The 66,062-nt window shown below is 52.2% G+C and overlaps 2 protein-coding genes and 2 long non-coding RNA genes across 4 annotated transcripts; all 4 read left to right on the forward strand.

Moving 5' to 3' along the window:
• Positions 1 to 3,114: 3,114 nt before the first annotated feature.
• LOC119098213 (apoptotic chromatin condensation inducer in the nucleus) lies at positions 3,115 to 20,297 on the forward strand. Its single transcript, XM_037221140.1, has 14 exons — positions 3,115 to 3,264; positions 3,962 to 4,030; positions 8,049 to 8,154; positions 8,680 to 8,770; positions 10,727 to 10,985; positions 11,271 to 11,312; positions 14,607 to 14,640; positions 15,823 to 15,956; positions 16,405 to 16,503; positions 16,603 to 16,644; positions 17,137 to 17,352; positions 17,807 to 18,037; positions 18,661 to 18,820; positions 19,222 to 20,297. Exons 1-14 carry the CDS (start codon positions 3,133 to 3,135, stop codon positions 19,470 to 19,472), a joined length of 1,866 nt encoding a protein of 621 aa, XP_037077035.1. The 5' UTR covers positions 3,115 to 3,132; the 3' UTR covers positions 19,473 to 20,297.
• LOC119099529 (uncharacterized) lies at positions 11,257 to 13,799 on the forward strand. Its single transcript, XR_005094393.1, has 3 exons — positions 11,257 to 11,312; positions 11,936 to 12,144; positions 13,751 to 13,799. It is a non-coding gene; the product is annotated as an uncharacterized LOC119099529 (long non-coding RNA).
• Positions 20,298 to 33,529: 13,232 nt separating the features above from the next.
• LOC119098215 (bifunctional polynucleotide phosphatase/kinase) lies at positions 33,530 to 39,215 on the forward strand. Its single transcript, XM_037221141.1, has 10 exons — positions 33,530 to 33,683; positions 34,083 to 34,229; positions 34,652 to 35,046; positions 35,227 to 35,385; positions 35,666 to 35,824; positions 36,291 to 36,459; positions 37,128 to 37,234; positions 37,739 to 37,882; positions 38,613 to 38,756; positions 39,210 to 39,215. The coding sequence occupies exons 1-10, from the start codon at positions 33,551 to 33,553 to the stop codon at positions 39,213 to 39,215; spliced, it is 1,563 nt and encodes a 520-aa protein (XP_037077036.1). The 5' UTR covers positions 33,530 to 33,550.
• Positions 39,216 to 39,273: 58 nt separating this feature from the next.
• Positions 39,274 to 41,193, forward strand: LOC119099449 (uncharacterized). The gene is made up of 2 exons (XR_005094373.1): positions 39,274 to 39,326; positions 39,987 to 41,193. It is a non-coding gene; the product is annotated as an uncharacterized LOC119099449 (long non-coding RNA).
• The last annotated feature ends 24,869 nt before the right edge of the window (positions 41,194 to 66,062 follow it).

Genomic DNA, 66,062 nt, shown 5'->3' on the forward strand with positions numbered 1-66,062 from the left:
GGCGGGCGCGGCGGGCGCCACCCGCGCGATCGGCTGGCGCCGGTGCAGCCGCGTCACGTGGAAGCGCAGCGCCGACGAGTGCGGGAACACGCGGCCGCAGCCGGGCTCCGGGCACGGCAGGTCGCGCCTAACGCGGCACAGCTCCTCGGCGCTCGGTCGGATCACCCGCCGCGCCTCGGCCGGCGCCGACATGGGCCCGCAAGGGGGCGGAGTGGGCTGGGCACAGCTGACAGGTCACAGCAGAACCATCCAGCTGCAGGGCATGGCCATCTGCTGCAATCAGACAAGAGGGCAGAAGGTCAGAGGTCAAGGGCCTGACATGTCATCACCAATGGATCCATTGATGTCTAGGTTTGACACACATACCAGTTCTTCAGCTTTTAATGAAAGTGAGTCCATTAATGTTCACAAATTCTAAGGTGAGTGATACAGTGAGCACCTTTTACAAGCTTCTACAAACTTTTACAAATTTATTTTTTTAAAACAAAACAAAACAAATTACAAACTTTTACAAGCTTTTACATGCTTTCACAAGCATACAATTCTTGCAATCCTGCTAACAACCATGTTTTAACCAGTTCACAATGCAATTACAGCCTCACCCATTCAAACCTGGGAACTGTTTGACACATCTGCTGGATTCCCACCAATTGACAAAGACAAAGGCCAACATGCAGTGGCATCATTGATTTGGGTGGGGCATTTGCTATGTCCATCACTCAGCCATTTTATGCCATTTCATGCAAGCTACAACTACAATGCACAGTGTGAGCCCCAACTGGTTTGACAGACACCCCAATGACCAAATGTGCATGGTATGGGGCACCTCTCAGATTCCTTAACCCACTCCATTTGTGTATATCACAGAACACAAACAGACCCTATTCATCAACCTTGTTCTATTCAGTATTTTCAGGAACATAATCCTGACCATCTTTGACATGGAATTCCACATTGTGGTTTGTCATCAACTGCTGGTGATATCAAACTTCTAAACTTCATTTGTTATACCAGTTTGCTAGCCTTAACATGCGCCCGGGCGGCCAGCTAGATACCCTTCGCTCATGTGGGAGGGGGGGGGGGGGGGGGTCAGTTTGACTCTCCCTGAGATATCAGGAACTAAGAAAGCTAGAGACACTAAATTTGCAGGGTGTCTTGATCTGTACATGAGCTCACTTAGGTCAAAGTTTGAGCTTCCTAGGACATGACATTCAGGTCAAATAAGGTCAAACAAGGTCAAATTCCAGGTTGGTCTCCAAAGTGCCCCCAGAGCCTAGGCAACTGTTTCTAACAAAAAGGTCAAAACCCATTTGAGGTCAGTGACCTTTTTTACCTTTAGAAGGTTATGGTGACCAAAATCATACAAGACTGCTTTGAGTTTTGCATTTGAATAAGCACCAAAGATTACCCCAGGCAGCATGTTCCTAAAAAAATGTTGACCTGGGTTATCTTAGGTCAATGACCTTTTCTGACCTCTAAGAAGTCAATGGAAAATACATCATGTGGTTCATGCTGTCAATAAATTTGAAATGAGCACTACAAACTATCCCATACAGCAAGCTCTAGAATAATAAATCAGCTTGGTTGTGATCTTGGTCAGACCTTCATACCTGTCCTTAGGTCAGCATAATTTGCTCATTCAATATTTTTGGTGGCTAAGAAGGCATCTCAGAGATGTATGGCTTTGTCGAACACTGTTATTGTATCAGATTGGATGATTCCCCAGAAACTGCCTTTACTGAAACCATGGCCTAACTTTGACCTGCCATAGGTCAGCAATCTTATAAGGTATATCTAAATTTTTGATGTCAAGCAATCTGCTATTCAACTGTCTACAGCTATGCAAATTTTGGTATGTCTATGCCTCATCATTCAGAAACCATTCTGGAAAAACCTTTGGGGGGTCAATTTGACCACCTTCACCTGAGAGCATGTTAAATCCTGGCAGAGGATACCTTGCCACATTTAATTGTTATGTCCGCAATTCCCTCAACATGAATCCAACCAACACAACCTTCTTTCTGCTTGGCACATCTGAGTTCTTCAAACTGACCATACCCTGGAATGTACATGCCACATGATTTCTTTCATCATCTGTGAAGATGCTGAGTGCCACAAGTGACAATGATTTATCCTGAGAAGAGCACATTTCACAAGTAGCCAACAAGTGTGACTACATGCCTCCATGTCCAACAACACTTTGCTCTCCCCACATTGTTTGTCTGGGATGAGACCACAGTATACCACCTCAATTGGCTATAGACAGTCAACAACTCAGGCTAGGATCATCATGGGGGACTGCCTCATGACCTCACCTTGATCTTGGAGGTGTTTGAGTAGCATTAAAGGAGGAAGCTGGTCACATTTCAGGATTATGTCAGCATCTACAGGCCTCTGACCAACCAGCAGGCTTCAAAGGCAATCTGCATTTTTGGTGCTAAGGGACTAAGCTCCTGATCTAAGTTCCAGTTTCTGAACTAGGGTGATGCATACCTCAGTAGTTTGAAGAAACTGCACAGCATCTACCAAAATTGGCAATATTCTATGACAACTGTGCTGATGAGCAAAGATGTGTGCCAATTGTTCCTACAAACTTAATCAACAACAAAATAGGATAATGCTTACAAGTGCGTTATGAGATGATGCCGTATAGCCACGGCTATCGCATGCCGCGACGTCTTGTAGTTACGCTCCAAAGAGGCGGTTCAAATGCGGCATATCCACGAGCGTCTCACCCCGCTAAAAATAATTTGCGATTTAATCATTCCGCAAAACTTACTCCGTACATATAATACAACCAAAGTCGCATACACGTACAACAGTGCTACGCAAAACGTCACGATAACCCCGTATTTGTCGCATACAAAATACACATCGTTAGAGTTGCGAACTGTAAAGACAAACTGACTTTGGGTGAATGGAATGAATATTAAACGCAAATGTAGTAATTTCATACAAGACAAGTCTCGGTTTGCTATCGAAGTATTTTATTCTCTCATATTTAGACGAAAATTGTGATTTTTTTAAGTTTTCAGAAAATAAGCGGCATTAGTTTCCATGTTTTGTGCACGTTTTGTGCATCTCTACCCAAAATGGTAAGCGTCCGCGGAGCGCGCGTGCTGTGGTGCCGCGATGGACGCGGACCTGGAAATAGACGGGAAGCCACTATCGGCACTGCGTGTGATAGATTTAAAGGATGAGCTAGACAAAAGGAACTTGTCCAAGTCTGGCACAAAGAAAGAATTGCTGGAGCGACTTCGCGCGGTAAGATATTGGAAAGTTTTGGGATTGGTGGCGTTAGTGGCGCTTTGTACATGCGGACTTTGATGCGAAAATTGAGTAGAAAAGCTGTATTTCTATGTCTCAACATTCAATTTTCATTATTTCCACAACTTAGTGACAGCCAATAGCTCCAATGTTGCGTAAACTGAGGTCAGTCCACGAAAATTTTGAAAGCTAGTGTTTGAACTCGGTATACGGGTATCAGAAACATTCCTAATCGTGTGTGGAGTGGTCATGTGGCCATTGCTGTCAGAGTATTCAGAGATTCAAACAGTTTTATGTGTTTTGGTGCATTAGAAGCACATATATTTACATCTCTGATATAAAAGTTGCTGGAAGCTGGACAGTTGACTGCTGGGCCAGGCTGCTTCAGGTCAAAATTGTAGCATCCATTGTAGCACTATTCGGACGTGCTGTTTGTGTGGCATCTCTTGCAATGGATGTTCTGGGGATGATTTAACTTGGACATTGTACAGATTTTGTCAAAGACCACTGGTTGTAATGTGCAGCTTGTTTACACTCAAATTGTAATGTCAGTCTCATGTGCTCAAAATGTTTACAGTTTGAATGGTCCCTAGATCTTCACTTACAACCATAGTTGTGGACATTGTCTTGTCATCATGAAATTGGCTCATGGCCCTAAGACCTTTCAACTGACATAATGCATTGTGTTTTGCAGCATGTCCATTTGGAGAGAGAGCGAGAAAGAAGTGCTAGCAGTGAAGAAGACCAGGCACCCAACATCAGTGTAAGTTCATCACAGTAATATGTGCACAAACCCACATCATTGATAAAGTCACTGGAGTTGGAGCAACATGTGGGCTGGAGTAAAATGATCATGCAAATATTACATGCTTTCTCCTATCTTATCATTATCATTGGGATACTGTCATTGCCTCTTGCTGCCTAGCGGCCCTTTACCATGAAGATTTTATTCACTGTCACCCACAATCTTTGTCACATAAAACCCTTGCTGGATGTGCAGAATCCTTGGTCAGGGTGTACTTTCCTACCTCATGTTACAAAAGAGCATTGTACATCAATTGTTGTTTTTAAGGCAGAACATATTATAATTAATTTAAAACAGGTCATTTATACTCTTACCTTGGAACTTAACTAATTACGATGCCGATCATCTGACCTCCGCAAACACAGCACCCGTGATACTGATGCCATTGCTGTGTGTGGTCACAACATTACTAACATTACTGCGCATCAGGCAGCATCAAGAACCATAAAAATTTAGGGGGCCAAGGTAACAAGAATCCATGAAATTTGATCATCTACATCAAGGGGATGATGGGTTGCAGGGGGGATTGTAGTTGGATAGGATGCTAGCCCCTCCCCAACTTTAGGAAGAAGCTTGGTCAAAATCAGGGAGAACATAGTTTGCAACATTTACTTGGGATGAAAGAGTTCTCTGCCCGCCTGCTCCACAAAGTTATGTACAAAACTACACCTGGGATGTCAGGCTGCTTCGTGATCAGGCCTTGGAGGCCAATGCAGCAGGGGCAGAGGAATTATTTCCTCAAAGAGTAATCCAGCTGTACAAAGTTGGTATCATTACATCTACTCACCAGCTATGAGTCTGATACCATATTTTTCTCAGTGCATGACACTGAGGTGAATTTATGTATTGCCTTTATCCTTCCTACCAACCAGTTGCGCTATCAGTGCTCCGCATGACTGAGATAAATTATGCATTGCCTCTATCTATACCACCAACCAGTCGCGCTATCACTGCTCCACACCCAGCTCTTGCAAACAAGGTCAGAAGGCTACATAAATGGTATGCACTAAATAGCAGTCTTCGAAGACTGAGCCACTGTAATTTATTTATTGGTTTGTATATTGCGTTCTCAGGACCTTAATGACGTTCTAAAAAGATTTATTGGCAAGACCCCACTCAAAGAAAAGGCAAATCTTAAAAAGCAAATAATCATCTAAATACAAAGCCAAAAGGTCTGCTCAACAGAGAACAAGAAACCCTGCTTCAGCTTTATGGTGACATCATGATGCTGTGGCGATGCTCTGTAGATCAAGAGGAAAAATTCATGCTTTTTCATTCACTTTAATCATGTATTCCGCGCGGATTTCTTGGCAAAGAATATGCCTTTTCTCCAATGCTAATTCCTCCGCAAGAGCCGGAGACTCGCGGAGCGTTGGTTTTCCGCGTGCCCAGGCGAGCGTCTGGGATGGTGTTGGACGCCACCATTTACCTTCTATTCAATGTCAATTTTTGATAGCTTCAAAAGCAGTTTTAATAAGGGTGCTTTTTGAAAAGAATTGTAAATTTGTTCATCAATATATGATTAATTCACCCTATATTTATGCTAGTGTGACGTCATATACTTAAGTAACAATTTGTAGTGTTACGATGATTTTTACGTACAATTGAGAAACGTTGAAGCGTGACGCTTTGAGTGCGGGCTCGGACCCGGCGTCTGAGGGCGTCGGTGTCGTTGGACGGTAGGTGGGTTTAACGTGTGCTGGTGAGCAGCAGCAGACCTGGACACTAAGTGCATTTAGAGGAAATATTGTGTGATATGGTAGAGAGATTCGGCTGTAACCCGCGAACAGTGTCCCTCATTTAATCGTGTGAGAGTGGCACGCGATGCTGTCGAGGTTTCAGTAACAGCTTGTCTTCATCTGACGTCGCCCACGGAGAACAATTTTTACATCCATTCCAGTGTATATTTGTGAAGAACAAAATGTATTGGGGCTTAAAATACCAAGAAGCACCCAAGTTTCAGACACTGGTGTAGTATGCTGAAAACAATATTACTGACAGGCTTCATGGTTAAAAGAGTTGTCCCTTCTTCTAACGCTTTTCATTCAAACCTAGATTAGATTTATTCTGAAGGGTTTGCATAGGTGGCTTTTGGTTTAGTTTAGTTGCTAGGCATCATTGTCAGGTTTGCTATATGTTCCCTGAACCCCCCACCTAACTTGTGCCATCCAGTTCCTGGAGACTGGCCAACCCTGCCTGCAAAACAATGTGCATGCTCTGGGATTTGTACCCAGTGCTGCTGGATTGATGTTTGCAATGCACTTATTGGCCAGTATCATTGGGGTTGAATGATATGAGAACCCGAAGCACTTTTTAGGGGATGAAGATATCCAAATATGAGGTCATTAGCTCATAAAATCAACACAGCATGATATTAATGTGCAGTAAATTGCATGAGAGCTGGAAAACACTTTTTGGGAGGGAAAGTTATTCAAAAATGAGATCGTTAGCTGGCAAATTCTACAAAAAATACGTGCAGTGTTTTTTTTTAAGTGTTTTGGCAGTAAATCATCCAGCATTGGTCGGGGGGACAGGATCCACATTACACCACCTTTCACTGGTTTTCATTCCACTGCTCTAGAGCAAATCTAAGGCCTTAGAGACGGGCAGCGTCGGTTAGCAGCGCACCAGTAGCGCTCGTGCACATTGAGTCAGGGACGGTGAGGACGCGAGAGCCCACTTGATCCTGTTTAACGTGGCCTGGTGATCAGGAGTTCAGCGAGATGCCAGTAATGGTCTGAGCGGGTCCTTGGGCACGTTCAGCCGTCGTGGAGATCACCGCCGGGAAATCAGCCGACTGAATGACAGGCCCATGAGCCACCGGAGAGTGGGCACGTCCGGTACTGGGAACCCAGCAGAAGCTTACAGCTGTCATGGGCCCGCTGTCTTCCCTTCCCGGGACGCGCTGTAGCTGCAGTGGCTGACCCTGTCGGAGGCGATGATGAGTGTGTCCGCCCGCAATGTGATGTGACGCCGGGGGTGGTGCTCGATGGGCGGCCGCACCTGCTCGGCTTGGCCCAGAAAGCTGGCGTCTGAGTCGAAAACATTCATCAGTCAACTTGCTCACGTATTCATCGCCAGCAGTTGCTTCATTGTCTCGTCACTCTCAAACCCCGGTTGAAACCAGGCCCCATGGGTGACCACAGAAAATTAAGTATTCCCAAGGTGTTCAGAATGTTGTCGGAATCAGAGGTACGCGGTTCGATTCCCCGCAGTGCCCGCTGTTCCAAACAGAGTGAGAAACAGGCGACGCCATAGCGACGCCTCAACAGCTGACTACGTCGGAAAGCTCCAGTCATGATAAATTTACTTGTAATGTAATTTCCCTGAATAACTGTGAACGAAATTCAATTGGGATCCAAAACGACCATGAATTGTAATGTAGTGAACGTCGCACGCAATTCGTGGAGAGTCCATGTCCATTCGCGGAATGACATCTGGTTCTACTTAAAGTTAAAATGACTCCATCGCCGCTCTGAAGTGTTGACTGGGTTATTTGGGCTCGAAAATAGATTAACTGGGTTTAAATCCAGGTTCAAGGGGTTACCAGAGCATGCGAGCATGCCTTATAGATATGCTCCGAAGGTGGCATAGTCCCTGCATTATGGCTTTGCTACTTCAGTGTGACTGGTATGTGTCACTTATTTTTTATACCTGGCATGCGCAGCTCTTGTCACGGCAATGCGATCTCAAACGCGGAAAGAATTGGTGTCGCGCTTTGTGAAATCGTCCGGTAGGAATCCTTCAGGACGTCACATAGAAAAGCTCATTCTCGGCCGTGCTGCGAATACACCCTAGTCTGAATGCTGCTACTTATTGTCTCTTGGTGTATTTGCTGATCTGTTCTGTTGAAATAGTTATGCCCATTTAGCTGATGTACCTCGAAGTAATGCGATGTTACGTTGAAGTGTGTACCTGAAGTTAATGCCGGATATCCTGATGGACAACGTCGGTAACTGCGTCTGTCTCATTCCAGTTGAGGAATGAGGGAGCCTTGGCTGGCAATGACTTCATCAAGCAATACCTAGAGAAGCAGCAGGCGCAGCTCATCCAACAGCGTGAGGCCCGCCGTAAGGTGGAAGGTGGGGCTGTCAGGCTTTTAATCAACCGGGCCGTGCCGCACTTACGACATGCATGCGGACGCACTGGGGACGACCAAGGCTGACGGCTTGCGGGGGTGCTTTCGCTTCACATTTGCATGATGTGCATTCGTGTTTCAAGGCGTTGCCGTGGAGTTAGACCGGCGGGGTTCTAGCGAGTTACCACGTGTGGCTGGGGTGTCTTAGATGCATCCCCTGAGCGAGACTTCTTGGGCGTTGTGTTGTGTTTCGTGGTTGGAAACGAACAGAGTATCACATTTTCGACTTCTTCGCCTGCATGCCACAATGGTCTTCGCCGTTCTAAACCAGGTCATCGGATGCCTGGGCCGTCCTCACTAGGTTCCATGAATTCTACCCACTGAATGGAAGTAGTTGACAAGTGTGATTGGAATGGACTAACAGAAGCTAGACAGGTGATCTAATTGTGGAAGTAATTTTAAGCGTTCTTTACTCATTGCTCGCCATGTCTGGCTGGGTGACGGTATTGACAGTGTGCGTGTCGGCCAGGTGACGGACAGCGCGGGTCCCAGTCGGAGAGCGCCGACAGCCAGGAGGAAGAGGAGGTGGACACGGGCCCGCGAGCGGCGCCCCACCAGAGGTGAGCACGCACTGCCGGCTGGCGCGCCGATGCTGGCAGAAGGCTGCAAGGCGGTGTGATGTCTGAAGGTGGCGTTGCCACTATTCGCTTTGCTGGATACAGTTTGTGTGTGCTGTGTGTAAATTTTAATGTCTTAGAGTGGTTTCTGTAAGCAGCTGTGTCAGGGTGGATTAAGGATGGGCTTTTGTTCCAGGAGGATCGTCGGAGCAACGCGACCAAACGTTTAAAAAGCCAGAACCCGAAGAAAAGGTAGGCTGACACGATATTGTCGTATGGGATACCTAATTATCGATAGATAGTCAATGCTATACAATATTTTCTTTGAGGAGCCCTCATTTCATGCTGTTTTATGTTTGCTTCTACACACAGCTCCCAGGATATGTGCAAACGTGACCTACAAACACCTATTAGTGATGAGCTTTTAATGTTGTGGCATTAGGCATGTCCCGCTCTAGTGTGCAATGGAGGCTATCGAGCTTTCTCAACGTTGCGCTATGGACGGATTTTGAACACAAGTCTCATGGTCCGAATTGCATCGCAGGTGGTGGTGACGGCGATGTCCCCATGTCTCCCGTCAGGCCTACGCAGCTAACTGTACATCGTGTGCCCACAGACGTCGCCGCGCAAGGCCCGGCCTTCGGAGGCGGCCGAGCCGGACGGCGGCGCGTCGCCACCGGCGGCGCCGGCCGGCCGCCGCACGCGCCGCCACACCGCCTCCACAGACACGGACGGCGACGAGCCGGAGCCGCCGCCGCCGCCGCCGCGGCGGAGCCGGCGCGGCCCGCGGCCCTCCACTGACGACAGCGCCGCCGAGCGGCAGGACCCCCAGCCGGAGGAGGAGGCCGGCGGTCGGCCGGCGGCGGCCAGACGGACGCTGGCTGACGGAGGCGGCGGTGATGTGCAGGAGAAACCCGCTGCCGGCGAGACGGAGGAACGGGCGGAGAAGGGAAGGTGGAGGAGGCTGAACGGAAAAGGCGGGAAAGCAAGGAACAGGCAATGAACAGATAGAGAGCAAGGCGATGGAAAAGAAGCGGGAAGAACAGAGAAAGGAATGCGGAGCGAAATGAGAGCCAAGAGGAACGAGGAGAGGGAAGCAGAGAGAAGGGAGCGTAAATAAAGATGAGGACAAGAAGGAGGCGGAGGAGAAGGAACGGAAGAGAGAGGAGGAAAAGAAAGAGATGGAAAGACGAGAAAAGAAAGAGGCCGGGCGGAGGGAGGATGATAGAGAGGAAAGAGGTGGAAAGGCGTGAACGGAAGGAAGCCGAACGGAAAAGGGAACAGGAAAAAGAAGCGCGAAAAAAGGAAAAAGGAAGAGGCTGAGCACAGGCGAGAGGCGGAAAAGAAAGAGGCTGAAAGACGTGAAAGGAAGGAGGCGGAACGAAAGAAAGCAGTTATTGAAAGAGGCCTGAAAGGAAAGAAAGAAGAGCATATGAGCGGAAAAGAGAAGAAGAAAAGGATGCCGAGAGGAAATCGCGAAAGGAGGCCGAGCGGAAGAAGGAGGAGGAGCGAAAGGAAAGGAAAGAGGAACGTAGGAGAGAGGAAAGGAGAAAACAGAGAAAGAAAGGAGTCCGATCGCACTAAAGTGGATGAAAAGGACGTGAGAAGGACTGAGAGGAGGGAAAGGAAACACTCAGGAAAGCGAGATGCAGAGAAGAATGATGAGGCTAAAGAATCAGCTGATGATGGGGGAAAAGCTCGCTCCGGAGAGACGGGAAAAGTCTCCGAAAGCGAGGCAAAAAAGGAGGGGCCCTCCAAGAAAGACGAGGTACCGCAGAAAATTTCGCCCACTACGGTTGGAGGAGATGTGCAAACAAGTTAAGGAAAAGAAGTCGATAAACAAGGATGAGTCTGGCGTTACAGAGCCAGAAGTGACGGGAACAGACAGTACATCTGTCACCGTCGGACCATGACAGCCGCCGGAGAAAAGCCTGGGGAGGCGTCGGTCTGACCCCACAGCAGAAGGCTCAGCCCAGCGAAGCCCCCCGGCAAGGGAGACGAGGAGTCGCAGAAGAACAAGGAGTCTCAGAGGGACAAGGAGTCCCAGAAGGATAAGAAGTCTCTGAGCGATAAGGCTGAGGATGAACCCACAAAGGACAAGGAGTCCCAGAAGGACGAGGAGTCCCAGAAGGACGAGGAGTCCCAGAAGAGCAAGGCCGCTCACAAAGATCCCGAGAAGGAGAAGGAGTCTCAGAGGGAGCCACAGAAGGCGGCCGACGCCGGCGACGAGCGCAGGCGGGTCGCGCGCCGACTCTGCCGAGCGGCAGCGCCGGCGCCACCGGCGAGACTCGGAGGAGCGGCGTCGGCGCCGCTCGCGCGACAGCGGCGAGCGCGACTCGGCCGAGCGCGGCGGCCGCCACGAGCGGCGCCGACGCCGCTCGCGCGACGACGAGCGCGACCAGCGGCGCCGCCGCTCGGGCGACGAGGAGCGGCGCCGGCCGCACCGGCGCTCCGAGCCCCAGCGGCCCGCGCGCGGGCCGTGACGAGCCCCCGCGACGATGAGTGGCGCGAGAACGCCGACTTCTGGCGCGTCAAGCCGGCCGAGGTGGGTCGGGCGGGTCCGCTGGCGGGGGGTTTGTGCGATTTGTGGCCGCGGGTTGTGGGCTGTTAGCTGCAAACAATTCGCAAGGCATTCTGAGGTGGTATTTTGCCTTTGTGTAATTGGATCTGGCCCACTGAAACGGCATTTGTGAGTAATATCGTGATTTGTGGCGTCCCCGAAAGTCAGGTTGTCTTATTTGGCATTGTTTATCTGATCATTAGTGATGTAGTGTTTCTTCAAGTTTGATGTTAGACCTCCATATCCAGGTTTCTCTTGGGTATGGAGGTCTGACATCGAAGTGGTGAAGGAAACTACTATTTTGTAAGGCAAGTGTCTATTGTGCTTGCTGTGAACCATGGGCGTTTCTGGCAATGCATAATGCCCGTTGCCCCAGTTGAGCGGCGTTTTTAAAGCATGCGCGCCCACTTCGCTCACCCCTCACTGGCCTTCAGCAAGTACGGCTGCCATGTCAACACCCGGAGGACTTGGAGTCGAGCCCCCTCAGCTTGGAGTCGAGGCCCCTCTCTTCCATTCCCCTCCCTCACCACCGTAGTTGGATGGAGCCGGTGTCGACCGCTGTGTTGGCCCGTTTGCCACTGACGTCAGTTAATTTGTTTCTTCTTCAGGGCGAACGAGACCCCACCTCCAAGAAATCGGCGGACAAGCGTGACGCCAAAGACGAGGAAGATACTAAGTCCGACACCAAACGCACGAAAGATTCCGACGAGGGGCCAGTCAAAACAAGCCGGACAGAGCTTGACGAAGTACAACCTTTGAAGAAAGAGGAACGGCGCAAGATAAAACTGAAACGCAACACAAGTGCCGGAGAAAAACGGTGAGCTCCTTCGATCGCTGATTAATCGGTGACTTGGCGGTTCTTGAACACACGCTTGGGTGAGGGGGGAGGTCAAATTGACCCCCCCCCCCCGAGGTTTTCCCGGAATGGTTTCCGAACGGCGCGACGTAGCCGCGTCAAATTTTGTATAGCTGTAGACAATTGAATAGCGGACTGCGGTGCGCGCCCTTCCTGCCAGAGTGAGAGGCAGGCGACGCCACGTAGCCTCAGCAGCTGATTTTGTAAAGCCCCAATGGCACACAGTTGACTAGCGGATCATCTGACATCAAAAATTTAGATATACCTTGTAGGGTCACTGACCTATGGCAGGTCAAAAGCAGGCCATGGTTTCAGCAAAGGCACGTTCTAGGGAATCGTTCAATCCTATCAAACAACAGAGTGTTAGATGAAGCGATGCATCTCTGAGATACTTTCTTAGGCAACACAACAATTGCATAAAAAAACATTAACTTAGGTCAGGTATGAAGGTCAGACCGAGGTCAAAACCAACTTGTTTTATTACTCTTGGGCTTGCTGTATGGGTTGGCTTCTGGTGCTTATTTCGAATACATTGATAGCAGGAGCCGCATTATAAACCTTCCATAGACTTCTTACAGGTGAGAATAGGTCACTGCCTAAAATGACCTAGGTCAGCATTTGTTTTTTAGGAGCATACTGCCTAGCATTATCTTTGTTGCTTATCTAAATGCACAACTCAAAACAGTCGTAGATCGTTTTGGCCATCATGACCTTTAAAAGGTAAAACAAGGTCACTGACCTTAACCGAACGTGTGACATTTTGATTAGAACAGTTGCCTAGGTTTTTGGGGGCCCTTTGAAGACCAATCTGGAATTTGACCTTGGTTAACCCTATCTGACCCGAAAGTCATGACCTAGGAACTTCAAACTTTGACCTAAGTGAGTTCACGTACAGTTCAACACACCCTGTGAATTTTGTCTCTAGCTCTTTTAGTTCCCGAGATCCAGGGGGGAGGGGTCAAATTGACCCCCTCCACCCGAGCGAAGGGTATCCAACCGGCCACCCGGGCGCGTGTTAAAAGGTCAAACAATGTCATTGACCTTGACGGAGCGTGTGACATCTTTCTTAAAACAGTTGCATGGGTTCTATGGGCCGTTTGGAGACCAATCTGGGATTTGGTATAATTTGACCTTGTTTGACCCGAAGGTCATGGCCTAGAAACCTCAAAACTATGACCTAAGTGAGTTCCTGTACAGGTCAACACGCTCTGTGAATTTAGTGTCTCTAGCTCTCTTAGTTCCTGAGATCTCAGTGGGGGTCAAATTGACCCCTCATCCTCACCCGAGCGAATAGTATCCAACCGGCCACCCGCGCGCGTGTTAACCTTAGTTTTAACGAAACTTCAAACAGCCAGGTCCTTGCATTCGCCGCGGATCGCTACCTTCAGACAGACCCTGATTAGAGTGGCATTTCCGCTCTGCTATCATGGCCTGACCGCGGGGACTCCACCAGCTGCGGACGCGACGTGAACACGCATGTAACGCGCTTATCCCACGCACACGTGCTGATATTGGTGAGCGGCCGACGGGCTGCGACCGTGATCCACGCCATGCCGTCCTGTTCCAGGCCGGAGCCCACCGAGGCGGCGCCGGAGCCGGCTGGGGACGCTGCGACGGAGCGGCGCTCACCCAAGAAGGCCGGCCGCGCCAGGTACGGCGTCGCGCGCGCCATCCCCCCGCGCGGAGCGTGGCGCCCGGCACCAAGAGCGGCACCGTCACCGCGCTCCGCGTCGGCCTGTGCCGCCTCATCACTGAGCTGACACAAAGCTAGCCATCTGACTGGAATAGTATTTTTGAATTTGGCACTTTAAGACCGTGACGGCGGCGACATGTTTCGTTGGTCGGCGTAGCTTGCTGCTCCTCTGGGTGCATTTGCAGCTTTGACTTTATTGTATTTTTGAGGTATTGGTGTGCCCGCCATTAGGACCCCAGGTGCTCCTACCTGTGATTGCAGCCCATAGTGTTGACTTACAAGGATGTCAGACTGCTTACTGCAGTTTGCGCTCATGGTAACGTATTCATGTTGTGTCCGCTGTACGCACGTAACTTTACAAGAGCCCTGGTGGATGCCGACGGAGGTCGGAATCAGTCGTTTTCCGTTGTGTTCGCCCAGAGCGGGTGTATTGGTCTGGGTGGGGCCTTACAACAAATTATTGGCATCAGCGTCGTGCTCGCCCAGCCCGAGTGGTGGCGCGTGCCGCGGCCCGCTCTGGTCGTGCTGACCGGCCTGGGGCGCCGCCAGGTCGACCTCCAGCGACGGCGAGGCGGCTCCGGCGGGCCGACGCCGCCGCTCGCCCGTGCAGGCGCCGCCGGCCGCCGCGCCGCGCAGTCCCGAGGCAGCCGAGCCGGCAGCAGATCCGGAGTCGGAGCGGGAGCCCGAGCGGGAGCCGGAGCCGGCCGCCAGCAGTGCGCCGCCGGCCGCTGCCGACCCGCCTGCGCCCGCCTTCAGACGGCTCGGTGAGACTGCTTGGATGAGGCGCACGACGGTCGGCTCACCTGTAGCCTCCCTTAAAAAGACATTTAATGGTACATTTGCGGGATAATTTTTCGAGTTCTCTGTTTTTGTAGAATTTGTTCCACGAAGGGAAATGTGAGAATGACAACTGCAAATCACAAATTTACCAACCTACATGCAAATTTTAAAAATCGCCGGAGAACTTCTACGAACAACATTGTTTTGTTGTGAACGGCCTGCTCCCACTCCTGTGCCCCACCCCGGCGCCGCCTGTGCAGGAAAAGTAAGAAGTCTCCGTAGAGCTCAGTCCACGGGGCCCTTTCATCAGCGTGTCCGTTAGCACAACTGGATAAAAGGGAACTAGGGCAAAAACCAAAAATTCGGACCCAGCTCGAAACCTGGGGAATTTTTTCCCTCGGGGCTTTCACCAAACTGGGCGTCTCCGTCCCTCTCCCCTCCCTCATTCCCCCAAGATTACCAAAATTCCGGATGAGTATGGCTTTGGTTTGTCTGGCTTTCTGATTCCACACCGAGTTTTTTTTTTGATGACATGACATTTGTCGGCTTAAGAGGAAAGAACAGTTTTGCCCGTCAGTTTTGACAAAATGCAAATATATCATCGTCATCGCAAACATCCAGTTTGTAAAATGCACGGCGCGGAGCCAGGCGCGTTGTTTGCTAGGCCAGGGCTCCAGCGACGTCAAGCCAACGTTGGGCGAATGGGACGCCCGAAAGTGGGACGGTCACGCCTCTTATGTACCTTGGAAGCATCGCTGATTGCCGGCAACAAATTGCGCGGCGCCGAGTGTTACAACTGCGACTTTACAACGTGTGTGGCGTTCCTGGAACAGTTTAAAGTTGTGCTTTGCAAGCTCAATGACAACTTACAAACGCAAACGGTTTGTAACAAATCTTTGGAAGAAATGCCTCTGGCGTTGTGCTTTTCGCTGCGTCGTCACAGACACAATCACAAAGCGACGTAAGTTCTAACTTTTCGTAAATTCGATCCGCGGACGTGCTAGGCGCCAGCTGTCGTGGATGAACAAGACTTTCCTGGTCTTTTATTAAGTGTGGCGTAGTACCGAGACATTGGTGTGGCTTCGTCGCGAGCTTGAGCGTGGACGGAAGTGACCCGCACCGCGCGGGCGGCCGGCCTCTAGCCTGACGCGACCTGGCGCCGGCAGTGTCGCTGAGGCGGGACCGCAAGCGGCGCGAGGACAAGAATGACGCCGGCCCCGGCGAGAAGCGGCGCCGTCGCTGGGGCACGCAGCTCTCCGACGAGAAGAAGGTGGTCAGCATCTCGACCGACTCGCTCAAGGTGAGGCGCCGCGCCCCCTGTCCCCCGGCGCGATTCGGGAGATCTGGTGCCGCTTGCGGCGCTGCCTGTTGGCAAAGCTTCGGTCCGGCGCTGCTTCCGGCCGGCTGTCGTCTGTGTGGTGCTGGATGAAGCGCGGCGATTGGAGTTTTCTGTCGTGGCTTTGCTGGCTTTTGCTGTCGTGACGTTCAGTTGTCGGACGGAAAACTCCATCCAAGGGGCTCAGAAGTTCGGATTGTGTGCGTTGGACAATTTTGGACATTCATCAATACCACCAGATCCGTTCGGATTTTGTGATATTGATGAATGCAAATGTTCGACAGTAGTAAGTTGTCCAATTGTGATGGAACACGTTAGCGGAGAGGGCTGGTTGGCGAGCCGCCAATATGTAACTGGTTTGTGGAGGCCCCACGCGCGCTGACGGCCTGTGCGCCGCCCCCCGCCTCGTCAGGACCTGGTGCCGGACGTGAAGCCGCTGCCGGCGGACGACGTACGGCTGGAGCCGGACTCGTCGGAGGGCGAGGTGGACTCTGAGCCGGCGCCGGGGGCCGAGCGGGGCAGTCCGGCGCCGGCCGATGCCGCCGGCGCCCGCAGTCCGGCGGCGCCCGCCGAGAACGGCCGGCCGGTCACGCCGCCGCCGCAGGAGGAGGGCCCGGCGCCGCCGCCCCTTATCAAGCGCACCGTCACGCAGGTGAGGCGGCGCGGCGGTCCGGTGCCGGCCCGCCGGTCCGGCGATGTGGTCCAGGGCCCGGGCGTCACGGGGCCCGGGCCCGGGACGGTCACAGGGGTGGGGGCCGCCTCCGAACGCCCCCGGGCCCTCCATCTGGCAGTCAGCCACTATGCTGGGCTGGAAGACATTGCCGACGTGTGTGCTCAGGTCCAAATTGTCCCGTCGTCGTCATATTCGGCGTGTTGGAAGCGCTCGTCTTTTGTGGCCCGTCGGGCGATCCTGCGCTACGACGTTTGATTTGCTCCGTGTTCTCCACGCCACTTGTTGTCGTCTGCCCATGCCCGCACACGTGCTCTCGAGCTGCGTATTGATGTGGCGCTCAGCCCTCCGGTATCCACGCGTCGTGATGTTTGCGTGTGTTGGTGGGTGTGGCGTGAAGTCCCTCGGCGACCACCGGTCCGTCCCGCGGTCGGCGCCGGAGCCGACAGACCACCGCTGTGCTGTCTCCGCCAGGATGTGCGCGGCGGTGGAGGCGGCCGCGCGGAGCCGGCGCGGCGGCCGCGCATGGAGCGCCAGCCGTCGCCGGCCCGGCACAAGGCCTCCAGCGTCGTCCTCATCCGAAACCTGGTGCGGCCCTTCACCGTCAATCAGCTCAAGGAGCTGCTGGCCAGGACAGGCAAGATCACAGACTTCTGGATCGACAACATCAAGTCCAAGTGCTATTGCCAGGTGGGTGGGAGACGTGGGAGGTCTGGAACGGGCTTTTGTGGTACTTTTTAGCCAGTGTGATGTGGTTAAATACAGGCTTGTCCGTGCTTGTGGAATGGTGTCGGAACGTATAGGGCGTGAAGGCTGTGGTCTCATGCGATAGGAAATACCGCGGACTTCCCACGGTGTGGAGCTTGCGTTTATCGTTGTTCCACACCCAGTCATCGGCGGGTTGCTACTTGGCACAACAGGAGTGAATTTAATTGGAGAGACCAGCGCGTCAATACACACGGGGACTAGTCCTGGTAGAATTCAGGCTCCCTTTGATTACCGATTCACGATGTAGGCCATAGGTCTCACGAGCGCGGTGGCCCGAGTTTGGAGGCCGCTGAGCCCGGCGACTCGGGTTTGGAGACTGCTGAGCCAGGCGGTTCGAGTTTGGAGACCGCTGAGCCCGGCGCGCCCCCGCCCGCAGTACGAGACGGAGGCACAGTCGGTGGAGACCCGGACGGCGCTGCACGGCGTGCGCTGGCCGCCGTCCAACCCCAAGAAGCTGCTCGTCGACTACTCTACCGCCGACGAGTTGGACTTCCACAAGGCGCTAACCGAGCAGATCCCGCGCAAGACCGAGCCGCTCAAGGTCGACCCGTACTTCGCCACGCGCCAGCAGGAGGAGCAGCGCGCTGAGACGGCGCGCGAGAAGCGGGTTAGTGGCCGGGCCAGCGGCGCAAGCGAGGCGCTCGGTCGGCGGGGGCAGTCTCGGGCGTGGCGTGTGGGTCTCGGGCGTCGGCAGACGACTCCCAGCAGGCTCAGTGGTGGTAACTATGGTTCGTCGGTATGAGCTGTTGGACGTGGGCGGGCCGGCTGACTGGGAATCTCGCCGTTTTGTAAGTCAGCCCATACATGCTTTCTACTGTGACCGAGTTGTTTTGCGTTAACCATTTTCATTCCATGCAAGGCCCAAACCGAACCGAAGTAGTTAGTTTTTACGTCTAATTTTTCGTATGACATTTTACCTCGTGACGCCCGGTAGTTACGCTGCTCCTGGCCGCTAGTCATGTCAGCTGCAGATTGCTTATCTGCGCACCGCATGATACATGTTTTGCGTCAAGTCCCTCCCATACCGTACTTCACCCCGGTCCCCGCCATAGGTCCCCTCCCCAGGTCTGCTTCACGCAACGGTCAGGTCGACGGATGGAAGTGCAGGGCTAGTCTGTTGTCCGTAGTCCGCGCATCGCCTCGTCTCACCGCCCCCGCGACGGAGCGGGGGGGGGGGGGCGTCAGCGCGGCGCGCGGTTTTGACTGGCGTCTGGCGCTCTGGCCCGGCAGCGGGAGGTGGTGCGGGAGTGGGACCGCGTCAAGATCGGCGAGACCAGTCCCGGCGAGAAGGAGCGCGAGCGCGAGCAGCGGCGCCGCGAGCGCGAGGAGGAGGCCGAGCGCAAGAGGAGGCGGAGCAGAAGCGCCGACAAGGAGAAGGAAGAGAAAAAGGGTGGGTTGGTGACGGTGCTCGCCGCAGTTGGTCATGCGCGGGCGTCCGGTGTAGTGGAGTTGTCACTCACATCCACACGAGGAGCCGCCAAATCGACGTATGAACAGACACGTTAGCGTTGCACGATGTATTGATGGACAAGTTTGGAAGGTGGACAGAGTCTTTGTCGGGGAGGGGGACATTAGTGTGGTGACCGGCGAACAATGGAGTTGTGGTCCAATGTATCGAAATGTGCCCAGTTACGCCACATGTTGCATTGACTCAGGTCCGGTTGACACTTTCTTTCAACGGCTCTAGGACGCGACAACGGTTGGGACATGCTGAGTCGTGGAGGCCCTCAGCAGTGTCATATGCAACGACGTGGCTCGGTTCCTAACTGCTGATCTCTCCGGCTCCCACAGAGAAGCGGCAGAAGGAGGAGGCGCCGGCCAAGCTGCTGGACGACCTGTTCCGCAAGACCAAGGCGACGCCGTGCATCTACTGGCTGCCGCTGACGGCCGAGCAGATTGCCGACAAGGAGCGCCAGCGCCGGCTGCGCATGGCCGAACGCCAGAAGCGGCTGGACGCCATCCAGGCGGCGTCGGCGGCGTCGGCTCCGCGCCGCAGCCGCAGCCGCAGCCGGTCCGGCTCGCGCGAGCGGCGCCGCCGCTAGCCGCAGGCCGGACGGGTCTGCCGTGGACCGTCTGAGCACGCGGCCCAGGATCGACCGGCGCGACGCCCGATAGGAGGCCCCAGCACGCCAGTCGCCGCCCACCGCACTGTAATTCCTGGTTCATTTTATTAGTCTAGCCTCCGCGCCTAAGCACGTGCGCGCGTGAGTGTGTGCGTGTGTGTGTTCAGACGATCGTTCCCGAGCAGGTGAGTACGTCTTAGTTTGACGCCGTTCGCCGCCGGCCGCCGGGGCGGCCGGCTCGGCGGGCGCCTGACCGTGAACCATTTTCAGGGCCGGACGGCGGCGCGATGCAGGTGAGTCTCCGCTGAATGACCGCTGATGTCCCGTTCTCCGCCAGTAGGTGGCGGCCTAGCGGGGTGAGAGCGGCCCGGGCGAGAGCGGCCAGTGCGCGCGCGTGACATGTTGTGGCCGGCGGGCGGTTGTGGCGACGCGCGGAGCGAGAGGACAGGGGCGCGGCCGGCCGCGGATGGCCACGGCGGCCCGGCCGCGCCTGGCCGGGCCGCCGCCGGTGGCCGGCCGGCCGCGCCGGACACGACGCCTGCGGGCGCGAGCAGCGCAGAGTGACCGCCGCGAGGCCGGAGCCGGAGCCCGACGGCGGCGCCTCGCCTCTGCCGCGGCGCCGTCGACGTCCAGCCGCCAAGGACGGCGGCGTCGCGCCCTCCTTCGAAGCGGTGCTGCACCGCGGCCTCCCCGGACGGGGACGCCGCATCCAGCAAGACTCGCCAGCACCAATCGTCCCGTGGTCGATCTATTTACATGGAAATAAACGTCATAGTTCAACGACAATACATTGTCCGTACACGGTTCGCGGGTGAGGCTCCAGAAAAACCTATAAATGGGGTGGATTCACACGTCAGTGGTGGGTTCACAGAGGGTTGCCTGTGCATCGCGCAGTCGGACCAGGCCCCGGTCACTATTGGAATAGTTGTTGCGGCAGTGGTGCATACTGCTCGCTCCCGCACCCCGCTGTCTGATGCATTCGCGTCCGCTGCATTGCTGTCCGAGGGATGTCGGCTAACTAGGAATCACCTGAAAAGGAGAGCCACAAGTCAGCGGCCATGGGGAGCGGGGCGTCGCTGTTGGAACGAGGCTCACGTGTGTTGCCGTTGGGATTAAATGACTGGCTGGCTTTTGGTGGGGAATTGCGGCCTTTGGGTCCACATCTGAGAGACTTTGTTGATTACAGTTTACGGGCGCACCGACTGCGGTGGTCATTTGCTTCCGGGTACACGAGACTCAGATGTCCTCATCTGGGGACTAGGGCATCTGGGTCTCGTGTGCTCGGAAGCACGTGATGTGTGTGTATGGATACATCACGGTCGCTCCGCGGGCTCGAGGCATTCTAAATGTTTGTAATCACAGCGATAGTGACCAATGGCTAAGAAATGAACCGGCGCAACGCTCTGCACGCATTTCATGACATGCGTGCCTCTGGCTTACCTAGATCAGTTCTTCTTGTACTTGTCCGTGAACTCCTTGACCTTGTCCCACAGTTCGGTGGGGTCGTCCACCCGGGGTATCTGCAATCGGGACACAGACTGTGGGGGCATGCCTCCTTAAAAGGTGGCATGATCTGTGAAAATCTGTGAAAGTTGGCTGGTAAACTGGAGGTAGAAAATGCGACCAGCCCCAAAATGTGCGAAGTAAAGCAATCGCCGGTATCGGGCATTAAGTGGACGATTGTAAGCAACATTGCATCAAATGAGTGGTTCGGCGCGGCGTGCGTTAAAGTAGACACACGCAGTTTTTTTTTTTTTGTAACGTCCCCATACAGTTTCCACCAAAAAGCAGTGGTACCGCCAGCGACGGGGATTCGGGATTGGCGGAGGTTACGCCGCGGTAGATAATGCGCGATTGGCCAGAGCAATCCTAGCCCCACGCACCGCATAGTTTTGGCAGACGTAGACGCCCGCGTACATGCCGGCACCGAAGGACAACTGGAAACAGAGCGCGGTCGGTTAGCTAAGCTTGCCGCCGCCGACGCGAATTGTCACGCAATGGGCGGACATGGGAACAATGCGCAGCAAGGAGCACTGAAATGCTAGGTTTGTCGCAGTGAACACCGGTTGGTGGGCAGTTTTCGAATGAAATAGGCGTCCTCCGTGTTATCCGTACGGGTAACGGTACAGTAGGCTGTGAATAATCACTGCTCATTCTTTCGGACTGGGAGGGAGAGGTCAACGCAACAGCTCCCAGAATGCGCATGTATGGACGCCAAGGCATTACTGCGAACCCGCCGGGTTACCAGAAAATGGGAGCTCAACGATTACGGGCAATTCAGCACAAAGCCGGACCAAACCAATGCGCGTCTACTCAGTGGCAGATTGCTTGGATCGAAAGGTCAAACACGCCAAGGCTAACAGTGCTCTACGGGGAAGCGGCTCGCCGTACAGGGACTATTTCGGGCCCAATGGTCAGCATCAAGCTCGAGCACATGGTACCACAACACATGGAGCCACTACGAAGACGGTGATTCGCAGCGCAGCCGTAACGTAACGTGACACCACGGGCGCCTCGGATACGTGACACACATTCCTGTCACACCAGGACGACACAAGACGACGCCGACAGCAGTGCGGCCTCCTGACACCAGCCGACAATAGATCGAGTCGTTACACCGCTCAGCGATGTGCGTCTCCGCCCCGACAATGTTCACAGCGCGACGATGGCGGCAGAGGAAGAGAAAATGGCTTCTTACTGCGCCACCTACTAATAAATGGGCGGCAATGAAGCCGACCATGACCAGGTCGTACAGGAGGACGAGCATCCTGCCACGGCCAGGTCACCGTCCGTCCATGGTCTCGACGGGTCAGCACGGGTCAGCACGGGTCACCGGCGATCAGCGGTCGCTCCGCTGTGCGCTCGCGCCGGGAGACCGTCACAAAGCCGCGCGCCACAGTGGGCGGCAGCCGTTCTGACCCCGCAAATAGCCCGGCCGTCGGGCCACGCTGCCAGAAATGCCCGCCGACGGCGCCCGCCGTCGGAGGGCGCTTCCGGCACCGCGAGTGTCTGGGGCTCGGTAATGAACCGGCGGACGACGTCCGGGGCTCGGTCCTGAACCGGCAGACGGCGTCCTGGGCTCGGCGCTAAATCGGCACACGGCGTTCGAGGCTCGGTACCGAACTGGCAGACGACGTCCGGGGCTCGGCACTGAACCGAATGACGGCGTCCGGGGCTAAGTAATGAACCGGAAGACGGCTCGGTACTGAACTGGCAAAGTCCAAGGTTCGGTACTGAACCGGCAGACGACGTCCGAAGCCAGGTACTGAACCGACAGACGGCGTCCGGGGCTCGGTACTGAACTGGCAGACGGCGTGTGGGGCTCGATGTTGAACCGGCAGACGGCGTTTGGGGCTCGGTGTTGAACCAGCAGACGGCGTCTGGGGCTAGGGACTGAGCCGGCAGACGGCGACCGGCGCCTTCCTTGAACTTGGTCTCCTGTTTCTTGTCCCTTTCCACCTCTTCTCTCTTTAGGCTGACCATCTCCTTAAACGACGTGGAGGATGCGCTTTTGCTAGCATTCTTCAGCGCCAGGGTCCTCTTGAGAATGAACGATTCGCTTGCCCTCGATCACTTCTGCAGTTGGTGCACCCGTGGGTCAATCCTGCCCACGAATTGCTCCACGTCCGTGTTGTGCACGATCGCATCGTTTGGCATGTTGACCTGCTTCCCAACCGAGATCTCAATGGGGAACGCCTCCTCGTCCAGCCTGTATTCTCGTCTCCATTTCGCCAGGGTGACGCCCAACTCCGACAGGACCGTAATAATCAGAAGCATTCCTCCGGCTCAAGAGCTATTGACACCACGGACTGCTGCACAGCTCGTCTGTAGCTTTCCTTCACAGCGCTGAAGAGGTTCTACGATACATCATGCAAGAACGTCTCATCCAGCAGGATGCAGGAGCCGTCCACGCCGCTGTTCCTCAGGCTCGTGTAAGGTCTTCATCTCTGTGCACATCGCCCCAAGAGCGATCGTGCAAAGAACGGCTAGATGCGTGTCGAGCAGGGCAAACGCCGCACACGCCGAACTCAAGTCCGGCAGATTGGGCAGCGTATCAGTATCACTGGGGCTTTACGACGCACTCAGCTGCTGAGGCTACATGGCGTCAACTGCCTCTCACTCTAGCAGGAAGGGCGGGAATCGCAGGGAATCGAACCCTGTACCTCTGGTTTCCCAGACGTGCAGTGGTTAACGCAGACGCCGTAACCATTACATTACCGGCACCCTGATTGAGCAGCTTCATCACCAGGCCACTGTTGTGCCAAAGGCGATCTACCTGAGCCGAAAGGCCGATGAAAGATCGCGGATTACCGGATGTTTGGGGACAGGCTCAGAGAACTGGTGGAGCGCGACACCGCAAAAACTGCCTGTCTGACAGATAAGGTGGATTCCAGTTGCCTGAATTGTATGCTACCGTGGATATCTCAGACCTTGGTGGATTTAGTCAACCCGGCACCACTTGAGAAATCCCCTGTGCCGCCACTTGGGTAGTTAAAAGAACACTCCTGTTGCTCGGGACCTTATTGTCGCACTCCACATGTTCCAACATCATTCGATATTCTGACTTTTTCATCATTGTAGCACTGTGCTGACACCGGTCATATGCCTGAAAACGACGTCACAGGTCAGTTGACACCCAGCAAAGTTCAAGAAGATTGCTGGAAACTTAATATGTGGTAGACACCAGTTTCGAGGTGGGAGGGGTAATTTCGGAAAACGGGACAATGTTCCTGTAAAAGTTTCTTATTTTGGTCAAGGACGGAGGTTCGCAGATCCATTTTTCGACTTTCGATGGTTGTAGATTTTAACATAAAGGCTACCAACCGGTAGTGCCTGTGGTCTACAAGTGAAACCGCAGATGGAAGTCAGAACTCAATATTGGGGCGACACATGACGTCCAGAACTGACTGCTGATTTCGTATACGGCGTCCAAATGTTCGATACAGAAGCAGCAGATGGCGTCAGGAACTGAGGAGCGAACTAGCAGACGGCGTCCAGGGTTCGACACAGAAACAGCAGAAGGTGCCAGGAACTGACTACCGATCCAGCAGATGGCGTCCAATGTTTGGCACAGAAACAGCAGAAGGCGCCAGGAACTGAGGACCGAGGCGGGAAAGATGTGCCCGCGCTGGTTGACAATATTAAATTACTGTACCACAAAAACGGTCGATTTTGTTCAGCTATATTGAGTGGGTGAGAAAACCCATTAAAATAAGTTTTGCTTGTCTGCTTGCTTGCTTGGTGGAATGGAATTCATGAATTTCTGATGATCATAAAGCAACATGCTGAGCAATTGCTCAATATAATTAATAAGTGATTTAACAGCACATAGGCTGTTAAGAATGCAAGAAATGATAAATTTATGTTTACCACCATACACTACATGTAATAGAATATGTCTGATGCTTAAGGAATCAACTTTCCCAGCAAACACAATTTGGTGCAGGGACAATCTGACAAGGAAGTTTGTGACATGGATGAATGTCCAAGGGAGGAATATAACCTCATATTTACATTTATATGGTGCTTAATATAAATCAGTTATATGGGTCATCACATAGCCCACGCACCGCACCAGGTGGACAGGACTGGTGCCGCACCAACTTCCCGGGCTTCTGGAAGATGCACGTAGCCAGGAACAGCCTCGACATGTCGCCGACCGAGAATCTCTGGGCGATTGCCAAGGAGGAGCTCAGCAAGATGTTGCTGGCCGCTTCAGAGAACACCCTGTTCCAAAACGTGCAAGCGGCGTGGCGGAGCGTCAGTGACAGTACATACACATACACTCTCGACAACCTGATGCCGGAGCGCATGCGACAGTGCATACGACTGCATGGAGATTACATTGACAAGTAAATCATCAGCTGGTCTCAATTATCTTCTCTCTTAGTTAGGACGACGCAACCGCGCATCAACTTCGGGACACACTGTAACTGACAAATGGATGGAAACATGAACAAGTAACCACGTTTAAGCGTAGTTGGTGGCAAGTTATTCAAGTCACATTTTTTAGAGACGCAAAACATTGTGCCTGATAAATGCTTGCGAGGAAAGCAAGAGTACAACACGTCTTGCTCCACCAAAACTTCACTTGTCCGAATCCACGATGACGTTACGTGCCGGCGGCGCGGGGATATCCAACTCTATAGAAGCTACTCGGTACAGAAACAGTCGTGATATCCAATAATCATTCAGTTACTGAATCCGTGAAACCCATCGTAACTTAGGTACATCGTAACTTAGGTGTTCTTAGGTATACTTAGGTGTCTCTGGAGTCACATTCCTCAGCAGTTAGAATTTAGTAATTTTCGCGCCGCTTCAAGGTACTCAAAACGTTCTGGTCGGGAATCAAGGACCACTGCCACAAATTGTCGGAAATCTAAAATGCGTCGGTTGCATTGCATCGGACAGGCTCGCATTATATACCGTCCCTGGGAGGCAGTGGTAAAAGCGTTGCCTTCCGGGTACTCATCATACGTGTGGATTGCACGCGTGGGGCGCGTGCGTTGGGGCTGTTGTGTTGCATAAAAGTCGCGGTCACGCGTTTCGCATCGATCCGCGCGTGGACCGCGCTGCTGGCCGTCCGGCCGTCTTTGCGGCGCTCTCTCCGACCCGTCAGCTGATCCGAGGGCAAGCGCCTCCGGGTGACTGGGGGCCGTGATCCGGGGCACGTCCTGTTACGGGTCGGTCCTGGCGTCTGCTCCTTTGTGTGGCGTGGAGGGGAGGGCCCTGGTCCGAAACATGCATTACATGACTGGCTTATTTCCATGTAAACGATGCACATTTTTAACTTTTTTAACAGGTTTAACGGTATTAATGCCAGAAAGCATGCCACGTCAAAATCTACCAACAACACTTTCTTTGCCGCTTGCTGCCGCACAGACATTGCAAAAATGGTGTCACGCAATGTTGCTTGAGTCAGTATGATTTAGGATCCGTGGACATATTTCTGCTTCCGCTTTTAACCACTCAATTTAAAGCTGGCGACCTACACACTGCAACATTCTACCAGTTTCATCGTGCGTAAGTCAACGATTCAAAATGTGTTGTGCCTGACTTCGGTTTGTATTCAGTGGTCCACTTTAAGTTGTTTTGCCACATCCTCTCCGAAATACTTAGCTCAGAGAGGTGGGAGCACATCAGACTCCGGAAAGAATGAGCGCGCGCAATGTACATAACTATTTACTACTCCTTGGCATGCATGATGCGCAAAGGGAGATGGCCTCCTGATGAAAAAGAAGAATGTTACCATGTTACCGACCTTTCTGAACCACTGCTTGATACAGTATGTCCGGAGAAGAGATAGAGACCATGCAGACAAACTCTTGTGATCAAAATGATACAGCAAATGTGAAAAACTACTCAGTGTATCCAATCAATACAATGTATGCTTTCAATGGTGTGAAATCATACAGCTTACCAAAAACTTAATCATTGCTATGGATGTAGATGCTTGAAGTTGATTCACCACCTGAAATTAAAACAGAGAGTTATTCAGGTCACTGGATGTTATCAGCCACCTACATGTTATTCATCATGTGACTGGCCACTTCTGCGCAAAACATGTCACCATCAGGTGTGTCAGCACATCACCTGGAAACCATCACCTCTCGAGACAGGCCTCACTGATTGGAGGAACAACCTGTGGATCATGCATTTATCTGTATATGGAACTGGACTGGATCTAAAAATATTATGTAACACATGTCAGGCCTGGACTACCAATATCAAATTGTTGGTCAAAACATACTAAAATTGATTTCAAACATGATGGGTTGATGCATTCATTGTGATACACATGTCAACACAAGTTTTGACTGAACTGAACCACAGCTATTAAACAAGGTGCATCCCATTGGTAGTTTTCAAGTTGCCAACTGTTCAAGCATTTTGGGGGTTAAATATTATGTTTATTATCTTCAGCATGCTAGCAGAGAGCTTATAGATGTTAGACAGATGGGTGTGCTAGACAAATACCACCTATCACAGGGTTTTCCATGATGGCATCATTTGCATCAACCCCACAGAAAACAGCCCTAGTTAAACCAATATGTGATATATCATGGTGACCTGTATGAGCCACCCATAAGAAATGCTGGAACAGGACATTTTGCACTGTTCCTCTCTAAGCTTAGCATTTCATTGGAAGGTATCTGGAGGTACAATGCATACTCTGTACAATGCATTCACTATAAGCAATCATGCTGGATACCAATAAACACTTAGCTGAGAGTTTAAAAGGGATCATATTAATGTGACTTAGGATAATGAGATGTCTCTAAAGGATTGCTTTGTAAGTACTGTCTGGTGTACAGTGTCTTAATGTTATCAGTTAAGTAATGCAATATTGCAGCATAAGGTACCATTGTGAACAATGACCTGGTTCTTTGCAGAATGGAGCCAGAGGTGCACAACCAGCCACACAGCTATGAGGCTGTCAAAACAAAAAGACAATGGCATCCTGATTTAAAGGTTACATAACAAAAATTTCAACATCATTGGAAACCACATTTAACCTCACAAATACAGCATTCAGTCCCCTCCTTCTGTTGCGCTTTAGTTATGCTTCATCTCGCCCTCTCCATGTGTAACGTATTATATGGGCAGGCCCCATACACCAGAAGGTACTGCATACAACTGACGAACAACGCATGAACGAACTTGTTGTGGTCTAGGGTGCTACAGTACGGTAATACCCCGCACTTAACAAGAACTCATTCCGTAAAAATCGGCTCCTTTTAAGCCGAAGGCACCGCCGACGCTTCGTATTCACCTACTCCGATGAAAGTAGCGAAACTGAAGAATACCAAGAATCGTGGTGAGACCGTGGTGTACACTTGGACCATGACGCGACATTCTGTTATTGCTATCGAAACATAAGCGCCGTTTCAGAACTCACGTACAGCTACCAAATTTCAGTAAAAGTTTCAACGTGTAGGTAACAGATTACGTAAGTTGTTCGGCGCATCAGCGAGGAACATTATTCACTTAGATAAGAGGTTAAAAAAGACCGTGTAAATTGACTGATGAGTGCATCTATTCTGAACAGCTCCTCTGCTTAAGTCCAACACGTTATGGGTGTACACAAAATGCCGCTTTTGTGTAAATCGATTCAAATCCGAGCAATTTTATACATAGACACTAGTGTAGATACCCTTTGGAGTACATGTACACAGGCAAATTGAACATGCGAGCAAGTTGAATTGGACCTGCGTGGATTTACACAGAGGCTCTTTCTGTGTACATCCAACCGGGAGTGGATTTAAACGAACAAGCTGTTCTGGTAAGATGCAATCATAACCTGTTACACACAGAAGCACCATTATGTGTAATTCAACTCGCAAGAGGATTTAAGCAGAGATGTTCTGCGTTGACGCACTCACGATGTGATATACACGAAAGAATGTTCGGTCTAGATCGTGACGTCGAGGAACTATTTCAACTAGGTAGGGAGTAGCCCAACCAATGACCTGAAATCCCCCTTGCTCAGTAAACTACGAAAGCCCTCCCCCTCCAGTGAAAACTTTGTTTTTCCGACAGTTCACGCCCGATCGGATCTTCGAAATAGTCCAGGGAGGGGGTGGTAGATGCACGCATTATATGTGAGATCAAATATTATAAGGTGAGGCGGCCGTTCTTAAGGGGAAAGAAGAAAACAAAAAATAAGCTAGAGGCCTGTTTTGAAACGTTAGACAAGCCAGATAGGACCTGTCAGACATTTAGACGACGTACAGACGTGTGTGTACCCCCTGTGTTTGTGTACATATATATATATATATATATATATATATATATATATATATATATGTGTGTGTGTATATATGTCTATATAGCCTATATGCTGGCATGGGTATGTACGTTCCAACGTTCTTGCCGTTGCAGACGGGACCGGTCAGTCAGCAAAATGACATTGCATGCTCTATATCTTATTTTTACGTGTATACGTCTCTTAGCTGGAATGTGATCAGTATAGTTGTGGGCCAACATTTGGGCACGGATATTACCAGCAGGTGCCTTTCATGCCTGCGACAGTTCTGCTGGATTTTATTCTGATCGGTTCAATTTCAGGAACAGTTGCGGCCGTAAGTCAGATAAGACAGACCGCGTAAAAATGCTGCGAGTCCCGCAGGCAGGTCAGTGCAAAATGTATAGCTTCGCACATGGCGAACGTGACATCCCGCTAGTGACATCCGATTGTAAGTGGAATCTATCATAGAACCGTGGGGTCTGTCGGCTTTGGGTTAAGATGCTTGCGTTGACGACGAACGCCCTGGGGAAATCTTGGAGGCATGATTTGTCCCTTGGTTCTTTCCGTGACATGACATTTTATGGACCTAGGACGCAGCTGATCACTCTTAGTGCACTCATTCAACACTTGCTGCTGCGGTTTTTCCGAGTGAAGGACAGGGTGGTGCGGGGCAGATAATGGGAACAGCTTCACATGTGTCCCCTTCTTCGTTTTCACCGCCCGTGCTTACTTTCTTTGGTTGCCGTTAGATGTGATATCGGGCAATCTTTTTACAGCGCAGCTTATCACGACGGTCTGAACAAAGCATTGCCCAACCCAGTCTATATCACTCAACACCCATCCTATCATCACCGAACACGGACAATACGCAATATTTTTAAAGCCGATGATTTGTCACTGGGACTAAACCACGTACCTATCTATCTATAAACCATATATATATATATATATATATATATATATATATATATATATATATATATATATATACCTATATCTATATCTATATCTATATCTATATCTATATCTATATATACATAAACCACGTACTTACCACGTACGTACTCACCACGTATCGATAATTAACTCATGTATTATTGAAAAAATACATAGCATTATCATGCACAGACAGTGTATTGTCGTTTGGATCTTTTTAGACACGGACATGCACCCAACTGTAGCCGGATAATTTCCTTACCCACCAACACACCGGTGGCATAAGACACCGCAGTCGTGCCATCTATATTTTTACGATGGATCAAAATGTGCAGTTTAACTTTACACGTCCCAAGCAGGGCGCACATCTAAAAACTGAAAAATGTTCATTTAAAACCGGGTCCTGTGCCGCAAATGTGTAAGATGTCTTTAAGTGCTGTGAAATAGCATTGCACGTTCTCGATCTAATTTTTACGTTTCCACCTGAAATGGTTGACTGTCAGTAGTTAGTTAAGTACCTAGTGGTACATGCCATATATTTGGTGAACGTATATATTTGGCCATATATTTGGAGATGTATCCCTCAGCTTATATGTGCGAACGTCCTGTCTCTGTGCACAATGATTTACGCGCGTGCCTCCAGCGGTTCATGAGGCCGAAGTCGTATCTCCGCCGCCGAGTCCGCGGCGGCAAAAGCAAACGCGTTAACTCAACACTTGCTGCGTGCATGGCCACCGAACGTCTTTGGTGCACTTTCAAAACTATGCAGTGCGGACCGGTGACACTGGAATGCATACTTGACTGGTTCCGTAATAACACGCAGCATTAAACGACCCCGTTTTTGATCATGCGGCGTGCAAAAAGCCCCTGTAAAGCTCAAACGATGGCCTTCTGCTCCGCTGTCGGTCCGTTATCAACGCGCCTTCTTTTACAAGCCGGAAATTCCAACCCTTTCATGTTGTTCACACCTGTATTGCTTTCTGTCTATCTTACCAATGCTACAATGCTTCTAAATTACTCAGTTCCAGCCTTATCCACAATGCACAGTTTGACATATATCCACTGCTACGACATGCACAAATGTGCCGATGAGTACATCACAATGAAATGTACGTATCAACGAGTGACGCTCATGGATGCAAATGTGACATGTCGCCAATGGATTCGTCCATTTCCACACTACAATACCATACACCACTGAGGACCTGAATTGTCCTGAGAGGGCAGTCATCTCTTCTTTTTCATGTTTTTTTTTATTTTATATTATATTGATTATAGCATGTATATTATATCATATATCCTGTATCATACATATTTATATTAGGATTTTTATGTTACTTCTCAAGCAGCTACAAAGACGGGCCAGTGATTTACAGTAGTCGGGGCCTTCGTATCTGTCAGTGGCCCACCGTGTGTAATGGGGGTACTGTATTCGCCAGCTGACCTGAGCCGACCAAGGGCAGTGTTCGATGAGGTCCGAAGAGGGGCTCGGGCGGCTCACCGGAACCGGCGATCAAGGGCCCAGTTGGAGGGCATAAGGGCCCGAAGGGTTGGCTGAAAGGCACATGAAAAATCGCGTTCGGTAGGGTCATGACCTAAAATATCAGTCGGAGGGCCTTATGTACCGTTTGAGGAACCCCTGAGACAACATGGTGTCTGAGTTGACTTGAGACCGCCAACACCGAACAGTTGGCTCTCTGTCGTGCTGTGCCGCTATTCGTACCATTCAAAGGCTAGACTGGGTGACTTTTTACGAATTTGAGGCTGTCCTCTGATAACTCAGACAGATTAACAGTTACATGTCAGATCCAGACAGAGACAGAGACGGAATAACAGTTGCAGACACATGAAGAAGAGATTCAACCTTTACCCTTTCAGTCCCACCACCAGATTCCAGCACCACTTCGCGGTCCTGTAAAGACTGATCCGTTTTTATCATGAATCTAAAAATCCCACAGGTGAAATATACTTTCAGGCTGGCTTCTGAATATACAATCTGATGTCCAGCATTCAAAGGTCCTTCTTTCACCTGAGTCATTAGTTTTGCCCACTCGGTGGCCGAGGCTCAGTGTGAGCTGTGGGTCCGATGTTGCGCGGCTCAAGGGGACTGCAACGTCTGGCGTCTAGTTTTTTGTTCTTCTTAGACTTGCGAGCGCATCTGCTCAAAACTATGTTACCACATTTATATCCCAAATCGATTCTTACTGAATGTTGATTAGTCCCAGACAAAGATGGCTTGGCCATGTTAATACAAATTGATGATCTATTTTGACCTGCAACCTACATTCGTGAAATCCTTAATATATCTGTAGAGCCCAGACAGAAATTATGACACAGCTTCGAAGTTGCCTCGGCCTGGGAAAAGTGCACTACACCATTGTGAAATGAAGAGCGCCGGCGATTTAATGCATGCAGCTGTTCAACGTATGATTCGTTCAGTTTATTGACTGAATTTCCGGCGGAATGGATCTCACGTTAGCTTCCGGATTTTATCCCAGTTATAGAAGGTGGAAATAAGAGAATAGCAAAGGAAAACGAACCCTCAATAACAAGTGCGTCCTATCCGGCGATTTTCTTTTCCTGACGGGGGCTTTCACTATCAGGAAGTCCTTTGTTAACCGTACCCCCTTTGCCAAGGCTCTGGCTGTGCAACCGGGCATCGGTTCTAGTTATGACGGAAATAAGACTGGAAATCGAATAACACTGGAATCGACCATGTGAATGTAAGGAACAAAAGTATGAAGCCTCGGACCAACATGCAAGAGGAAATATGCAAGCAAGGGTCACAACTCGCGCACGTAGCGGCATCCCAGTTCTGCGTACATGCAGGGCCTTACTATCTATAGGCAAGTTGAGGCAATACAACTAAGTCTGCCTGTTCGCTACGGTGGCAATTCCACACGGGCAATTTGACAGCAACTCTGACGCCATCTGAACGTTCCATTACGCAATCAAACGGTGCCATACTGAGCAAGATATTCAGCAAGCAGTGAAATTATAATGTTTAGAGCAGTCTTTTGCACTTAAATAGACCAATAGTTTTAAGTGAGCCTTTTCGGTCACTTCTGATGCATGCCCCAACATCTTTAAATATGGAAGTTAGAGCAATCCATTTAAAGTTACTGATGTGCTTGCATCAACCAGGAAGAAAAAGAACATATTCCGTTGACGTCATCCATGATGCCTTAGATTTTGCACGTTTTGGTGCTTAAGTGGACTGGACGACAAAAATTTTACGTGACGTCACAGAGTATCTTTCTCGCACGTGCTGAATCTTGCATATGAGCTGATCTAAGTGAGACAGAAATAGCGCATCAGATTCAGTTTTAAGAAGTCGGTTTGCGTACCGGAAGGCGGAACGACCACGAATGATATGATAAAAAGGTGTTTCACACTTTACAAACAGCATGCTTCGCAGTTTGCGTCGTTAAGGGTACGCACGGTACGCATAGTACCTCCAAGCGAAAACCTTTGTGTTGGTGTGCGCAGAGTTATCTTCACAACAGGTACCGAGATGTTGACAGAAAGCGCATACGGTGAACACGTCCAGCGCAGGTATACGGACGATACGTATTATACAACATTCGTGGAATGCTACAAATGCACCTTACGTCTTCCAAATAATTTGCGACATCACTGGGAAATCAAACATGTAGGTAAATTCAGTGTCTTAACCTAACCTGAGCAGTCTTCAGGTGATCACTAGGCATGACTGACTATTTTTGAATGTGAGATGGTTCATCCCTGTTCTCTGATTTTTGATGGTGTTTTGAGGTTTAATAAGGAGAATTTAAATTGAATGAGTGCTTGTAGAATTATATATTTTATTTAACTGTACTGTAGTCTCATAAACACATCTGTCTGCAATTATTTGGTCACAGGTTCTGATGGTCATCATGTGGTAGTTACAGAACCATCAGAAATGGCATTTACCAGTTGCATCCTGAAAAATGTAGACAGTGGTCAAAGTGTGAAGCTGTGTGCAGGGAAGCAGTTTGTGGGAAGGTCACGAGAAACAAAAATTCAAGATACTCGATGCTCTAAGAAGCAAGGCAAGTAAGATATTTGCATGCTACCTTGCATTGTTCCAGAACAACAAATAACTGAGGTATCATTAAGATGTGCCTTGAGATATGACAGCTTTGTTTTTCATGTGCATAATGATGCATTGCTGATATGGTGCATTTTGTTATGATTACTTCCTCTGCCCAACCCCAAATAATATTGTTTTGGGATTAGTGGCTATCTTTCTGGTAGAATGATCTCATTTAGAGCCCCACCAAGGTTGTGTCATTAATGGATGACCAAAAGTTAGTGATGGAAAGCACTAGCATGATGGCGTGCAGAAATATGTGCATACTGTTATTTTATAGAGAATTGCTTATTTTACACTTATACCTTAGCATTTTATTACATGTGAAGTGCCTGCACCAGCAAGCCTGCGAGCTGCTGACACTTCCACCTTTGCCTGCAGTCGAATGTGATGTGGACCTGGATGTCGGCTCCATCGCACTGCGGGTGCTCGGTGCCAACCCGTCAGCTGCCGGTGGGCTGGAGCTGACTGCCGGCCAGACAGCCACCCTCCGACATGGTGACAGTCTGCAGCTGCTGAGCGGCCGACACGAGTTTGTCGTGCAGTTCAGCCCGACGCCAGGCCGAGGCCAGTCGGAGGCTGGCAAGCGCAAGGAGTGTGAAGATGGGACCTCCGGAGAGAAGGACGGGTCCTCTCTAAAGCGGCCGCGCTCCGAGGCTACAGCAGAGGAGTCCTTTGAACCTAACATGATGGAGACCAAGGAGGAGGAGTGGACGTCGGCGGAAAACGATGGAATTCTCTTATTTATCACTAAAGGAGTGAAGCCGGCTGCCAGAGTAAGTCTCGCCATAGTAATGTGGTGTAAACTTGGTACTACACCATGCTTAGCATCTATTCGTCGGACTCACACTAGGTTCTTATGCATGTCGCTGCCCAAACTGGGCACATAGACACTGTGCCACTTCTGTCCATCCATTTTCATTGCGGCCTGTACATGCTCGGTTTTTATTTTCTAGATCGCCGCATTCGATATCGATGGTACTATTATCACTACAAAGTCTGGAAGAACTTTCGCGAAAGATCGAGACGACTGGCAAATTCTGTGCTCGGAGGTTCCAGGAAAGCTTAAGGAACTCGTCCATCGTGGCTTCAAGATCGTGTTTATCACGAATCAGGTAACGTACACTGCAAGTTCATCTCCATTATTTCACTTGCCAGTCCTCCTATCATTTGTGTGGGCTCCTTCAGGTTCTAATGACACAGGCCAACCACTTTGTCTAGTCAGCGATTCAGATTTTACCGGCCACCTGTGGCGTAGAAACTTCTGTGTTCTACATCGGTGTGCTGTCTGTTGTGTGCTAACCTCAGATAATAACATCTGTCCCGTCTGCCTCCGCGTCATTCTGTGCGCCTTATCAAATTTCATTAACGTTGTGAAGAGCTGTGGTGTTACAGATGGGCATCAGCAAGAACAAGCTGCAGCCGGAGGACCTGCGCGTGAAGCTGCGCAACATCACGGCCCGGCTGGGCGTGCCCGTCCAGTGTCTCATCTCGCCTGGCGACCGCTGGTTCCGCAAACCCCGGCCCGGCATGTGGGAGTACCTGACCACAAAGGTCCGCCTCCAGCAACAACCGCTGTCGCTGCTGTTGTCGTTACTCTCGGTCACCACTCGCGTTTCATTGCGGCTAAAGCACGGCTGCATAACATACATATGTCTGTCGTTGGCCTTTCACGTGGTGCATTTCTCAATATTGTGTCATGCAGTCGCCCTCGTAAGGGCACCTCTCGTGCTCCTCCCGTGTCACCACCCTTGCGTGGTACAGCCCTGTCCAGCTGTCGTTCATCTACTAACGTGGTGTGTTGCCTTCTGTCCTGCTATGCGGTCACTCTGACCCGGGCATTCCCCGTCCCCACCGGATGCCTAAGGTGATGCTCCATTCAGGCTCACCATGTTTTGTCCGCTAAATTGTAAAAATCTTATGTAAAGGTCGAGTGAGCTTGCACCAAGACGAAGTGTGTTCTTTAACGCCCCTTTTCACCACAGCGATACCAGCGATTTACCACAGTGCTGCGTCGCAGGGTAACGGCTCGTGCAAGGTCGACATGTCGGAGAGCTTCTATTGCGGAGACGCTGCTGGCCGTCTGGAGGGCTGGCAACCCAAGAGGAAGAAGGACTTCTCCTGCTCTGATCGGCTGTTTGCGCTGAACATCGGCCTCCGCTTCTGCACGCCCGAGGAGCTGTTTCTGGGTGAGCTGGAGGCGTGGGTAGCGTGTGTTGCATCGTACTGTACGAAAATTGTCTGCTTCAATGAAAAAATTGGTATGTAAAATGCATTAAACATAATATGTTCCGACTCGTTCCGACCCGGCCCGATCCGGTCTGACCACGACCGTGACGCCGACCCCGACCCCGACCCCGACCCCGACCCCGACCCCGACCCCGACCCCGACCCCGACCCCGACCCCGACCCCGACCCCACCCCGACCCCGACCCCGACCCCGACCCCGACCCCGACCCCGACCCCGACCCCGACCCCGACCCCGACCCCGACCCTGAACCGAACCGAACCGAACCGAACCGAACCGAACCGAACCGAGCCGAGCCGAACCGAACCGAATCGGACCAACGGAACGACCCGATCCGACCCGACCAGACCAGACCAGACCAGACCAGACCCGAACCGGGTGTCACGCCTCGGTCGTCATGCCGACAATACGCTAGTATCTGCCACCGCTGCTTGCAGGCTTATGCAGTTTTCAGTAACAAGAAGTGCAATTTTTGAAGTGTTCGTCATCTGCATGCACTGTGCAGGATTTTCCCACATCACGTCAACAGCATCGCAGTGCTATGTGCCCGGGAGATTGGTGCGTGGTTGACTGCCCGTGCCGCCCATGATGCGTGTGGCGGCTGCGCAGGACGTCCGGCCACGCCCAAATACCAGCTGCCTGCGTTCGACCCGCGAGCCGCCGTCGACGAAGGAAAGCGGATGGCTCCAGAGACCGCTGCCAGGGCGGAACAAGAGGTGAGGCGCTGCTGTTGAGGACAGAACCGGGGGCCAGCCACCGCCGGCCGCTTCGCCTCCTCTGTCATCGCTTGGCCCGAGCTTCGAGCATTGGTTGGCGATGAGTGGACAGCGGTGTGTGAAGTGGCAGCTGCAGTCTGCGTGGCGTGACGCCACATCGCCCGGCGCGTTGTGACGTCGCCGGTGTGACGTCACGCTGTCTGAGGGTGACGCGGTGCGGCGTCACCGGGTGTGCCGCGTCAGGATCCCGAACGGAGTGTCGAGCGCTGTCCGTCGGTCCGTGCGCGGCTCTGCTGTCCTGTGCGCGACGGTGGGTCCAGTTAGCCAGGACCTGCTCCTGTTACCATTTGGCCCTCCCAGCCCGCTGGGTCGATAATGCCCAGGTCAGCCCCGTCTGCCATCGGCTCGCGCACCGGCCCCTCGCGGCCGACCTCTGGGCGCACCGCGGCGCTGCTGTGGCACCCGCCAGTGCCGGCGGTTCGCCTCAGGTCACGTGACCGGCAGGTGGTCGTGCTGGTGGGGCCGCCCGGTTCTGGCAAGAGTCACGTGACCCGGCGTCAGCTGGTGCCGGCTGGCTACGTGCCGGCCAACAGAGACACGCTCAAGTCCTGGCAGAAGTGCGTCCAAGTGGTGGAGCAGGCTGTCAAGGTAGGGACAGAGAGATGCTCGGGTGGGCGCCCCGGCTCGGCGCTCGCGCTGGTGTCTCAGCCAGAGGGGCTCCACGCTGCTGGGGGGCTACAACCGACCGCCCCTGTCGGGGTCGTACGCACGGTGGTGTTCCAGCCGGTATGTGCAGCCCTGGTTTGGAGGTTTGGTGCTAGTCGTTTCATCTTTTGGGACCAGCTGGCCTGAGGTTTACACATGAATGTTTTGATTCCTCAGACGCTCCTGTTCATTCAGCTCGGACGTGACGGACATGCTTTCTACAGAGGCCTTGCCATGATTGGCCCGAAGGCTCCAAGACCAAACGGTTGGCAGGTGCTGTAGCTTATGGGGGCGACGAGCCTCTCAGCGCCGAGCCGGTCGCCCGCATCGGAGGCCGAGCTCGTAGAGTATCGCTGATCGTGTCTGCCTGTCGGTCGCCCGTGTCGGAGGCAGAGCCTGGAGAGTCCCGGTGATCGTGTCTGTCTGTCGGTCGCCCGTGTCGGAGGCCGAGCCCGTAGAGTCCTGGTGACCGTGTCTGTCTGTCTGTCTGTCTGTCACCCGTGTCAGAGGCCGAGCCCGTGGAGCCTCGCTGACCGTGTCTGTCTGTCTGTCACCCGCCTCGGAGGCCGAGCCCAGAGAGTCCCGGTGACCGTGTCTGTCTGTGTGTCACCCGTGACGGGGGCCGAGCCCGGAGAGTCCCGCTGACCGTGTCTGTCTGTCGGTCGGCCGGCAGGAGGGCAAGAGCGCTGCCGTCGACAACACGAACGGCGACCGGGAGAGTCGGCAGCGGTACGTGGCGCTGGGCCGGCGCCTGGGCGTACCGGTCCGATGCCTGCTGATGGCCACCTCGCTGGCCCAGGCCAAGCACAACAACAAGGTAGTGACGTCGGGCCGCCCACTCGCAGCGCGATGTTATCTAACGGCGGCACGCGACATGAGTTTGCAAAGCGCGTGTTGTGTGGACGGCTTGGTGTCGTAGCTCTGGCCTCCATGCCGGGAGTCGTCACAGCCGGTTTGTACGTGGCCCGGGATTTGTGAACGTGCTGGGCTCTTGCGAGGTTAAGTGTGTTCTCGTCTCTCGCCCGAAATAGCGCCCTGACCCGACTTGTGTACCGGCCTGACCTGACCTTTGTACTGGCCTGACCTGACTTGTGTACCAGCCTGACCTGACCTGTGTTCTGGCCTGACCTGTGTACCGGCCTGACCTCTTCTGTGTCCTGGCCTGACCTGACCTGTGTACTGGCCTGACCTAGCCTGTGTACCAGCCTGACCTGACCTGCATACAGGCCTGACCTGACCTGCATTCAGGCCTGACCTGACCTGCATTCAGGCCTGACCTGACCTGTGTACTGGCCTGACCGTAGCTTGGCGTCGGACCGTTTCAGTTTCGCGAACTGACTGATCCCAGTCACCAGCACGTCACCGAAATGGTCTTCAACATGTTCAAGTAAGGCTCTGCATGTGCATTACGCCTTGATGAACGCCTTGATGTCAAAAACGACTATCAGATGTGTAGGCCCTCACCGTGCGGCCTGCTTAGATAGAAGTCCACGAGCAGACTAGGCGCAAAAAGATCGGGAACCCGAGAACGACAGAAAAGCGACGGCGATATGGGGACACTGATGCGTCTTTTTGCAGCTGGAATGGTCGGCTTGCAATTGGCCGTCATCAGGATATTACATACACAATGAGAAAGCAAGGCTATATTTAACAAACGTCGCTAGGTTACACGCATACATGGTTCAGACATCATGGTCTTGACTCGCACAACTGATCAAGCGAGCACAGCACTTACCTGGACGCGGAGCACGAAACAATGCATCAAGAGACCTCCGATTTGGACTTCGTATAGGCTAGGAGAGGTCGCTGAACTAAATTTCCCTCATGAACCCGCTATGTATGACGCTATATGATCATTGTATTGTATGATTGCTTCTGATGATCTTATGATGATGGTCTGACTGGCTCTTGGACCGGCCAAATGTTATACTTAGTAGCTCTGGGCGGCATTCAGAAGCGCGGCCGAACAACATCCTGCGTAAGTGAAGAAGAGGTCGGGACGCGTGTCACCCAGACACGATTGTCCACGCTCGTTCGGATGTCGCAGGTCCCGATACGAGGAGCCCACCGAGGACGAGGGCTTCTCGGAGGTGACCAGGCTCGCGTGCGTGCCGACGTTTGACGACCGGGAGCGGGAGCGGCTCTACCGGTTCTACCTGACCGAGAAGTGAGCGCCGGACGTCACACTGCTCGTCCCCGCCGGCTCTACCCGACCGGGAACGGGAGCGGCTCTACCGATTCTACCTGACCGAGAAGTGAGCGCCGAACTTCACACTGCTCGTCCCCGCCGGCTCTACCCGGCCGGGAACGGGAGCGGCTCTACCGGTTCTACCTGACCGAGAAGTGAGCGCTGGACATCACACTGCTTGTCCCCGCCGGCTCTACCCGACCGGGAACGGGAGCGGCTCTACCGGTTCTACCCGACCGAGAAGTGCCGCGGCGTGTCGGTCGCCCTGCGCCGCTCCCGTCTGCCGCACTGGGCTGAGCTGCTGCCCTGCTGCGGCTGGGGCCGCTGCCGGCCGGTAAGGACGCTGACAGCTGGGAAGGGGCCTGCTCCAGCCCCGGTGCCATGCATACGCGAATGCGGCGGCGCCGGCGGCGTGCGCCAATGACGTCACTGGACGCCCGCCGATGACGTTACTGGACGCCCGCCGATGGCGTCTGGACGCCTGCCGATGACGTCTGGACGCCTACCGATGACGTCTGGACGCCTACCGATGATGTCCGGACGCCTACCGATGACGTCTGGACGCCTACCGATGACGTCTGGACGCCTACCGATGACGTCTGGACGCCTACCGATGATGTCCGGACGCCTAACGATGGCGTCCGGACGCCTGCCGATGACGTCTGGACGCCTACCGATGACGTCTGGACGCCTGCTGATGACGTTTGGACGTCAGCCGATGGCGTCACTGAACGCCTGCCAATGACGGCACTGAACGCCCGCCTATGACGTCACAGATGACATACGTGTCATGATTGGTGGATCAGTCTGATTTATTTTGTTCGATCGCGCCGGAGCGGTCCTGTTTTAAACTTAGCCGCGGTCTGACTTGTTTTTTTCGGCTTGTGTCGTGCCTGGTTGTGATGCAGGTGATTCAACCCAAACTTTGCTGTTGTCTGTTGACATCGTTTGGCGCCGTGCGACTGTGATCGTGGATGAGCTCTTCATATGTTATAAAAAACGGTGCCGCGTCCAGCGCCTATTTGAGAACAAATATGCCAATAAAACGTGCATAGAAACGCCTCTACCAGCGCAGTTTGCCAGCGCGGGTTTGATTGGTTCACGGATCGACAGCCAGAGTCTGGCTGGACTGCACGTGGTTTGGCTGGTCAGGGGTGCTGCCCGCAGTACGCTCGGGTCCAGTCTCGGGGGAGGGACAGGCCCTGTCCCAGCAGGTTGGAGGGGCTGATCTCAGTCCCGACTGGCTGGAGCTGCTGATCTCAGTCCCGACTGGCTGGAGTGGGTGACCTCAGTCCCGACTGGCTGGAGCTGCTGACCTCAGTCCCGACTGGCTGGAGCTGCGGACCTCAGTCCCGACCGGCTGGAGTGGCTGACCTCCCCCGGCAGGCTGGAGCTGCTGACCTTTGCTGATTTTCTGCTGCGCCGTAATTGAACTGGTTTTCTTCGCGTCATCTTTGTGCTAACCATTGTGCAAACATGACTTTTTTTTACTGAAGTCAGCTTAGACCTTCAGAATCCAGCTCGCCATAAACTAAACGGGGATGGTAGTTGGGAACACCGACCGCATGATAATCAGGCGCCTCTTCGCATCCGCCGAAACAGAAAGGTGGTATAATTGGCTTTGTGACCTCGAACAAACAAAAAAGAAAAACGAAAAAAGAGGCTAGTTTAAGTGGACGAGCGTCGTAGGTGTGCTGACGTTTTATAGTGTCCTAGTTTATAGCGCATCGTTGCCATCAAAACTTGTGACGCATCTGTGTTGAGAACAGGACGCATTGTAATACGTTCTGGTGGTCAACACAGGTCAACTAACCCATCCTCCCATTGACCTGGATAATCAGCACCCCGGACTGAATTAAATCATAACTACGTCCTCCATGTCTATCGCACCCCTTGGCACCAGTACCCCCTCCCCAACCTCTGCAAGAGTGACCCTCTCCCGTCCAAGCTCCTGGACGCGCCGGTGGCGGCAGCCGAGATCAGTTGCGATCTAATAAATCATTCATACACCCAGCCGAGATCTACTTGCGTCAACTTCTGCATCTTATTGCGATCCCGACGTCAGTACCGCAGCTGATTGGATTGCCCTTAAACGGACAACAAGCCGATGCCGCCACGATCGCCCGGGGGTGCCCATGTCGTCAGCCGAGCCCAACGGACGCTTTATGAATAGCTGTCCTCGCGTTACGGCTGGGGAAAAAGACAGCTTGCTCTATGCGTTCGAAAGGTGAAGTGCACCGAGGAACGTGCACTCATAGTGGTGTCTTATCGGAGATTTACTGGCGAGTCCACGATCAAACGTAAGCTTGGCTCCCTGACAGTTTGGATATTGGTTGTGACAGTCATGCATTCAATCATTCATGCATTGCTTACGGCCTCCGCATGGTGCGGCTTTCGGGTCATGTGTTGGTGCACAACCCATATTGGAATACGTACGGCGTGCAAGACAAGACAGATGGTGCAACAATGAGGTGTCTTTCGTCACTTAGCTGCAGCATTTCGCCAATCCACTCTGCATTCTGCCCCTGCACACAAACCGTTGGCGTGCCTCTTTCTTCTACTGAGGTTTTATTGAAGGTGTCAGTGAACGCAAATTCTACAATAGGAAACAAATTTGCTAGTCCGCTAACAAAATACAAAAAATGTGCAATGCCCCGTTGCAATGCCTGGCAGCTGGAGTGGTCTATCCTGCGACTGGCGTGTCTCGGATGTTTCTCCTCCTTCTGGATCGTTCACGGAGCGAGGCAGGTGCGTGAAAACTATGCACTAAGAAATATCTGTAATACGATACAATTTTTAATATTGATTGAAAGCACTAAGCAATACACCATCGCGCTATTTCCTTCCATAATACGCCAGTCTAAGGTGAGCCATTTCAAGTATCTTCAGTTTTGTCTTGTGTTTCAGTTTTGTGTTGCGTTAAGTTTTGTTGTCATCAGATCGACAGGAACATTTAACAATCCTGGTGGTGTGGTTTATTATTATTGGGTTCACTTGCGTTGCGCTGCTATACATCCGTTCCACGCTGTGATGCACGTGTAGGAGAAAACAATGACTTTTATTGTATGTTTTTGACTTCTTCGGGTGGGAATGGACTAGAGGGCAGTGTCTGCTCGATATCTAAGTGTGATGAATCTCAGCGGAGTTGTTTTGGCCTTCGATGACAATGCATGGTTACCATGGGCCACACCGTGCCATTCGACCATCGACTCATGAGACAGGACGGTGATCAGTTTATACTGTGTGTGTGTGTGCGTGCGTGCGTGCGTGCGTGCGTGCGTGCGTGCGTGCGTGCGTGCGTGCATGTGTGTGTGTGTGTGTGTGTGTGTGTGTGTGTGTGTGTGTGTGTGGTGTGTGTGTGTGTGTGTGTGTGTGTGTGTGTGTGTGTGTGTGTGTGTGTGTGTCTGTGTGTGTGTGTGATTCAGTGCGTTGGTTTTTGAATGACTGCCTTTTTTCTCACGACCTTTTAGCCGTCCGCGTGTCTGTCGGCGACAGGTAATGACGACCCGGAATTTATTCGTGATTGTCGAAATACACGTCAATCAATCACCACTCGTGTTATTGATACAAAATAGTCTAAAACATTATTTTCACCAGCGTTGCATTACGGCTGACTGTTGTCACTGCTGCGGACGTCGCCCCGCTTGTAGCGCTCACCTCCGGTGGCAGTTTGCTCGCTCGGCTGCCCTGCTCCGGTCCGGCCCTCCCGTCTTCCCGCCCTGGCGCCGCCCGCGCTCCGGCTGCCATTTTTCGGCATCCTCGCACGCCGGGATGCCTCCCAAATGATGCGTCCTCTTTGTTTTATCCGGCCTGGACATGGTTTGTCCATTAAACGGCTGCTGGTCGGGCTTATCGGTCGAATAAATTACCGACTGTCCGTGCCGGTCGGGCGGCCGGGCGGCCGGGCGGGCGCCGCTCGCACCTCGGCCCGCGGTACCCCTCTGCGCCCGGCCGGCGCCGCCACGGCCGGAAGCTGGGCGCGTCAGCGCAGCGGCACCGCTGTCCTCCTCCTCCCCCCCCCCTGCCCCCAGCTCGCCTAGCTCGGCTAAGTTGTACTGCAACTGGGACCACGTGCGGGACTGCGCGTGCTTTGGTGATGCAGCTGCAGATGTATATCCAACCCGAAAATAGGCACCTCCATTGGAGCCAGTGCATCCCCAACACTTGGCACGCTTAGTACACGCAGATTGGACAGAAATGATCAGGCGAGATGTGGCAGGAATTTTCATTTCATTCAAAACCACTGCATCATGACTGAGTGCCCCGACCGTGTGAGAGAAGTCGTGGGTTCTATCCTTCGTGGGTTCGATCCTCTTGGCCAAACGTTTGGCTGGCTGTCGCCACAATGGGCCGAAACATCATTGCTAACCGACCATAGATGTCGATGCTGTCATTACGACTTTGCGACACAATCAGCTGCTGAGATTATGTGGCGCTGGCTGCCTCTCACCCCGTCGGGAAGAGTGGGCACCGCGGGGGAATGAACCTCGCACCTCTGCTTTCACAGGCGAGCGGCCCGCACTCGACTTGCGGTTGAATTGAGAGGTTGAATGCATCGATATACTCCATTCACAGACAATCAGATCAGCTTAAAACCAAAAATTGGCACATTCCTAGTAAATAAGCTGGTGTAAAATAAGTCCCTTAATTGAGGTACCGAAGAACAGACCACAGACGCAGATATTTCATGTTTCTATGGTATTTTCCCCCTGTTCTTGAAAGGCAAAGAGTTGTGCAGACAACGTACTTTTGGCGTGCTGGATGTGATGTACTTTCTCAAGCCATCACGACAGAGAAGTTAGTGTTCGCTTCCCTATCCGACATGGTGCACTGACAAGATAAAAACTCCGTCAAGACAACTTCGCACTTTATAAACATTTATATCTGCATTCAAATGCGGGCCACCACGATGTGGCCCAAATTCATGCCACTAGTGGTTGATATGTTAATTGTTACTCATCACCACCATTATGGCCTACCATTTAATCTATAAGATCATAGCGAAGGCCAGAACTTTGGTGAAGGTGTGCGAAAATGCGTTAGAGCATCGTACCACGGCTCCTGGTGGTATCTGTATCATCATTTTCATAATTACTCGGTAGGCTGCCACTTGGAACTCTTGGACCTCTTGGAAGAAAAAAATAAAACGTTGCACGTGTACACCCACAAAAACGGAGGCTAGCTACGCAGTGAGGTAGCAGACCCGTCAAAATGGAGTGTAGCTGCGCACAGGGCTCGTACACCCTCCAAAACGGAGGGTGGCTACCCAGCGGGACTTAAACAGCCTCCAAAGTGAGCTACGTAATGATGGACAGAATCCTGTCCGTGGTGTCCACCCGGTCACCACAGAGCATGCACTAGTTTTAAAGTTACTAAGGCACTGATCAGCGTGAACGCTGCCCACATGAGTGCAGATATTGTCCTTTCCTGGTAGGCTGATGCCTTTGCAAGGAGTGTCAGAAAGATGAATTATGCATCAATAGGCTGCTCATTTCAAGCTTTCTTTCAAGCTTACCATACGATCCCCAGTCTTCAGCTCCTATGTAGGTTACACTTCTGAAGTTAACGGCACACAACAAAAAGAAACGCTAAATCACAAATCCAGCTATGAACGTCGCAAAAAGAGCGTTAATGAGTCGTAGGTGAGAGCCCAAGCTCGCAGAATCAAGCTGTAAAAGGTATTTTCGGACATTCTAAGCAGCCCTGACGTTACAGAACACTATAACATGCACAACATTCACCCATTTTACGACCAAGCTGCAGCAGCCTTCTTGCAGTTTCATTGCAGTAAAGCAGGCGTGGTTCGAGTTTCATCAAACTTCTCGCCGACAGGGATGCTCATCAGCAACTGCCCAGCCCTCTGGTGGCTGAAAAGGTCGGAGAGGGGTAGACAAGTATTCTCCGATTATTTGGAGCGACAATGATGTGATGACAAGCGGATGCATTAGAGCCAGGCGCTCGCTGTTTACGCAGTGGGTGTGTAAATCATCTCAGATTTTCGCGCAGAAAAATTATCTGTGACTTTATTTGCATCCAGCCTCTCGTTTGAATAGACTCAATCATCACATGCCCACATTTTTACACTGGAAGATCCGCGTCTAAGGCGGACGCCGCACTCCGCCAAAGTTCCGTTTGGTGCATGTCTTCAACAGACTTGAAAATCTTTCAAATGGACGAGCACTATGTGACGAAAAGCACACAACATCGCTTTTAAAATGGTTTGAACATTTTCACTTATCCTTTCAACCAGGTGTTCGGAACTACGCGATTATTTTCCCCACTTTCAGGACGCGGGTCATGGGAATGTCTGGTCCCAACCGGAAATAAGAGGACACCAGGGGCACAGAACGAGGCCACAGACAGTTCAGAGACGCAAAAGAGACTTAACAAATTCCAGGGTACCCGAGATGGGCTGGTGTTTCAAAACCTGATGGGTAGAACGGTAAGAAGCAAACCATCGTCATTTAAAAACCACTAACCGAAGCAAATAGTTCTGCAGACGCCCGGGCGTCCAGGATGATCAGGATGTCCTTTGACACAGAAGAACAGAACACAGAACACCCAGAACTCGACAACATGAAAACCTCCAGCTCCTGGCCAGCCTGCGGCTATCTGGTTTAGTGTGGGTTGCAGTGCCCCAAGACTGGCAAGACTGGCCTTGGCAAGAGGTAAAGTGATGACCTCCGATCACTCCTGTCAGCGCGGCTGTGGTCGCGAGCATGTGAAATGCTTTGGTAAAAATGTTCAGATAAAAAATGTTGCATTTTTACATAAAAATGTAAACGTTATTGGGTAATTGGTTATTCTGTTTCGGTTTTCTACGAAACCTCTCGCAATCAGCCGGGATGGTTTAGACTTCTCGGCATCGTTGTCCGCCGTCGGTTCCGAAAAGTTCCGAAAAAATCGGATTTTTGGAATGATGGAAAACACCATAGGGAAAGTCGACAAGCGACTAAAAGTCTGTTTGTACAGTTTCGACGACAGCGTGTTCCATTTTTTCGTAATGACAACGTTCCCCGGTTTCCCGACGAGTGCTGGCGTAGCCATGCGACGCACAAATTCGTGCTGACTCATGAATTACGAGCGGTACGTTGAGCGGCACTTTGGAATTGGATGCGAGCCTTTACCCGCCCTAGCTGCCGAGAATTGGTATAAAACGTGAACCCCGTAAAGATTCGGAAAATCCATCTTGGCCGTTTCTGAGTAATTATCTACCGAGGCGTGCCAATTTCTTGTTGCTCCGACCCCTCGCTACCAAGATGTGCCACGGTTTCGAACGGCTGCTCGTCGGCTTTGTGATAAGCTACATTTTTAGGCCACCCGTGCGGCACGTGCCACGCCTGAACCTCGGACCGCAGCGGACCGTGAGCTACATGTGGAAAGCCGCCTTATGCGCCCGTGCGTTGTATCCAAATCTTAATACACCTTTCAGTAACCCGCCGTTCGGCCCGGGCACGACGCAATGCAAAATGGGACAGTCAGACACACAGACAAGCGGGCGCTCTCCCAGAAAATATTATATAGACAAGAGCTCACGGGTGCGCTTCACTAAGAGACGAGCACTGCTGACTCATTTAATGGCCATGAGCTGACTCATTCAAAACGCATCTGGAGGCCTGTTGCATTCTGTAGACGATTTGTGTTACATTCAACATCATCAATAGAGCTCCCTGTTTGATCCGATCTCTGGCCGCTGACATACCTGGGGGAACTGGATGAGGTGTGCTGACTACCAGGGACATATGTGAGTCATGGCAAACAAACGTTGTATGTAATCCAGTGAGTTTGTGCAGCGACGCGGCGTGAATCGCGTACAACCTTGACGGAAATCGGTCAATGAATGAATCGCTGCGCGTGGTGATGTAAGTTTCATCAAGATCATGGCCACAGTTTTAACGACAGCCGGTTATTTTCGGCGCCGCTTTTCCTTCGTTTCCGGCTTACGCAACAGCTACTGGTGCAACCGTGCGTTGCACAAAGTCGTATTGGCCTCATGGCTTGCAGACAGTACGTTGCTCGACGCTTTGGAATTGGATTCGCGCCCCTACCCGATCTGGCGTCCAAGAGATGGCATAAAACGTGAAAAAATGTTCGTGCAAGGCCAATGGCCCAAAACTGTGCCTTCCAGAACATGCCGAGCCCGAACCCGGGCCCCAGCGGCCCACGAGGTTCCTTTGCAATACTGCCTCGTGCACCCGAGCGTCGTTTTCAGTTTCACCATTCAGCGGCCCGCCGTTCGGGCCGGGCACAACGCAATGCAAAATGGGACAGACCGACAGACAGACAGACAGACAGACAGACAGATAGACAGACGCAACCTAGCAAATAGTGTATGGCCAAGCGGTACCCGCTTGCTCTACTGCGTTGCTCGCGCCGGTTGCGCATGCTCTTAGAAGTGCGGGCTAAAACGCATTGCAAGTAGGGTTTGTCTGTCAAACACCAGCAACACCACTGCACGCCACGCCACCGCTATCCCTGTGAAGCGTCACACCACACCGCCGTACTCCCTGTAAAGCGTCACACCACGCCAACGTAGTCCCTGTAAAGCGTCACACCACGCCAACGTAGTCCCTGTAAGGCGTCACACCACGCCAACGTAGTCCCTGTAAGGCGTCACATTCGCTGCTCTGTCTCATCATCTATAAATGAAAACAAACCTTTAAAATGCTCGCACGCGCTTCTTCCGTGACCACACGGAGTCTTGTTATTCATCAGCACAAGGTACAGTTTAAATGCCTCAGCTACTTTTGTATATGTAGCGCAAATAACGTGCGTCCCAAAAGCGGGATTATTCAGTTCACTTTAGCTCCAACTGTCGCGACATGGTTTCAGTCCTGTGATCTGGTTCTCCTCGCCTCCCCCTCCATGTTGGATTTCATCACCACGAAACCCGCGAACATGCGCCCCTTTTCGCACGCTGTCACGGGCTGTCAGCGACGTCAGAGCGGCGCGAGATTGTGCCACGGAGCGTCACAAAGGTTGTACTCGTGGTGTGCTTAAGTGCCACTGCCATCGGGTTAGCCGTCCGGCCTGTGTGTCTCGCGGAAAAACCTGAACATACAGATAAAAAATGCCTATATATGTATGCTACTAATTGAGTTGCTTGGATGCCGCTGGACTTCCGGTACTGCTGCGTGGAAAGGGCACAGACGTGGTTGTCAATGCCGATTATCCCGCTTCGACCTGGGTCAAAGATTTCCAGCGCCAGCCATTTAAACTGTATTCTTAACGCTGGACGAGCAGCTGCGACACCGAACCACGCCCAGGTGGGATCTGGCGCGCCCCGATAGAGAAACGCCAGGCTAGAGCACCGCGCTGCACCACCAGTGGCGCCCTTCAGGAGTCTGGGGCTGGGGGAGGCCTACCGAGGCAACAGCAGAGAGTCTGAAGTTGGGAGAGAACAGCTGAGGCAGCGGTTGAGAGTCAAGAGGTGAAGGAGACCAGCTGAGGCAACGGAAGAGAGTCTGGAGGTGGAAGAGAGCAGCTGGGGCAGCGGTAGGGAGTCTGAAGGTGGAGGAGGGCGGCTGAGGCAGCGGTAGGGAGTCTAGAGATGGAGGAGGGCAGCTGAGGCAGCGGCTGAGAGTCTGGAGGTGGAGGAGGGCAGCTGAGGCAGCGGTAGAGAGTCTGAAGTTGAAAGAGACCAGCTGAGGCAGCGTTAGAGAGAGTTTGGGGCTAGAGAAGGTCAGCTGAGGCAGAGGCAGAGAATCTGTGGTTGAAAGAGGCCAGCTGAGGGAGCGGCAGAGAATCTAAAGCTGGAGGGAGCTAGCTGGGGCAGCGGTAGGGACTGCCGACTCGCCCTAGGCTGAGGGGTGGAGGCGAGGTTGGTGCCGCACAGGCAACGGGAGCACACAAAGATGGCCAACAGGGCGTGCGAAAGCTGGGTGGTGGCGGTGTGAGCATCGACAGCACTGATCATTTCAGAATGCCGCAATTATGCAGGTGGGGCAGAGCGATGGGCGCTAGCCAACATTTGGCGCATTGTCGGAACGGCGCCCTTGGTGAGCCGTTCTGATACTACGTCATACAAAACGCACATTATATCAAGCGAACAAGTCATGAACACTGTCCCATGCCTGGTGCCTATCCAAGTATGCGTGGCTGGAGATGAACCATCGGAAGCTGAAACTAAGACAGTGGTTGAGGCTGGCGCGGAATCCCTCCTGAATGACAGCGCCGTGACAGCCTGCCACACAACAACATACATTCAACCTTAGATTCTCCAGTGCCAGGGCTACGTCGCCAAAGCCACTTCCCGTTCCAACTTTGCCCCCCCCCCCGCGCTCACAGCTTAAGTGCTGTGGGGATATACCGTCAGAGAGGGAACTTCACAGGCGCCATGGGCGCCACGAACTCATTGGCACAAAACGCAAGCCCAAAACTCGACAGAATACACCACACACCCGACCGTTTTGAACTAAAAACAATGTCAACAAACGCTTAAGCGGTAAACGTATGGATCGTACACAGTGAACCCTACTGCACTGCCGCACACGGTGTGCCATATCACAGATGTCACGGGAGGAGCCGCCGCCAGACGCACTGCCGACAGCGCGGCCATATCACGTGCGGGGCGCGGCAGTGCCACGCCCCTAGCCCAGCTTTGGCATTCTCGGACCCGCCGGCACGTCGACCTGGCTTGACCCCGCGGGCGCGGTCACACTGGGTCGACCTCCAGAGGGCCTCGCAGTTCGCCAGAGTCCTGCTCCCTGCGCTCTGCAACAAACACAAGGAGAGTTGAGAGTTCAGACGACCGGCATGGGAAAGAGTGGAATTATCGCAGACTTGGGGTAATGCTGGAGATGATGTCGAGAGAACTTTACATTGGATGCAGTCGGCTGATATTAGTTTGAATTCTCTTCAGCTGGTTGTATGGCTCATGAGAGATCAATGGCCGCTTTCCACCTCCGTTACTCCAATAGCTTGTAAAGTCATTCAGGGTGATTTGGCTGTTGTGGCTGCGCGTTGAAGTATTTTGAAGAATGCATTGCGCGGTCCTGGTGCAACACTTCGCCGTTTAACAGACACGGTACGCATTTATACTCAAAGCTTGAGTGGTCGATTGTGCGTTGATAGAACTGTCGGAGTTGGTAGTGCGTTCCTTTGGCTTTCCGGGAGCCCACCCCCCCCCCCCCCAAAAAACCTTCCAAACCGACCCTAACGACGCTAGAGATGGCCCACTAAGCCGGTGTTACTCCCCTGCTGGGTCATGATCAGCCCTTTAAAGGCGCAGTCCAAGGTTGATCACACGTTAAGTGGGGGATGAACAATGGTTTAATAGTAAGGAAATAGCAAATATAAGTCATTGAGAATGCAGGCAACCACATGTTTATGCTCCATGTCAAGCAGTCAACGCTATCTGTCTCCAGCACCAGAGTGACCAAGTGTGCGCGGTTCCGAGCGCTACACCAAACGGGACCGTGTATCCGGTACACCGAGCGGGACCGTGCATCCGGTACACCAAACGGGACCGTGTCTCCGGCGCCGAGCGACTGTGGTCCCCGCGCGCCCGTGTCCGGTGTTGGGCGTTGGTCTGCAGACACGGCCACGCGGTCTGAGCCGGCTGTGACAGCTGCCCTCTATCCGTGTCGATCTAACAAAGTAATTGGCAGGATCCACCGGCCGCGACACCCGTCCGGCCGGAGATTAGTCGGGATCGCCCTGCGCCCGCCTCACCCGTGCATTCAGGTGAACAGTACCGCGTGCGGTCCTTATCCGACTGAACGGACTGGCTGCGGTCCAGATCCAGGTGAACGGGTCCGCCTGTGGTTCATATCCAGGTGAACGAACCCACATGGCTGTCTGCATCAAAGCGAACAGGTCCGCGTGTTGACCGTGCCCAGTAAGTGAACTCACCGGCGCGAGGTGCGTGTGCAGGGGAACTGGCATGCGTATGGTCAGGTTCCCCAGTGACGTCATCCGCGTTCAGTCTGCGTTCAAGTGAATCGACAATCAATGGGCCGTATCCGCGTGGACTGACCCGGATGTGGTCCTTCCAGTGAAATGATCTGCTTGTGCTCGGTGTCCAAGACAACCGACCGCGTGGGCAGCGCGTGTGGACAACCGACCGCATGTGGTCCGTATCTAATTACAGTGGTGCTTGTGTGGTCTCTATTCAGGTGTTTCGCTTCGTTTAGTTTTTGTGGTTCGGGTCTCCCAATACCTTCAGATTATAACGCCAGGCATACAGCGCTGAGTATCAACGGCGGAGCCATGGAGTTCGGCAATGGAGAAGGCCGCGGGGGGGGGGGGGGGAGGCGGGCTCCGAGTGAGCTTGGTAGTCTCATAAATCGAGCTAATGGCTGGTGCTCTGTTAAAGTTCACAGTTCTCTACCTTTCGTAAACTTAAATGTATCATCGGATAATGCGATAGAGAAGACTTGCCAGGCAGAGTCCGCGGGGGCCGGCGCCGAGAGCTCTCATCCGAGGTCTGCCGGTGCCGGGAGCTCTCACTTGAGGTACGGGGTGCCGGGGTGATCTGCAGGTGCCGGGACGGTGTAACCTGGTGAAGTCCGGCGCCGGGCCGGCTCTCACCCTCCCCTTCAAACCGGTGACAGTCAGAGCCCACCGGAACCGGCCCCGAGAGCTCTCACCTGAAGTCTGCCGGCCCTGAGAGCTCTCACCTGAGATCCGCCGGTGCCGGGAGCTCTCACCTGAGATCCGCCGGTGCCGGGAGCTCTCACCCGAGATCCACCGGTGCCGGGAGCTCTCACTTGAGATCCGCCGGTGCCGGGAGCTCTCACTTGAGATCCGTCGGTGCCGGGAGCTCTCACTTGAGATCCGCCGGTGCCGGGAGCTCTCACCTGAGGTCCGCTGGTGCCAAGAGCTCTCACTTGAGATCCGCCAGTGCCGAGAGCTCTCACCTGAGGTCCGCCGGTGCCAAGAGCTCTCACCTGAGATCCGCCGGTGCCGAGAGCTCTCACCTGAAGTCTGCCGGCCCTGAGAGCTCTCACCTGAGATCCGCCGGTGCCGGGAGCTCTCACCTGAGGTCCGCCGGTGCCGGGAGCTCTCACCTGAGGTCCGCCGGTGCCGGGAGCTCTCACCTGAGGTCCGCTGGTGCCGGGAGCTCTCACCTGAGGTTTGCCGGTGCCGGGGCGGTGTGACCTTGTTAAGTCCGGCGCCGGGCCGGCTCTCCCCTCCCCCTCAGACCGGTGACACGCAGCCAGGGGTCGCGCCGCCGCCTGAACCACCGCTGTAACACAGAGCCGGCCCGCGTCAGTGAGGCGGATGCAAAGTTGGAACCGCTGGTTTGGCTACGTGTTCATATTGGGGGAATATCGAAGCTTTTGCGGCGCGTCTGTCTATGCGACACCATGGGTTATGCGACAAAGTTAAAAAGACAAAGATTAAAGGACAGGAAGTAAAATGGCAAAAAGGCAAAGGGGATAAAATTCACATGGAGAAGTGAAAGCGTGAAAAAATCATAACTGATTCATGTCAAATGCAAAAGAGCCAAAAAGACAAAAAGTCAAGAGGATAAAAAGCAAAAATATATAACCGATAGGCAAAAGATCAATCTTAGTAAAATCCAAAGGAAATGGAAGTCAAATGGAAAAAGGCTCGAGGAAACACACCTGCCCCGGCCAGAAGCTCTGGACTTCATTCGGCTAACAAATCCATTAAGGGCCCTGATCACTTCTTTCTCAAGAGAGCGGGGGAATAGTTCTAGATCTGAAGTTTCACAAGATATGTGCAACTGCAAAATTTCAGTTTGGGTAAAACGGCCTACCCAAAAAGGGACGGCAAATGCACGTCCTTGTCCCCTGGCTGGCAGGTAGGGAACAACCACCCCCTCCCGCCCCCTCTTCGTGCTGCGCCGCCCCCGATTCGGCCTACAACAAAAGTGGCTCTTTCGTCACTAATTGCCTGTAAGTTTGCTGACATAAAAAGTCACAGCCATCAAAGTGAATGGGGTGAAATGTCTCGTGGCAGGGCGGAGGGCGTGGAGTGCCCCGGTTTTGTCCGAAGGGAGCCACGTTCGGTCGGCTGCTTCAGGACCCCGGGGCCTATTCCATTTAAAAATGTTATTGGCGTTTTGTTCAGTTGACTTCTTGCATTTTGCTTGCATCCCCTAGAAATGCATTCCCTTAAGCTCCTTTTTCAGGCTGGCTTTTGTCCCGATCTTTATCCTTGTCGAGCATTGGAGTTATCGTGTCTGTTGACGACAGTAGAATAAGATGGGTAGCAGGATACAATGCATATGAAAAAAGGCCCGCTCGGAACATAGAGATCTAGCCAAGGTACCCGGCGCACTGAATCTTGTCATTCTCTCCCAGCCTGTAGATGATGGCCATTGCTTGCATTAAACGGTCAGGCAGCTGGGTAAGCCACGAGGCAAGGCCTACGCAATCCGAGGTCGTTTCCTTTCCTTCGAGGCTCATTTTGCGGTTTGCATGCTGGCCTCCTGGCACCCACCATTTGCATGCGCATCGTAGTTTGCACTCTGCAGAGCGTCTGATGGCATTGGCACCCGATCCTACCAAAATTATCATAATTCTGATGAGGGCAATCACCATAAAGCGCCATTGGCTTCGTGATGCATCGAGGCCCACTCCAGGTTCGCCTTCTCTGTCCTGGCAACAGTTATGCGACCCAGTGCACGTTCCACGTGAAGCCGCGGTTTGGGTGCTGTTCTGGCGCCCAGGTGTGCATTAAAAGCGGTGATGTTTGAGCATCGATGGTCGGAGCAGGTTTCGTCCAGTAATCTTCCAGTCGGCGATGTTTTCCATGAACCAAACTGCTGGTTGCGCCCCTCCCATGTGAATGCCTGAGTGGCATGACTTGCTTTTCCTTCGAGTAAACTGTGCAAGAGTTATGAACTTCTGAGGATGACTTGCTTCTGGTTATGGTTGTCTGTTGCACAAAAAATGTCCGAGAAGCAGTTGATGTTGCCGATCGCTACAGCCGTACCATGAATGTGCAGCTGGTCTCTGCAGGGTTAGTCAATTTGTGATGACCTTGTGATGACCTGGCTCTTAAAACTTCGCCTCGTACAGCTCTGCGGACCGACAGCTACGCATGCGCAGCTGGACGCCATCAGCCGAGACAGCTTCCATCATCGGAGGGGAACGGTTGAGCTGCGCACAGTTGTTTGCTCGGATGTGGCGCGATAAAGCTGGAGGTTACTGAAAAGAGCCTCTGCAGTGTCGACGAATTTTATCAATGGTGGCTAATGTAGTACGCAGTAAGCATAAACAATGTATGTGATTCATGCGCAAAACTTCGCACGCGTATGCTTGCATACTAGCTCAGTTTGCGCAACTGAGCCGATGCATCCATGACACCCTGTAGCCGACCAATGCCGCTGTCACTCAACAATAACCCGGGAGGCTGATCTTCAGCATGGATAAAAAAATCACCAAAATCTCTTTCTTGAATAGGACATAGTTTATGAAGTTCGGTGTTTATGTGTATTAGAGGTGTAGTTTCGTCGCAGTTACGTCTCCACAAATTACACAACTGCTTAGCCATTAGCGTACAACCTGCCAAGAGTTTGGCCAGACGAAATCAGAGTTTTTTGGGGATGATTTCACATACCAGAGTAAGCCGCCACAAGAAATATGCCATGGTGCGCATGAATGAATGAAGTATGAGGCGCGGATATCGTCGTCAGATATTCTGAGCCACTTAAGAATGCTCCCAAAGGCGGTACAAGTTCCACCAGCCGGCCATTGCCACGGGTTGAGTGAAACGAGCGGTCACGTTGATAAAACCATTAAAGATCGGCTTTCTACGAAGAGCAAAGGCACGCTCGCCGGCGGACGCTCGCGGACCGTCGCCAGCTCGAGTCACGTCTTGATGTGGTGGAGTAAAGGTTTGAAATAACACTCAGGTGGCGAGACGCGGATACAGGTACGCAGATACAGGTACGCTACATACAGGTACAGATACAGGTACGCTGAAAGAACGTCCGCCCAGTGAGTATCACCAATCTGAAACGAGCAGTAAAACTCCAGCATCGTCCAGCAGTGCACGCCCAAAACGGAGCTGTTTTACACGTCAGAGTCTGGCAGCAGTCGACGTGCCAGAGTCTGGCAGCAATCGACATGTCAGAGTCTGGCAGCAGTCGACATGTCAGAGTCTGGCAGCAGTCGACGTGCCAGAGTCTGGCAGCAGTCGACGTGCCCTTAAGCGGCTTCAACCCGGAGCTGCTACAGGTCTCATGCGGGTTCTGTTGACAGACTGGCAGCGCACCAGGAAAGGTGAAGTTGTAACCTTCCGTAGAGAAGAAAAAATAGCTGCAAAATGATGTGTGTCAAAGGGAATGTTTCGCGTTTGAAGACAGTGAAGCAAGCATCAGATATAAAAGAACCTCACTTCTAACTGTTGGTGTACTTTTAAGTAGAAAAACTGCCCTAGACAACACAATTTATCTGTTCAGTAAGCCTGCTCCTCGATACGCCATTGTTTGGTTCCGTCATTGCACCTTGAACAACATTGATTGAGAGCCAACCGACGGCCGTTATATCTGGAAATTTTGCGCACGATCGCCAGATATGAACGGCTCAAACATGACGTTATTATATTTTTCTCAGTCTTGAGCGCCGCATTGCTTGTGGAATGGTAGGACTTCAATGACATTATTATGACGTCATGAATGCCAAGGTGACCTGAAAATACTCTCTCCGAAAACTCTTCCCATTTACACCGGCGTGTAGCTAAAAAAAACTTGAGGGATTGAGGTCTTATGAAGCACAGGGCTGTGAACTGCACCGAAAGATCGCTAAAACGACATTTCAGTTCACAGTCCCATACAAATGTGGAGCACTCCCTTTAGCTAGCTGTTTCTAGTGATAATCTGATTAATAATTGAACCCCAGAATGACAAGGCACGCTCATTTAAAACGCCTTGCAATCCATTTTTAACGATTTTAATTTTATTTTTTCTAAATCCACTCCAGCTCGTCTGGCAATTCAGCGGCCGGTCACCGATTACCGGTCGCCGGCCGCTGGTCATCGGTCACCGGCCGCTGGTCACCAATCACCGGCCGCCGGTCATCCATCATCGGCCATCGGCTATCAGTCGCCTGCCGCTGCTCACCACTCAATAACTGCCGGTCACTGGTCACCTGTCGCTGGTCACCAGTCACCGGCCACCAGCAACCAGCCGCTAGTCACCAGTCACCAGCTGCGGTCACCAGTCACCAGTCACCGGCCGCCGTTCAACAGTCACCGACTGTCAGTCATCAGTCACCAGCCGCCGGTCACCAGCCGCGGGTGGTGATCCGAGCCATACCATCAGTGTGCGCTCGGCCGGTCTGGTGACGATGCTGTATCTGGTGGCCCCCGTGCAGGGCAGGCGCACTGCAATGCCGGCCAGCGCTGGGCGGCGCCGCCACTACCGCTGCCGCATTGTGCAGCACATCGGCAGCGGACCCTACCAAGACGTGAGCTTCAGACCCGACCAGAGGTCAGGGACGGACCGGACCAGAAGTCAGTGGCGGACCGGACTAAAAGTCAGTGACGGACCGGACCAGAGGTCAGCGACGAACCGGACCAGAGGTCAGCGACAGACCGGACCAGAGGTCAGCGACGGACCGGACCAGAAGTCAGTGGCGGACCGGACTAAAAGTCAGTGACGGACCGGACCAGAGGTCAGCGACGGACCGGACCAGAGGTCAGCGACAGACCGGACCGGAGGTCAGCGACGGACCGAACCAGAAGTCAGTGGCGGACCGGACCAGAGGTCAGCGACGGACCGGACCAGAGGTTAGCGACGGACCGGGCCAGGGGTCAACGACGGACCTGACCAGAAGCCAGCAACGGACCGGACCAGAGGTCAGCGACGGACCGGACCAGAAGTCAGTGGCGGGACGAACCGGAGGTCAGCGGCAAACGCCGTTCGGTTTTGCGGAACCTGCGATCCCTGTCAATACTGATCTTGTTTCTAAGATTACCTAGCGTGAAGGGTTAGAACATGTCATGTAATTTGTTTCATAAGTCGATTCCGCAAAAAATGGACGTTCTCAGACAAATATGGGGTAACATTCTCTTTACTTTTGACCTTCCTTCGCCACTGTTATTAAGCACTTACCGACTACTTTTTTCCTGGCAAGGGGCCATGTGGGAAGAACACTAGGGGCAGCATTATCGTCCTCGGCCAAGGGCTTGAGGGACATTCCGTCCCGGCGCAGGGTGCCCAGCGGCTGCCATTCTGGCGACACGATGACAGGGTCCCTCGGTCGATCTAGAGATCCTTGGAGGGATGCACCACACATCGGTACCCTCCCTGACGCGGAAGGCCCTCTGACCTGGGCAGTCGGCTCCCGATATGCAGGAGCCACAATATAACGCAACAATCACTGACGCAACAAGATACCTTATGGCCGCGGGCGGTCCAATAACCGGCACAGAGACTCCATTAAGCTTTGTTAAATGGGGTGGACAGCCCTCCCCCCCCCCCCCCTGCACTGAAGGCCCCGACTGTCATAAGGTACTTCCATTGTCATCATCATCATCATCACTGTGGAATCATCATAAGGTCTCACATCTTCTTTAACGGTCAAAGGGCTCCGACCAACACAAGGGGCCCTCTGGCATTCGGGTCCCGTTCTTGTCCGTGTTCAGCACATGTTCCCCTGGCCGACTCGGCATACTCGACTCGGGGTGCCGTGTTCTGGTAGCAGGTACTACTAACTAGACCTGCATTGAGAGGTGCCACAGCACTACGCCAGAGTGCTGTATGAGTGCTGTGCGTATTGGTCACGTGCAATGTGACTCTTAATGCCATGCATCAAAAGCAGAGTGTCCAAGCATGGGTATCCACACTTCCTGCGCCTAATGTGGTGCCTACTTGAACAGCTAGGACATTGGCTGCTTCAAATTGGCTCCCTTTGCACCGGTGACCAAAAATGGCTCAGAAACATCCAAAAATAGACGTCCTACAAAATTGGATGAATCACAGCCAAAACGACTATTTTGCCACCGATTGGATTATTGCCACCAATATGGGCGTTCTCACTACAGGTTTAGCAAAGCCGTTAACCATAATGCCCACTTGAGACGCAAAAAGCTGATGTCCAGAAAGGATGCTATCCACCAGGTTGGATGAGTTTCTACCAAATAGGTGAAACAAATCACCAACATATAAAATGAAATCAAGAATTTGTGCCAAAATCTATTACATTTAGCTCACTAGCAAAAATGTCCATATTCTAAACCAGCTGGTATCAACTTGCCTATGTTTTGGGACGCAGATGTCACTATTCATATTGTAGTTTCGTTATGAGAGCGAGTGTCTATGTCTATGTCTACCTCTTTTCACATCATAGTTGCGTTCTCAGAACGAGTCGCTGACTAGCATTGAGTTTCGTACATACTTAAACATCCACATACTCAGCCAGCTGACGGGGAGGTGGGGAAGGCCCAGTGGACAATGCCCTCTCGCTAGGCCCTGAGTGGCCTTCGAGATCCTTGGCACAAACTGTCAAGGGCCGGATTGTAGGGCCCAAAGGGTTGGCCGGGGGAAGACCCCGGGGTGAAGGCCTGGCCCTCAAAGGTCAGCCAAAAGGACTCGTTGCGCCTGTCGGGGGTCCTCGGGACGACGGGGGCATCTGTGTAGGTCCGAGACCACCAATGTTGAGCAATTGGTTCTGAGAAGGCTTGGACACGGGGGCCCATTTACGAAGCCGGTGCAAGGCCGCTGTCCGCTACTGTTACTGAAGGCCTCCTGTGTTGGCCGGGCCCCTGAAGCAAGGTAGCTCCCTGTATCAATGCATACCAGGGAAGCCTGTGTCGGCAAGGGGCTCCTAGTCGACCAGAGTCACATTTTGCTTAAGAGGAACAGGACGGGACCAGGAATGTCAGAGTCACTTGCGCTGGTCGGGTTCCTCTTGCCTGACATGGAATGGAAGTACGAAAAACGACACTGAATTTGTCCACAGTGAGACAGTGGAAGGATCTGGCCAGTTACGGGGTCTAGCACCAAGTAGGGGTCCTTTAGACACCCTGGTCCGGGCCTCTAAACAGACCCGGGGCCCCGTTTGAGCCGGGGGCCTGATATCCGCGGCCGTGGACCATACTGCGGTCCATTTACCTGCTTAGGTGGCATGTTTTGTTGTTGTCATAATTATCTTTGAAACCTTTTTGATTCGGTTTTGAGATCGCAGCTCACGCAAACCAGACTTGCTGAGTGTGCTCTAAGACTCCACCTACCTATTGTGAAATTCCAATTATACGGGAGAATCTTATGGCAAAAGCTGTATGTGCCCTAATACTTTGTACGGTCCCCTGCCATTTTGACCTCCTCGGCATTAAACAGCTGGTGCCGCCGGTCGCAAACCATCCAAGTCAGAAGTCAAATAGCGAGCGCACATAGATACAGCCAGGATCGAGAATGCAGATGCCCATCCCCACCCGCACCGCCCCTACGTAATGAATTCTCACTGGGATGCCTCTCTCCTGTGTTTGACTGTCCTGGATGTGCCCCTGCGAGCACGTAAATAGCGATTTGATTCCTCATACCGCTAGGGGGGGGGGGGGGGGGATCGCCAGCAGCTGATACCAATTAAGCTACGGAGGGTAATAAGCTGCTGCTTTTGGTCACAATTCAATGTATTCTAGTGATTGTTCATGCCCTTCCATCTGCAATCGGAGGTTTAAGCCCTGATATCTGTTCGGTTTACTATACCAGATTTTAGTCGGCACCATTGGTGATGGCTAAGCCCTTTGGTGATACGTTTCTGCCTGCTTATTCAGTTGGTGATCAAGGTGTATATTTTGGTGCTGGAAGTGGCTATTCTGGTTGTTCATTTGGTTTTGTTCTCTTCGACTTTAATACCATTCTACAATGTGCAGCGTATCATTAAGCTACATGCACAGTTCGGCGCTCATAAACCGATTCAGCAGTGTATTCAGTGGTCCAGGCTTGTGTAGGCTATTTCGCTCCGTCAAACCTTTCCGAGTATGAGAGCATTCTGGGCATAGCTTTTGTGGCCACGCCTGAGGAGCTGGAAGCCATTGCCGCCATGAACGTAGGAAAGACTGTTATTAAATTAGCATCTATACTTTTGTCATTTCATAAACTCGCCTAGACAGGCGTCACACGATTTCCTTTGAGCCGGTTTGATGAACGATAGTTGCTATGAGGGTACAGGGCTGTTAACATGTCGTGTAAAGCTATGTTCGGTCAGTCCTTTTTAACCCCTGATGACAGCAAATGGTGGTACTCCTACTCCATTCGCATGAGTGCTTGTGTTCATGTATATGATGTTAATCCCAAAAAAGTACACGTTCCGTGGACGAATTTGAGAAGAGCACACCCGCTTAACCTTGCGGGTTATCAGCTGCAGGAGGCGGTACACGGGTCGGTGAGAAGTGCGGGCCTGACGTCACAGACCACATCGAGAACACTGTAAGGCGCGGATAAATAAACATAATGGCGCGGATGATACTGCTGAGAGGCGAGTGAAAACAAGCATCCCATACATCACACACTGTGCTCACCGCCGATCATGGTGATGAGAGTAACTGTTTCCGAAACTTTGACCGCATAAACGACAGCGTGGGATTTTCGCAGGCAGCCGTTGCAATGATAATGAAAGCTTACCATTTCAATGCCATTGTTGTCAAGTGTGGGTACGATGCCTTGACAATCACTGCGTAGCAAGCACCGCCTTATGGCAAACAATGACAACTAATTGTATTTCCGACATACCTAGTGAAACCTTTGCTCCTATTGAACCTCACATCACATTCCTCTTAGATCACTTTTAAACCCATCACAGCCCCGCTTTAAAATGACAGATGTTACATGACAATGTCGGCTCGAGTTAGCACACAAAAGGTCAGTTGAACTTGTTAACGTCTTAGCCCAATTCTGGCTCGTCCAAAGCCGTTGAGAGTCGCCGTGCGGCGAATGCAAAGCTGTTGCCAAGTTGCAAAGCAAAGAGTTTGCAAAGTTGCTGAAAAAGGTACTCCCGGCTTGAGCGAATGGCCTGGCCTGAAGTATTTCGGCGAAGTGTTTTTCACAGGCTTGCAGCTTTCCAAACACGGCCCTGGAATGACGCCGTTTTAGCTGGGTGATAGCTTCATCTTTTACAGTTTTGTGGCAGTAATTACCTTGTCTTATTTCAAATTGATGATGTCCACGAACGCTTGCCGTGAAACATTGAGCGATGAAAATTATTGATCAACTACGCAGTCTACCATCTCTATGGAAAGATATCAGCGTGGCAGCGACAACGCTTGACACTCAGATGACATGGCATCAAGTTTCTGGTTGCTAGCCTAACCACCTAAATCGAGTCGCTCTCCGGTGCTTGGTATCTAAACGTGGGAACAGTTTGTTTGAAGCTCTATTTGTAAAGTTCCAGTGGCTAATTGAGAGACGTACACTGCGTCTTGACTGGCGCAGTGCATGCAAATTTCCTGCATGACCGTGTTTGCTTCTTAAGCCCGTATCACCAGGGGTATTATGAGGAGGATCAATCAATATCACGGAATTCTGTATTCCGCTTCCGCTACGTGGCTCGATAGTTAAGCATCCCAAGAAACCTGAAGTCAAACAAAGTCGGCTCAATGACATTCAGCCATCTAAGTCTTTTAGTACTACCAGTAAGTGAACTATGCGACAACTCGACGAAGCGGTATGCATTACACAAGATGCGCGAATAGTTTGTAAAGTACGGAACTTCAGTCTTTAACACAAGTGTAGTTTCCTATTTAGTTGGAGGGCGGAAAGGGGGTTCTATGAGAAAAAGTGGGCCAAATCCAGGGAGGCGCTCGCATGGTGTCTTACTTTAGGGGAGGTAATGTAATTTTTCAATATTCAGCCCCTCCCCAGCCTTCTGGAGCCTAAGAACAAGCAGAATATTACAAGCAGGAGCTCGATATTTCGTCAAATTTAAAAAAAAATGTTTCTACTGATTGTTTCACAAGTAGAAGGAACCAGGAAAGGAGAACTGCGATGCCATGTCCAGTTGAGTGCAGCTGACTGGGCTAATCAAACGTTTTCAGCTCCTTGTTCGTACTGTATTTACTTGAGCCTTGCACCCTGCATGTTTTTAAGTGCACATTTGATATCTCTTGTTGACTCTGGTCTCAGGTTTTGTGCTATCGTCCGAGTGTTTTGGTATCGCTCAGCAATATTTCAAGCCTTACAGACTGCAGCAAGTTGCGTTATTTTGCTTCAAAATCGCATCGAAAAACGAAAGCAAACCGGTCGCATTTGTGCACCCAAAAATGCAAACCAAGTTATTAGTCTTCTAGATTCGGAATAGCCCTTGAAATGCGCTGACCCTCATTTCGATGCGCATATTTTATGAAACAGCTGCAAAAATCCAACGATCGATACCAACTGACCAAATCGCCAGCGGGAAGCGTCCGACAATGACCGCCAAAACGGCACCTGCCGTGTCGAACGTGCCTAACGCGGGTGCTGCACTGCAGCCTGCACCCACCTTGCTGTAGCGAGCCGGATGTTTCCGGGCAGATATTGTCATTCGCGCAACTCAATCTTCAATCTTTGTTCCCGAAGCCATGCACGTTCAACAACATATGAAGCCGCATAACATCTGACCCTGCGTCGATTACCGACACCTGGTTTCGACGATCGACGTGAAACAAAATTATAGCGATGCCCAACGACAGCATCATTTTCACCGAGGCAGAGCAGAGAAACGTATAAGACCAGGGCTGTAATTTCCTATTCTGGTAAGAGGGGAAGGTGTTCAACTTCATAACGGTGAGAAGAAAGTGCATCAAATCCGGGATGTAACCTGTTTTTTAGTGTATTTGGCGCCAGGTTTTCCCCGCTTGACTCCCAATTATATTTTGCAAAGCTGCAGTCTTATGATGGAGGCTTAACGACCGTAACACGTGAAGATTTGTCACTAGGATACCTCAGCGTCGGGTCTGGGACTCAGGGTCCATTTCCCAAGCAGGTACAGGGCCGGGGCCCGCGTTATGCGTTGGTCGAGTACTTAAGTCAATGAGGGGCCCCCGTGTCAGTAAGGGGACCACAGTGCCTGACAGTGGTCCTGTATTGACAATGAGCCCACGGTCGGCCTGAGGCAGTGTTCAATGGGCCGCAGAGGAGCCCCACGGGAGGGCCCCAAGGGCCCCTCGGGACTGACGGTGAAGCGCCCGGTTGGAAGGCACAAAGGGCTGTTTGTAGCTCACATTAAGGTCCTCAGCCCGCAGGGCCAGACCGTCAAATGCCAGCCAGAGGGCCTCTTGCACAGATTGGGGACGTCCTGGGGCAATGCAGGTCTCTATTTCGGCCATAGACTACCAACACCGGACAGTCGGCTGCGTTTTGGTCTGAGCGATGGGGGCCCATTTCCCAAGCAGAGACAAGGTCGGAACACGCGATTTGCATTGGTCGGGAGCGGGCTCCTTGAAGCAACGAGGGCCTCTTTGTCAGCCAGGGGCCCACAGCGCCTAGAAGAGAGCCCAGTGTTGGCGAGGGGCCTCGGGTCGGCAAGAGGAATATTTACGGGACACGGAATTCCAGGGGCCTCGGGGTCATCTGACAATGGAAGTGAATAAGAGAGTTTGCGATGAGGGCCCACAATGTGACCATAAAAGGCCATTTGTCAGACACGGTCTCTGTACGGTACGGAGTGCTCTCCAGTCCATGTCAGCCAGGGGCCCGCTATGCCGAACCGCGGTCTTCATGCCAATCATTGGAAGCCCGCCACGATAAGGGATCTTTTTGCATTAGTGAGGGACCCCTACGTCCATCTCGGGCCAAATGGCCGGGTCAGGGGCCTCCGGTGTCAGGTAGGCGATAGATGTATGAAATATCCTTATAAGGGTTTCCGTATCGACCAGGGTATCCCGCTCTTGGGTGGTCGGCCTGGCAGCCGGCAGGCACCGCACGCTATAATGACACGGAAACATCTGGCCGGGAATTATAATATTCCCCCTCGTGTTCTACGCAATGGGTCCCTTGCGCGGAAAAAGCAATGGGTTTGCTTAGTGATCAATAGGGCGAATCACACTGAGGTCAAAATGAAAAGCCAGCAAAAACGAGTCGTCCATCCTTGTTCAGGTCAACATGTGAAACAGATTGCATCAAACGTTTTTGAGCCGACGTGCCCACAATCTTAGGAGCACGAACAGCAATGGCCGGGGTTGCGTTTTCTATCAAGCCGAGTGGCGCTGGCCACTGCAGCTAACACCGGGCAGTGGGTGCCTGGCGCCCGAGAACAGCCGTCGTGAAATAATGCTTCCAAAGTCTTTTGACATCAATTCGTGCCGTTCAGAAGTTAGACTATGGTGTACATTTTGCTCTTGGAATTTGGGACTGTCCTCTGAAGAGATAAACAGCGACAGCAACACGAACATAGAGATTCTACCTTTACTTCTCTAGTTCTACCATCACATTCCAGCTCCGGTTCGCGGTGCTGTGAACGTTAATCCATTCCTATCGCAAGTCCAAAAATTGCACAGGTGACATATCCCCCGGAATACCTGCCAAACGTACCATTTAACAGTGTAATGAGTTGAAAGGTACTTCCTTCAGAAGTGTTGTCGATTTTGTCCACCCGTTGACCGCCACTTAGTGACAAGGGGTCTGGGTCGCGCGCCTCTGGAGACTGCAACGCCGGGCGTCGGGGTTTTGTTCTGAGACTTGCGAACACGCGTCACCAAAACTGTGACATGTTGCTCGTCCGCTGCTCAGTTCTTAACAAAGATGGGCACATTTGGACGGAAATAGGTCTATTTCAATGCAAATGTAGGACCCCGTTCCGATTGAGACCTATATTCACGATATTTCTGTACAACACAGAAAAAATTCGGCACAGTGCCTGAGTGTTATCGGCTAAGAAAGAGTCCACTAAAACATTGTAAAATAAATAGCACCAGGGCTTATTCTATGAAATCATTTGACACCCGTGCCTCCCAGTTTGTTGACATTAGAACACAAACAGCATTGTATCTTTCGGTGCATCCTGGCTTCCGTTTCAGTTAAGGAAGGTAAAAAAAAAGCAA

Source organism: Pollicipes pollicipes, unplaced genomic scaffold, assembly GCF_011947565.3.
Source record: "Pollicipes pollicipes isolate AB1234 unplaced genomic scaffold, Ppol_2.1 Scaffold_4740;HRSCAF=5597_pilon_pilon_pilon, whole genome shotgun sequence".
NCBI classification, from domain to species: Eukaryota; Metazoa; Arthropoda; class Thecostraca; order Pollicipedomorpha; family Pollicipedidae; genus Pollicipes; species Pollicipes pollicipes.

What these genes read in the sequence shown, in the direction of transcription:
- LOC119098213 (XM_037221140.1), top strand. Translation starts at nt 3,133, where the DNA reads ATGGACGCGGACCTGGAAATAGACGGGAAGCCACTATCGGCACTGCGT. An exon ending in AGTCCAAGTGCTATTGCCAG is followed by an intron (nt 17,353 to 17,806) that starts GTGGGTGGGAGA and finishes CCCCGCCCGCAG; the next exon opens with TACGAGACGGAGGCACAGTC. An exon ending in GGAGAAGGAAGAGAAAAAGG is followed by an intron (nt 18,821 to 19,221) that starts GTGGGTTGGTGA and finishes CGGCTCCCACAG; the next exon opens with AGAAGCGGCAGAAGGAGGAG.
- LOC119098215 (XM_037221141.1), top strand. Translation starts at nt 33,551, where the DNA reads ATGATAAAAAGGTGTTTCACACTTTACAAACAGCATGCTTCGCAGTTT. An exon ending in TCGATGCTCTAAGAAGCAAG is followed by an intron (nt 34,230 to 34,651) that starts GCAAGTAAGATA and finishes CTTTGCCTGCAG; the next exon opens with TCGAATGTGATGTGGACCTG. An exon ending in GCCCGAGGAGCTGTTTCTGG is followed by an intron (nt 36,460 to 37,127) that starts GTGAGCTGGAGG and finishes GCGGCTGCGCAG; the next exon opens with GACGTCCGGCCACGCCCAAA.